Source organism: Columba livia, chromosome 7, assembly GCF_036013475.1.
Source record: "Columba livia isolate bColLiv1 breed racing homer chromosome 7, bColLiv1.pat.W.v2, whole genome shotgun sequence".
NCBI lineage: Eukaryota > Metazoa > Chordata > Aves > Columbiformes > Columbidae > Columba > Columba livia.
Window position 1 is genome coordinate 14,923,265 of NC_088608.1, and position 72,089 is coordinate 14,995,353.

Below are 72,089 nucleotides of genomic sequence, written 5' to 3' on the forward strand. Positions count from 1 at the left end.
ATTTAGTTTCAAGCAATCAAATGGCCTCCCCAGGGAATTCAGACAGGCTGTGTAAGGATGCAAAAGTCCCTGTACAGTCAATGGGGGAAAATGAAATGACACAAAAAGGCAATTTAGCATGCCTAAGAGGGGTAATCCCTCTTCTGTGCTTCAGTTGGTGGCCTCCATTTCTTCATGGGGTGGTCAGACCTTCTCACACTGAATGGGTTCCCATGTGGACCTCACATCATAGAAATGGTGGGGCACAGGGGAAGTCCAAATACGAACCCAAATGAGTCCTGTATAGCAACCATTCTGGATTCAGAGTGACAAATTCACTATTTAAAGCAGACACCTGATAGTGAAAAAACAAGGAAGAAGCTAAATCATTCAGTGGCCAGATTGCCTACTCAGAAACCTGGAGCACTCCCTAAGGGCTTTTCACCCCAGGAGCAAGAAATCGATTATCTCAGTTGTCCACAAATAGCTCTAACAACAGCACTATGCCATGACCCCAGAGGAAAATAATATCTCGGCAGACAGATTTATCTCGAGAGAGGTAAAAAAAGTCAAGAGTTATCAATGTCTTTCTGTGGCAAAGACATCAGTTAAGAGCAAAGTGGACATGCAGTGACTTCTTGTTTTGCTTGCATATGTTTTACAAGGAAAGACTATGTTGATATAATTTTTAGTCTGACAGATTTGTCCACATCTGTACTTTCAGACTGAAAAATATTTTTACCTGATTTAGATTAAACTAATGTGTCTTCTAAATGGAGAAAAGGCCATCATATCTCAACATTATAGGTGTGTTTCTCTTTCTAGATAATATTTGCAGTACAGGATGCCTTTAAACCTTTTTTTTTTTTTTCCCAGTGATCAAAACCTCAACATTTCCAATCTTTTCTGTCAGTACATTGTAGGTGATCTTCTGTTCCTCTAAGGAATCCAAATAATTTTTAGCTCTCTGCCAGCAAATTGCAATTTTGCGATATCAGCTCACTAGCAGAGTATGGAGAATTGCTAGAAACATTCAGTCTTCCTTCTGCTATTAGGATAAACCTGTGAATAGAATTACTGAATCTCCCCACATACCTTCCAAAACTTGAAAGACACTGACTTGACACTGTTGAAAAGCTGACTATAAATACTCCTTTTTTGTGTGTGCATGTGTGGAATTAATGTTTATGTATTGCCCACAGCCATCCAATTTGCCAGTGCATCGACTACTAAGTCAATGCTGACTTTAGTGGATAATGTAAAAGTGTTAACTGATATGATTACAGCAGGGTTAGATTATCCATATACATGCACAGCTAATTTGTTATGAGGTACAGCTAACTGGATGCAGCTGTTAGCACACTCCGTGTCTGTGCTGGGCTGACCACAGGGTAGTTGTGCTGGACCACCCATGGTTTAGGAGGAGTTAGATGGGAAGATTAATAGGTCACGGCTAGAAGCAAAAGAAGTATGTGGTAACACTAGCAAAAAGCAACAGCGTTATTTGGTGGAGACATTTCTGATTTTTTTTCATGTGAATTGCATGTTTTGAATACCTTAGAAGGACAAATCGTCATCATAACCATTGTGAACAACATGGCTTTATACACAGATGATATCTGGGTACTCTTTTCAGTAAAATCAGATACCAGCAAGACGCTACCATTTTATTTTTCATTTTATTTTTTAGCTGAGATACTCTAAGCTAGATTTTTTTTACATGGGAACTGGGCCCAGATTCCCTAGATATCTTTGAGCACTTCTTTTTCTACTTTGTTTCTGCACCTAAAAAAAAACACAGAACTATTTGCACAGATATCAACTGTGTGATCTCACAGCCCAAAGATTAGTTATTTTAGGGCATTAGGTACCACAAAATCATGAAACTTTGGAGGCACTACAGGGGAAAAATAAAAAAAGAAAAAAAGGTAGCTAGCAGAATTCAATTTCCTAGGGGTTCCCAGTTCTAAACTCGGAAGATGATGATCTTATAGCCAACATATTATAAACAGAGGGAAAACTTACTAAGTATTTGCAATTGCTCTTCTCTATTTGAAGTTACCTGCTTCATTTGAAAAAATTCCATTCTTTTATTAGAATATCCTCCTAATTAGAATATCCTAAATATCTACTATCACAGTACTAATATAATATTGTTGAGTAAATTTCTGAATGCATTAAGCTGAGAGCAACCATTCTCCTCACTTAGGTGAATATTAACGAGGACTGGAGTGACTAGGGAAAAGTAGATGTTTTCAGAGAGAGCTCAGGATTCAAATTAATGTAAAAAAAAACCAAACAAATGCAACAGTAAAAGAAACAAAATAAGTCAACATTTATTTGGCTGTAATTACTGTATTTTTCAAGCAATTAAAGCTTTTATGGCATTATGTCTAACATGCAATAACCCCACTATATTTAAAATTATTTAGCCTATAAGCAGGACATTTCAGAGGATGTTTGACAATTGTTTTTTGAAGTTAAAAGAAGAAAACAACAGAAGATGATAGCAGGTGAAATTTCAAATGATGGAATATGAATACAGAGTGTTAATTAACAGGGTGTTTATTCATGCTACATGGTGCATATAAACAGTTACATTTACTAAATGAGGATTTGATTGCTCAATATTCCAAATCATACCAGCACTTTTACATGGTAAAGACAGCGAACTCTGTCCATTTGTACTTGCCGAGTGTAAGAGGGGTACTCTTTGTGAGGAGCATGACATGGCACCAGAATACAAATAGCAAATCTAAATATTCTTGGAAATGTTGTAACATCTTTTATGTCTGGATCTCAGCAAAGAAGGGTGTCCTCTTTTTCCTTAGAGAGGAAACAAAATTATTGGACATGATGTGGATCATCGCACCTAATTTTAGCCATAGAATGAATCACCTTCTGGAAACCTCTGTCTCCGCTTTTGACTCCAAGGGGAATGCAGAACACTAGAATAGATTATGTGACTAACATATCAATCACTGAAGTTACATAAAATGACACTAACCCCTTATCTTTAAAAAGTTTCTTCAATAGACTGCTTTGTCACAGAGTTTAATTAGGAAATTTAATTTGGATGATGTGCTAAGAGTAAGTGTCCATGTATGAACATTTATATGAAGCCTTCAGTAATCAGGAAAACCTTTAAGTGTGCTTTCAACTTGGAAAGAAACCTAAGTTTATGTTTAAAATTAAGAGCCTGCTTTGGGTTTTCTTAAATCAAGGTAGCCATAAGGACATTCTTCAGTGTTCTAATAACAGGTTTGAGCTCCCAGAGATGAATCAGCAGTGTAGCACTGGTGCTACACAGAATTTCCCCAGCTCTCATTTCAGTGTTTGAAAATAACCAACAAGATCTAGTGATTCTAGAGTTTTCTGAACCTAGATCTTTCCCAAAACTTCCTGATATAAACCAATTACATTCCTGAATTCTCTCTGTCAAATCTAGATCTCCTTTCAGCCTGACTTCACAACCCAAAATACATATTAATCTACTTGGTAGAGAAAATATATGTTTAGATTATTAAGATTTTTTTTTCCTGTGGTTATATTTATTGTCCTGACTTATAACTTCCTTGGCAGGTCTGATTTAACAAGGAAGAAAACATAGCATTGCACATTTCACAGTATGTATATACAGTAGAGTTTGCTTGCAGCTCATTACAAGAAGAGAGTAATCTCTACGTATTCTCTTTCAGCATTTCACCTTTTCTTTTCAGTGTAATGCCTACCATATCCAACAGGAAGAAAAGGACAATAAAAAGTAGATCTGCAGGAGTGTTGCAAAATTTGCAGCTAAAATTTTCAACTATGATAATGCATGTCATTTAACTAAATTGCAAGAAAATCTGTAACATTGTATCCAGAGTCTGCATTTGGACTCTGCATTAAAACAAAACAAAACTTGTTATAATTTAGTCAGCAAAAGCATTCATTGGGTGTCCCAGTGCCTGATTAGTAGTGAGTGGGTCTGGTGAGCTATTGCAGTTGGGCTTGTTGCCATTCCAGCATGTGCAGTTTGAGAGTTTTTGCTTTGTTTTGGTTTTTGCAGCTGTATACTCTTCTCCTGCTGAACTTCAAAAATCTTGAAGTGGTGCCAATCAGTTACAGCTGAATTGCCTTTTCTGCAGTAAAAGAAAAAAAAAGAAAAAAAAACTGATCAGCATGCAATTTATTATTAGAATAGACCCTTCTAAATTTTTACTCACATCACAGCAGACAACCTTATCAATTTTTGTATAAAAAACTACTTAGCATAAGTAAAAGGAACAGCAGATTAGCTGGTTTTAAGTTCATATCCTATTTTAGCTGGACTCTACTGGGAAGTGGACCTCCAGGATAGCCATATCCAGTGCCTTTACTTGCACTTTGGGAACTCTTTCTCTCCCACTCCCTGTACAAAGCTTGTAAAACAAATTTATTCTCAGTGGCTTAGGTACCTCAGTTAAATTAGAGAACTACAAAACATCCGTTAAGCAGGGGTGGGTGAATTTCCTTTAAAATTAAAAGGAAAAATGAGGCACCCACTTGTGTATTGCTGAAAGACAGTGGGGAATCACATGTCTAATGTTTGGTTTTGGCTTTGAAATTCCTCCCTAGGGCTCTGATTTTATAGTCACTTTCTCATCTGCTTAATTCCTGTGAAAAGTCTTTTGAAAGCAAAGGGTGGAACTGACTGCAGGATGTTAGTAAATCCAGTCACATGATTGCCCTGGGAAGACACACGTGTTCATATGACGGGTCAAAAAACACGTTTTTTTTTTCCTTAGAGTACACCAGTGAGAAGATTAGGTAAATTTATTTCTACACTGTAGCTGTACGTTTACACCAGGATTTCAGCCAAGGATCTCCAGATCCTAGGTCTATTAATTTAGGAATTGTTTTGAATAAGACTTAATATAAAAAAAAAAAAAAAAACAAACAAAAAAGTGCCACCCAGAAAATTAAACAAAAACAAAAACAAAAAAACACCACAAGCATAAAAGTGTTTATTGCTTTGGGAGCTTCCAAATTTCATCTCTGAGGTCCTAAGGGATGCCCAGCATTCAGGATATGGTAACCACTTGCCACTTTGGGAATGATCTCCAAGAGGCTAAGGATTTGCAAACACTACAGCTACAGTTCAGAGGAGAACATACCCTGAGGGAGCTTGGGAGGACCCAGATCTCTGCTAACTGCTTGTAAGCCCTTTCTTCTTGCTGCAGTACTGAGTTATTGGTGCAATTCTAATGAACTCCACAAGGATTGCTAACTATGTATTCTAATTATTTATTTAATCAATTAACAAAGGAAGCAACTTGACTGAGTAAATACAAACATCTTCATGATTGCTCAGACAAGTTGCAGAATAAGAGAAAAAACTATGCGAGTCTAAGGCTGTTTTAAAAGAAATACAACTAAAATCACATGACTCATGAGAAAAATGAAGTTCAAGCCTCCCTTGGGATAGGAATTTTGTGTAGTTATTTTTAAAGCAATGATAGGAGCAGTGTTAAGCAACAGGGTCTTAGGATCATCAGTCACGTCCTCATGGCGCTCTCATTTCATTCACTGTAACTATGCCTTTATCACATGCCAGCTTTGTGCTCATTGTGGGTTGAAACACTAAACCCTGCACTGAAGTATCTCTGTTTTATAATAAATCCAAGGCTATGGAAAGCAGTCTGATAATCAAAGTGAAGACTGCTTCAGCATCAATATGATGAGGAGGATATATCTAGCACAGTTATTATAAAGTGTGCTTGTAAAAATTATCAGGACAGCATTAATTTGATAGGATAAGTACCTTTGAGTAAATTTAGTCTGCGATCCTGCACAAATTGCCAGTTATGGATTGTCCAGAGGTGCAGACAAAAAAGCAAGAGCTTTCTGCTCATGCACATATAGAAGAAACTATTCTTAATCTGATGCCCTTTTATCCAGAGAGGATAGCACACACAAGCTAAAAATGAGAGCAAATGCTTCAGTGTTACGTTTCAAGAAAAATCATCTGCCAGTCCAACTGTGTCTGTTTGGCTCCATGTCGCTGCAACATGGGAAGCAGACACAGGAATGCATTTAAAGCACACACACTTATCCAACACCTTTGTTGGATGCAACCCAGCTACAGCTTTGGTCAAAGCATTCACACTGTGATTAGAAAGGTCTCAGTTTTGGATGTGTCCTATTTGAGCCTGATCTATCGAGACTAGAAAGGGACGAAAAGAGGCTGAAGCCCTTGCTAAAGTACCAGAGAGTTTACGATCCAGCCTCTCAGAAAGCTCAGGCTGAGACAAGGCCATAGTTCATGTTACATAAAGACAGTCCAGGTGATGGACAAGCAAACACTGAGAGGATTAAGACCTGCACTTAATTGGCAGTGAAAGCATAATTTAACTCTTGGATAACAAAACACGCCAGGCTTTATAGGCATGAGGACTCTTGACTTTCAACTTTCCAGTCATTTTTGAGTTACGCAATGACTCAGAAAAAACAACAACAAAACTTATTGAAATTATGCTATAGATAATACAGTTACAACTATGCAAACAAGAATGAAGGTTTTCAGTCAAACTTAAGGTCTAATGACACCAGATCCCCTAGGAACAATGACTTCCAGTGTTTAATTCTGTTTCCACAGAATCACAGAATCACAGAATGTTAGGGATTGGAAGGGACCTCAAAAGATCATCTAGTCCAATCCCTCTGCCGGAGTGAGGGGATTGGATTTTGTGTGAGCAAGTCTTCCCTGGTGTTTGTTCTAAAGTTGAGCATGATTATTTTATTTATCTTTTAGTCCTTTTGTTATGAGAAACCCATGTACCAAAGCCTGCTCTCAGATTTCTTGAACTCAGCAAGAGTCGATAGCATGATTCACCCCTTCTATGTCTACCCAGCTTACGTTACCACTGTACCAAACGTGCACTGTCAAACTGCATGTCAACATCCTGTTGACTGATTTAGAGTATAAGCAGATGATGTGATTTTCAGTGGTATCAGGTATTAGATTGGAGAGGAGGCAGGATTCAGTGGCTCTAAGGCATCCTGTCTAATCTTTGGACATGATAACATTATAGATAGTCACAAAGAATATGTAACACTTTGTCCACTTATACTTTGACCTTATCTGTTTTCCCTCCATGGTGTCATTAAATGAACTACATTTCATGGAAAGCCAAGAACAGGGCTGAAGAGAAGATGTTGAGTCTCCTCATATTTCCATTTCACAGAGTGATGGCATATTTTGGGAAGTATTTGTATTGTAGTGACACTGGAGGTTCCCCTGAGAACACAGATACTTTAGACACAAATGGAAAAGAACTTTCCCAAATAAACTAACAGCCTAGGTGGTGATGCCCTAAACACAAACAGGCACACTACATACTTTAACAGCAAACAGTTGTGATATAGGTCAAAGCAGTGGACACGCTGTGTTCCAGGGGCAGGAATATATCCCAAAGGTTCAAGTAGAAGTCAGAGTGGTGATAAAAATGAAGACATATGCCTGAGATACAAAATAAGAAGGAGAGCTGATCTCTTATCTCCAGAGTAAATACTTCGCTTTTGGCCTTATGCGAGGGTCAATAACTTGTTCAGTAGCAATTACTGTTACGACTACAGACAAAATTCCTCCTCTGTGCCCCAAGGTTTTCACAAGCTAGTTGCACTTACAGTCACTGGCAGCAAAGGCACCACATAAAATGTGAGTTATACTAGCATCATAGTCCATCCCGGGTAATAAATCTACTTTGATCCCTTTTGCATTGTCACAAAGGTTTTGTTCTCAATGAAATTCTCCAGAGAGGAGTTGGCCCACTTGGGGGATGGGTAGTCTTTGGCCAGTAATCCCCACTCTCTTAGCACAAAAATAAATGGGACACAGGAAGGAAACAAGAGGACTGAAGTCAGGGGGGAGACCCTCTTGCACAAGGTAACAAACAAATAGGGTATTATCCCTTCCAGAGATAGAGAGGAAGGTTATTGGTAGAAAATAGTTTTTCACAGAGCCAAATATGTTCCTGAAGCATCTTTCTTACGAAGTATCCCTCCTTCAGGATTTTGCCTAGCTTCTGCTCCACCATAGCTGTATCTCTCCTTGACATGCAGAAAGTATTCAAAGTTTGGGATCCATTCCATCCACACATAGCTCACCTAGCTTACCATCCTGGCATGTTTAAGATACCCTGAAGTGTGTAACCAGCAGAGGAGAGAAGAAAGCCAACACCATCTCTCATGCAAGCTGACCAGGTGACATTAGTACATGGCCTGGTAAGACACACCGCTGGCTCATGCAAATGTGTCCATCAGTACCATAGGCTGAACAATGAACGGTATTACTGAGAGCTTTCCATTCAGCATCTTTCAATCTTGTCACTGTTTTTACAGGCTGAGATTAAAGATTTTGCATTATGTTTTGTCATGAAAATCCAGAGAAGACAGGTATTTCTAGTCTGATGTCTTATTGTTGTCAGGCATAACTTCCTGAAGAGACATTTCTTCCTTTGGCTTGTTTATTTATTTTCCTTCGAGTGCAGCCTTAACCCGCCCTTGCTGTTGGGAACAACAGCTGTAGCACACAGCATTAGCTTGCCAGGCCTGAGTGTGAAATATCATTTATCCTGGAGCAAGATGGTATCAAAGAGAACAATCATGTGGGCCTGACTATGGATTCATCACATAGCCGTGCTTCAGAGGAGGAGCACTATCAGAGGCAATAGAGGTCCCAGTTCTGAGCTGACATTCTTGGACCTGAAAGGACTGTCATATCTGAAAGCACTACTGAGACAAAAAGGGATCTTTGGTTTCCTTGCTCTGAGTTTTCAAAGACTGGAGATAAAAGGTATACATCAAGGCAGGAAACGGGTACTTTTTCTGTATAACCTACAGAACCTATTAACCATAGGAACATGGTGGCCCCAGAAGATTAAGTAATTGGCTGTTGAAGGCCACATGGCTGACACACACTTCCCAGCATACCTGCACGATCTCACAGATCCGGTGGATCCTGTATGAACCCTACAGCCCTCAGGTAAAAAATTCTTTCAGCTACCCTTATGTTATCTTCACCCTTTCACCTTTTTGAGGGTCTTTTTTTTACCAACCATTGTATTTAAAGTTTAGGAGAGAGTTCAGGCAATCTGGAAATTAGCAACTAATTTTCCCTACCACCAGCCCACTCCTATTTTTCCTCTGGATTCCTTTGGTGCCTCCTGTCCCCTCGGGGCAGTCAACGAGGGTCGGGGCAGGCAACGAGCACTGTGCTGCTCTTTGTTTTGCAACCGGGTCTCAGACTCCTCTGGAAGCGTGCTGAGCTGCATGGAGCTGTCATCCTCACTTCCCTTTTCAACCTCACATATTTCCCATTAATGAGTGGGAAAGGTCAAGGAGGGTCTCTATAATGACTTGCTTGAGGACATGAAACAGCCGTGGGAAATGTGTCCCAGGCTTTCTTATTTCCTGGCAATCCCAGTCTTTTCAATAAGCAAAGGAAGTCCTAAGAAAATTGAAGATATCAAGGTGCTAAAGGGAATTTCCCCAAGTGGGCTTGGTTCTCCTGGAATCCTCTTTTGTAACCTTGGGTATAACTCTCCCAGTGATTTTGGTGGTAGGACAGTAGCCTTAATAAGAACAAATAAGTCAGATGCAGGGAGTGTTGCATAGATGCAAAGAGGTTAAGCATCAGGAGATCACCAGGATCAGTTTAGAGCAGTCCACTTGCAGGTGTGTATGCCATTTTGAGTAGTCTGCCACAAAACTCCTGTGAAGTATCTAGACCACTGGCACTAACATAACGAAGGCATCAGTACCTTCCATCCTTCAACTCAGCTTTAATGGCTGAGAGGTCTTTTCTCGACAGCAGTTCTGAAATTCTCAGAGATGAGGATGATGAAAAATTTAAATGTAATAACTTTTCATGACAATAATTCTCATGCCCCAGGGCAGAAAGCCCAAATTTTACCCATGCACACTGTGCTTCAAATATAGAAGAATAGATAGATACTATGCCTATTAGTATTTTCATAAAGAAGTTATCTGGTGTGAATCAATGTTACACTATACAGTTGAAGCCAGTGGAGCAACGTCAGGAGTTTTTGCTATTATTTTTCCCTCTTTGTTTTGTGCCTTGCTTTGCTCTGTCTATCACTAAATGTTCCAGGGCTCTCTACCATGAGCCAAGAGCATGGAAAAAGCTGACCGAAGCTGTTTACTGTATCCATGCTCACAAACAAGCTGTTACTTGTCATTGGCATGTAAAGAAGTCACTGTTTTTTCCATACTATAGCTGTTAAATAAATAGTGTGAACCAAGTTCACAGAATTGATTTCTTGTAGGAGGCCACTGAGATAATTTCACAGAAATATCCTGCATCAGTTTTGCAAAACAGGATGAGTCTCAGCCTGAATTTCATGACTCTGTTTTTTTCCACTTCCATTCCAATGGTTACTGTGTTTTTGCTGTCACAGGCAGGCAGTTAATTCATCGTGACTCACAAAGACCAGGGAAATGAAAACTTTGTCCACTATTCTTAGTGTTGAAGATGTACGTGTTATAAACTACTTGGATTTTGGTGTGACCTAGAAGTCCTAGCCCATGTAAACCACAGGCTGATTGTGTATACACACAACAACTACATACTGCTGATTGCAGTATAGCACGCAGATAGCCAAAGAGAGAGCTTTAAATGGTAGCACTATAAATGCTACAACAGCTGGTAGCCTAGTCCAGGCTGAAGAACTTGCTGCAAAGTATGAGCAAATTAACCCACGCAGACCTAGAAATATATCCTATTTATAAACAACATCTGCCTGCTGATTAAAAAAAAAATACCAAGACTGGAAGGAAATCAGTTGTATCATCTTAGCTCTACAAATGACAAACTGGAGCAGAGATTAAGTGCTTTGCCCAAGGTGCCATGAGAAGCCTATGCCAGAGCCAGGACTGGAGACACCTGTGCCTCAGCCTGTGCCGCAGCCACAGATTCCTCCTTGTTCTGAGCACAGTGTAGGTTCATGCCACACGCTGACGTAACTGCTCTGACCCAGTAAAAGTCATTCTCAGTTTTCACCTGTTAAAATGACAGGATCAGTTAAACTGTGAGTGTAAGGATGCTGCTGGGCAATGAAAATCGAAAGCTCTACTTTTTATCTCACCCACTGCTGATAGGCGTTTTCGGAAGGGATTCAGCAGCAAGTTTTTTACTTAAATAATATCAACAGTGAGTGAGTAGGGGTTTGGGAAGCAAATCTAATAGGTGTGTCTAGATTTGGCTAAGAATGAAAAGAGCGTTTTCTTTCCCCTGGTTGCTGGTTAGTAAAAGCAAAGGGGTGGAATACATCCAACTTGCAAAACTCGAATACAGTTACTGCTATCTGCAAATGCGTGCCCCTCCCCGCTCATGTGAGCTACACAGGCAAAAGAGAATGACACATGTGCTGTTTCCTTTTCCAGTTGTAAAAGGGTCAGGAGCCAGGCAAGGAGAGCCCGAACAAGAGGAGCATTTTCCTGGGCTCTTCCAGCTGTTCTGTTCAATCCCGCCGTCGGTTCTGAGCAGGCAAGAGAGACTGTCAACACAAATAAGGCATTTTTCAAAGGCGTAAATTATGAGTAACCAAAACAATACGACAACTCAACCACGTGAGTACCCGTATCCCCCTCCTCCTTACAATATGAGTGGATTTACCAGTCTGCCGCTTAAGGAAAAGATTGTCTAATGCATTTCATGTGAAAAAAAAAAAAAAAAAAAAAAAAAAAAGAACGCCTGAGACTAACCCTGATGAAACTGTTTTCCTTTTTTATTCTTTGTGTTTGTGTGCACGAGTGTGTGTGAAGAGCTGAGACGAGCTATGCAAACGCCAGCTCCTAAACAGGACCTAGCAAAGTTAGTAACGTTTCCGCTTAAACCATGGCTTAGAAAAGTTTCGTTTGAATGTTTTCCCTCCCCCCTCCCTTTCAGGAATGAAAATATAGAGCATTTTGAAACTGTACTGACACTTTTCTAAGATATTAATGGTCCTGCCCAACTTGTGTTTAGAGTCTCAAGCTGTCTGTGTGTAATATGAGACTCAAGCCACAAACTGACAGTCTATATTTAAATCCACAACGCGTTACAGCTCCTGGAAATTTAGAAATGTGGTCTTAAAGACAAGCAAATTAATTTCTCAGCAAGTGAGAGTACAGGAGGGCAAGTCCTCTGCTGGCATAATTCTGCATATTTCAGTAAATCTGAAAAGAGTGAATTTGGCCCAAACACTCAAGCGAGCAAGAGGTTTAGCTGCAGCTTGGTAGCACTCATTTTGGGACAGTACTAAAAACGAAGTGGAGGGGAAGGAGGTGGATTCTGATTTGATAAGCTGTGAAGAGTCAATGCGAAAACTCTTGAGATTTTGGCACTGCAATAGCAACTCCATATCTCTTTTATGGCTTTAGTACAATCTTGCCTGCTTTAAGTTAAGACAGTAGTTTTGTATTATTTTTAATAAACTTCAGATAACAGAATTGTTTATCATGCTGTGGTATCAGTAATGAATACAGCCAGCATTGCTGGGAGCTGCCTGTGATTCAGGCTTTCATCCAGAGATTGCTGTAAGAGTATTTGGTCTGTAGGATGTTGACACTGACAATGTTTCTCAAGCTCTGAATGAGGCAGGCTGATCCAGCATGACACAGCGAGCAGCATTTCTAGAATCCTAAACAGCAATTTCTATTTACCTTTGTGTCCCTTTTCAAGTTCTAACCAACAAGAAATATTAGATGCTAGCTTTATAGTACATTTTATTCTATTTTATTCAGGAGTTTTGATTTTTATAGCTTGTTTTCTATTGTTTCCATTACAACTTATTTTCTATGATTGATATGAAAGAAACATGTAGGCTAATTCAAGATTCTGAGTGCTTGGGTTTGGAAAAGCTTAAGTAAATTACTGCCATTGGTGTTCTCCAAGTGTGTGCAGGAGGGTGGTCGTGACTCACTGACGTGCATTTTGCATTTGTGCAATACCTACAAGGGTACAGACCTGGTCTTGTACCTTTAGTGACAGGCTTGGTCAGGTGACAAGTCCAGGACAAGCTTTACAGTCCTGAATACATTATGAATCACTTCTCTGACAGACCCAGGCTGTCAAAAGATCCCACAGAAGGCTCCAGGGTAGATCTGGATGAGGAATTAATACTCCATAGGGCCTTTTGTCTGTTTATAATGGAAACAGGCTGATGCATCAGGTTCTCCTGTTTTTTTCCAAAATCTAGGCGCGAGTTCTCAGCTTGCATCATTTTAAGATCATATGATTGCCAGTGAAAATAAATGGCTTGCAATCCAGCTAGAAGAAGTATTATGACTGAAAAATAGTGACTATCTATTGTTTATTTGCCCTTGTAATTTCCCTTACTTATTCAAACAGAATGCTACTGTATTTTGTTTCAGTCTGCCTCTCTTTGTTTTTTGTTTGTTTGCGTTTGTTTTTTTTTAATGACATGGATCAAATTTACATAACAAAATTAAATTAGAGGGAAGTTTGATAGTACTATAATCCTGTATAATGCAAATATGGTGCATTTTTAAAATAATGATTGAGGTTTTCAGGGTAGGTCTTATTTCTTCGTAAAATTCCAGGAATTTTTGCAAGAAACAAGATATTGAAAGATCAGTGTATTGAAAGGCACTGCACAGCATGGACAGTGGATGTTTGCCAGAGAGACAGAGTAATTGGCAAAACAAATTTGCTTCATAACTATAGTGAAAATCTCTGAAATGGGTGTGAAAATGCATAAAGAATCAGCAAAAACCTTTGACTATACTGAACATATTAATTCTTTGCTAAGTACCTGCAGGTGAAACCACAGAGCAGCTGCCTACTGATGTAAACTGAACAACCTTAAGTAATCTAATTACTCATGTTCTTTGCTTATCTCCTTGTATTCACTTGCAGCTGATAAGGAATTTTTATTCATTTCATAAATACAGTATTATCCTGGCAATCCAGGTAGGAGCAGACTACCATTTCAGATTCAAAATATTAAATTCTGTGAACCCTACAAATGTATTCTGCCTCTATATGGGGATGCCACACAGTCTAACCTCAAGCACTTCCCATGCCTGGCTCAGATATCCCATTGCTCTGAGTGGGTTCTCTCTGTACTCAATGGCAGACAAGCAAGTAATTCAGCCTGCTGATGTTAGGTGGTGTGTGTATATTTACTCCATCAAGTTAATGGCCATTTGTCTGTAGCTGGATCAAAATGGAATACCTAAATATAGAAGTCTGCTACCAAATCCAAAAATGGAGTTGGGCTTCAATTTTGTTGGCTGGGATTCAATACAATATTGTGTTGTGAATGTATCTCCAGGTTTTTTTTCTTCTTTTTCTTGTGACGTAAAGGTGATCTAGCCTGATAGCAGGAATGTAGACTTCCCAATTTTTAAATGTGTCTTTTTCAAATGTGTTATTACAAGAAGACGATGCATTTTCTTCCTCCCACCTCTGCTCAAATGTACAGGCAGTAGCTGCCTCACTTATTACAAAATCTAAGGAATTCCAAAGTTTTGGCAACCTCTGTTCAGACTGCAGCTTTTGCCCTATTGCTTTTAGGCTGCAATGACCCAGTTTCAACATAATGTACAGGTCAAATGAGGTGAAGGACTTACACAAACATCCTTGGGTCAAAGAGTCAATCTGAGGAAGCAGTGATCTGTCTTTGGGGGTTAGAGGTGTTCATCTCCTTGGAGAAGGTGTTCTGCACCTTACAGGATTTAATCTGTACTCAGCATGCTGGGAATGTTTTATTGGGGACCTCTTATACTCCAAATGCCAGAATTAGTGGTTAAGGACAGCAGCTTGTGGAGGGAGGCTTCTCTTCTTCATAATCTACTAGCAGATAACATCTTACTTCTGAGTGGGTAGGGAAGCAATGCAGTCTCTGCTGTGTAGAAGAACTGGCCCAAAAGGAAATCAGGAGGCAAGAATGGACCTCAGGCCATGGCTCAGCTGCAGAGAGGGGAAGAGGGTCAAGAACAGTGTGAAGCCCAGCAAGCCTTATGAGCTGCATGCTTTCCTTCTGCATGGCCAGCTGTAGTTCAGCAATAGCCCAGGTGCAAGCCCTGCCCTACTTAGGAGGAGCAGACTCTGGTGCTAACTCTGTCCTGTGAGCAGGAGACCTTAGGTCCATCATGCTTAGCATCTCCACCTGCAACAGCTTGAGCTTCTGGCAAAAAGAGTCAAGTATGTGTGGGCTACCTCCTCCAGAGAGGCTGAGATCTTGACAAAAGCTGCACCTGATAAAGGCAAAGTGAGTTATAGCTGTGCACAGCGAGTCTGGTTCTGAGAACAGTCTTGACCTATCTTTAACTCATTCTGAGATATATTTTGGGGCTACAAACTGTTCCTTTAAATGTTCCTGTAGCAATACCACTACCTTTCACACAAGGCCTGTGAAAAGCTGCAAGTGATCCCCATAGACTTTTAACCATGTTGTTCACTGCCTTGGCAACAGGTTTGATTTCATTGCCATTAATCAACAGAAGCACTTGTCTGTGGCAGTGACTAATAAGCAAAAATAGAGACTATCGATTATGAAAATTTTGGTCTTAACTGGTAAACCTGTGAGCATTTATAAACAAGGAAACCCATAGATTATAACCTCTCACTTTTAGCACAGAAGTCTCAAAATATATCCCACAAGCATTTATGTAAATTGCATGTCTCTGCTTGTATATTTGTCTCCCACCACTGTGCATGTGAGTTGGAAAATTTGCCTTGATACCCCAGAGCTCTCCCTGACATCCTCATTGCCTGAGATGTTGATATGAATGTCTGCAAACTGAAAGGCTCAGAATGCACCTGAAATTTCAATAATTAAGAGCAGAAATGTTGGCAAACTGCTGTGCTGGAGGGAATAGGAGGGATGTCCACCCACATAGGAGTCTGCTTTTTGAAAGTACACAGTTCTCAGCATTTCTGGGCACTGCTTTTCACACACACACACAAAAGACAATTATTTACTCAGTAGAGGTTAAAGATTTAAAGATTCAGGTCGTGGCTGACTACATACTTAAGCATATTATAATAGTATTACAGAATTGTGCAGTGTCTGCATCCCATTGCTGATACTGCTGCACCTTTCTTTCTAGGGTCTTGTAGAACATACCCCATACCCATGGCTGTTCAAATGACTGAGTCCAATCAGCAAAGCCTTTTGTGAAACAGGCTTTTAGGACCGCATTCTGTAATGAAAGTCTGTTTGTGTGTCTGCTCTGTGGTGTGCCTGTCTCTATTGTTGGGAAGGGATTAGTATTCCTATAGCATAGAGAAATTTAAGCCAACAGAGGAATGTGATTGTGCTAGGTGCTGTACAAAAGGCTGGTAGAGAGGACAGATTACAGGTAGGAGAGAAATGACTGCTTTCCAGAGGCACTGCTGGAGAGGCAGCTTTTGGCTATGGGAAAGAATTTATAGCAACCAGGAGGCGGGAATTAGTATTGATTCCAGTAGATCCACTGGGGCAACATCTCTTTGCTTCACACCCTCTAATTTTGTAATACATACTTAGGAAAAAACATAGAAGTCAGTTGCAATTGGCCGATTTGTTTCCCATAGAAAGATCAGAAACCTTTTAAACATGGTGTTTGACACTAGGAAGATCCTTATTTACTTTTTTTCTTTTTGCTTTACATCCAAGTTGTGATAGGAAATGTATGAAAAACTGGGAGACACTCAGGTGCTGCAGTGACAAGAATACATGAACACCCTAGTTGGGCAAGTATTTGGACAGCAGGCAGACTGTGTTTTACTTATTTTTGAAATACTTAAGTTCTTAATTCAAATGAATTTGGCAGTGTTTCCCCAGTAATGAGTTGATGAAAAATTCACCAGCTGCTAAACACTCTGAAAAACTACATGGCGAATAAAGAAAAGCGGCATTTGGAGAAATCAGGTTTGGTTTGCCAACAATTTATGAATACAAATGGAGAAAAGGACTGCTTTCTCTGAATAATTTATTTGTAACCCATAACTCAACTGCATCAAGTAATGATACTGCAACGTTATAATAACAGGCACGCAACTCATAATTTGTAGCCAAAATAAGACATGTACTCCATTTCTCCAAGAGTCAGCATGATCTAATTGACACCAGATTCCTGTCTCTCCAATGTTAGCATGGAAATCAAATGCATTGGTGCTCCCTTATTGCAGATGTACCTTGCACATGAAGTTTCACCAATAAAACATCTGGCTAAGTTATGTTTCTATTAATTAATCTGCTCATCTGCAAAGTAGGCCAGTTTCTCCTATCTTCTTCTCTTCTGACATACGTTTCACCACACGGTTCTTCCTGATAAAGCAGAAAACTTCACTTAAAATCTCAATGGGTTAAACTTATTCTGCTGCACTGAAGTTTTAAAGTGATTTTTTTCCTTTCCCTCTCCCTCTCTCTTTCATCTCAGAAAAAGAAAAAGAATTCAGTTATTTCATGAGGGCCTACCTCTTTCTTGCTCAGATAAGCCCTGAAATGGAGTTAAGCTTTTTATCAGTAAGTTGCAGGGGGGCTTTCGAACACACCCTGAGACAGCTCCATGTTATCGTGAGTGATAAATGCCTGTTTTACTGGGGAATGCATGTATAAAATGTCTACTTTCATGAGACAGTCCACATTGTGAAAAGCATGTGTGACAAGGTCACAGCAATGTAGAATCAGACATTGAGTTTTTACATATGCATAGGTGTTTAGATTCACAAACAGAGACTATTTTAGTAACATCAAACCCAGAAAATGGATTTGAATTCTTTATATATGTACATATACACACAAGGTATGTGTATATATAATATATTGTATATATGTATACACAGGCATACATATACATACACACACAGCCTTTTTCACAATCTATGTGGCTTTTCACTAATCAGACTTCTGGATACGGAGAGTTTTAATTCCCTGACAATATCTCTGTTCAGACACCTTTACCCATAAGCTCATGTTTCCCTTTTTATATGATAGATGCCTCTAAAAGTAGCAGAAAAAATTACTAGATTTTTGAAGGCTTCATAGAGACATAAACTCAGTGACAAGAAAGAAAGTGAGAGGAAGATTTGAGCTATATATAAGGAGCTGGGAAATATATAACAGATAAGTGCTCGTTCAGCAATACGGGAGAGACACACAGGTCCCAGTTGTTATATGACATTTCCTTCCTTCTTTCAAGGACCTTCCACAGTCTTGGCAGTGGGAAGGAAGAAAAGCACAGGCAAGGAAGACATAAATCTTCCCTTGTCACCTTCTGGGTTAAGGCCTTGTTTCCTTTGGGAGTCACCCCCTCTTCCATCTCCCTCCCTCTTCTCCATTAGTTTCTGTTTACTGCCTCATCTTCACAGTTCGCTATGAAACAGCACATTTCCGCACTCCAGATCTTTCTTGTCATCACACAGGAATTTTTATTCACAACTTGGGACAGACTTTTTACATCCTGGATCCCATGACTGGGAGAGTTTACTATTGTGTGTCTCCCTTGAATTTCCATAGTTGCGTCAGTGGAATCTGATTTTTGGAGCCTGATACATACAAATCCAGTTTTTTTCTCATGGAACTCATCAGGATTATTTTTACTTTGAAGAAGTCTGTACTACCAGTTATTAATGGCAATTAACCCTCGGTGGAAAATGGGGGTGTACACAGGATTAGGCTGCATCTCTGCAGAAAACCCTGCAGAGCAGACCAGGAAACAAAACTGCCATTGAGAGCCATTCTTCCGCTCTAGCTTCCCCTTTGCTTTGGGAAAAGAGGAAGTCATGGTTGTCTTGCTCTTTTTCAAAAACACTCAGTGTGCTCTGCACACCCAGCTGCTTTCCCTATTACTCTTCCTATCCCTGCTCCAGTCATGAAGAAGGTGAATAGTTTCAGCTAACATCAGTGTGGCCAAGAAGAATAACACCAGGTCAGGGAGGTGAAGGGTGCTTTATAGCTCCTTCTTGTGCAGGCTGTGTCTGCCTAATGGAAAGGGACCTATTCTAAATAAAAATCACCAAATAATTTTTTGCCACTTCAGTGTTCATGATAAGGGGCACTGACCACATGCATCTTCCCAACTTACCTCATCAAGTTGCTTATTCTGAACAGAGATCTAGGCCTCCTGAAGCATAAAGATAACATGCAAAAAACAACCTTAGGTATGACATCAATTGGCAAAACATATCAAGTTGGAAGGATTTTAGGGTTTTCTCCTTGAAAATATTTTTCTGCTAAACATATTCATTTGTATTCTCTGAGATAGTCTATAGACTGTGGAGATCAAAGCAAACTGGAAATCCAGCAGAGTTTTCAAGTACATTAAAGGTAGCGTGTTTTGAAGCCACATGCCTGAACATTTAAGCACCATGGAAGAAATGAAGTAGCAGGTGTAAACATGTAAATCATGTAAACATGATCGTTCTAATCTTCATACTTTCAACTTGTCAAAGACACAATGTTTGGCAAAGACTAAAAATAGGGGATGCTGCATGCACACACATACACACAAGAGAGAGCACAAAACCCAAGGACACCAGACAGTTTGGATTTTCTCTTTCAGCCACATTTGGGATCTTGTAGGTCATTTACAGCAATAAGGATGTGAATTTACCAGACTTAAATGGAACCTGAAAAATCTGGGCCTGGAGTGAGTGCTTTTTGGGAGGTTTAAACACAGAAATGTAGTTCTCTGTTGGACATTTTTTTACCAAGTTAAAGAGTATAAAATGCCATCCACTACAGACTAGTGGCATTTTGTATATGTCTGTGTATTTTGAACAGAGATAACAAGTCTTTAATGTTCTTTACTTAGCAATTGAGACATTGTGAAAATTTTTTCAGGTGTTTTCAGAGAGTGTAAGACAAAATAAGACTATATTTCTTTATCTTACCCCTAAAGCAATGAGAACATAATAACAAGAGGTGTCCACCAGATCTACCCCCTTTCCAACTAACGATTCATGCTTTCTGATCAGCTCTAGTTGCAAACACACAGCTTCCTCACCTGAGGTCCTGGCATGTAAACAAATAGCTGACCATTTCTGTCTCCTTCACATTTCTGCTGAGCTTCTCAGGAAATGCCTTACTTCCTGCAAGTTATCATTGTGTTGCCAAAGTCAGTGGTGTTGAGATACTTGTACCCTGGAATTTGAGATTGCCTGTATTGATTTCATTGGACTTTGGATCAGAATTTACTGATTTCAGATCTTCACTTTTTAATATTACTCTCCTTCAAATGCCTTGATTTAGCTCACATCAGCCTTGTCTACTATCACCGCAGATTTTAATGAAGGCAAAGTTATTTATCAGTGGGAACTGGAGCTCTGGTAGCAACCTCCAATGAAAGCAAAGGGTAGTGGGGAGCAAATAAGCTGATCCTGTATGCTGTCAAAGAAGAAAACTTCCTGCTGATTCAAATTCTTGCACATTAAAAAAAAGCTGTCAATGGCTCCTGAGCTCATTCTCATTTTGGATTAATGATCCATAAGGGACTCCTTTTACCACTCCTTTTACCTCCCGCTTTTGGCAGGCAGGAATGCAACTGGGGAGATAAATGCTTTTGCATCTCTCTGAACTTTGTTTTGCTCCTCAGTAAAAGATTTCCACTTCTGGAATCCATTAAAATCTGCGTATCTCAGACAAAGACTCTTCTTCCCCCTCCCATGTTCTGTGTGAGATGCTTAATTGCTGCATCCTGGGGACATAACCAGTTGTGAGCTGGAAACAAGAACATGAGCCAAGCCCTTCTCCTCTGGGTTACCTCCACTGATTTCCTTTGCTTGCGATGAATAAAACCTTTCATTTCAACAGCATCTGACTTATGTCAGAAGGTTCATGATTCAATTTAGAAACAATGGGATGGCAGAGATGGATGAAACTGTTTTAAAAGTGTCATTGCTAAATAAATAAGGATTAGCTTTAAACACAGGGGGAGAAAGCATGAGGAGGTACGGCTGCATGGCATTTTTTTAAGATAAAATGTAGCCTGGACTCTTCCCCCCCTACTCATCTTCATGACTTACATTTCCTTTAAGGAAAAGGTCATGCCTTCTCTCCAGGGCTGCTACAAGCCTTCCACATGCAGGAAGCATATCCTGTGTCCTGTTTTCTCCAGAGGCCAGTAGCAGAGCAGATGGGAGTACAACTCCCACGTTGCTGCTTCCAGTGTGCTGTTTTTAAGTGACATGAGTCCCAAACTGCTGCCTGAATCTCCCTCACTTTCAAGTGTGGTGCAGCCCAGCCCCAGGACCTTGCAGAGGCTGGCAACTGCTGGAGGGGGAAATGCAAGCTACTCCCTTTAGAGGTCTGGATGCCTGTTTTTGTCAGATATAAAATTGCAGCAGTCATTGGGGGGTGGGAGGGAGAACATATGTCCTGTAATTAAAGATTGTGTCTGTGATTCATTCTGGAAGAGAGGCATGTATTTTCCTCATAGAATGAGGAAAATAAGCTTGGGAACTGGAACATCTAGCACATGCTATTTTCCACCACAGTGATTTCCTTCACAGCTCACACCTGAGAAGAGGCTCTCAAGCCCTAAAGGATCAAGCACCCCAGGTTGTGCGCTGCTGCCTGCAGCACACAGCAAGGTCCAGGACCTGTGGGTGGCTGAAGGAAGTCTGTCAAGGAGATACTGATAAATGTGAGTGTCCAGCTCAGCAATTGATTTTGTTTGCCACTATTCAGCACTTTAAAGTAACAACTTGCTGTCCGTGGTCATGAGCATCTATATCCCCTCCATGGAACATAATCCTGGGTGAGGGGAGATGAAGCAAGAAATGCAAATCCAGTCCCTTGCCAAGTGCAAAGCCATGGCACACCAGCTGTGGCCACAGGCTGTATCATCTCTCCAGATTCCCAGGGCACATATGTCTGTTTTTCCCATTCCCCACCCTTGGTGGGATATATCCAATCCATCTTCTAGCTAATGGGATTTGGTACTAGTTTTTCCCATCCTTTGTTTCACTTCCATTACACAATGAAGCGATGTTGTGGCGTTACCAGAGCTGCCTGTGTTTTTTCCTTGACCATCACCATCTGGCTGTTAGGTTACGCGAGTGTGAAGAAAAAGAGATTTTCTTTCCCAGGGACACTGCCACCTCTTCTCATCTGCTACAGTATCCATGACAAGTGATTGACAATGTACCTTTGATTCTGATGATGCTGGGTGTTCTCCTCTACCCAGGACTTTAATGCTTTTTCAGCTGTGCCCATGAAGTGCTGTAGTGAGCATGGAGTTGATGGTCCATCATTCCTGTTAGAGCCAGTAGCAGATGCCTAATGGAGAGTTAAAGCACAGGTCAAACATCTAGGGATCTGAGGCATGGGAAATTCTTGAACCAGTCAGTATTTCAGCTTTTAAAGGGTTGCCTTGGGGTATGAAAGCTTTTGCATTTACCAGAGTTTCTCATACGAAATACTTTAACCTCCTGCTCACATCCAGACTTACCGCTTGGCAGGACTGAGCCTTACCTCCCCCTCTTCCCTCTTCTTGAATGAGCTCTTTTAACTTGTAGTTGAAATAATTCAGCTTTGGGAGCTCAGCATTACTGAAAGGCACAGCTTTCTGAAGGGTACGACTCATGTCAGGGAGCAAGACACTCCTCTGCCTTTCTCCCCCAGGTAACCACAGTGCCTCCAGCAGCCATGCAGAAATGCATGTGGCTATGACCTTATCTTGTTGTCCCCTCTCACAGCACTTGTGCATCAGGAGCTGGCCCCAGCAACAACAAAGGCTGTTGCCTGACTATCCATGCAACGCAGCACAGCACAAAGCTGCTGTCATGCCTGACCCCTGTCTGGGAACGCAAACGGGATTGGGAAAGTCTTTGCCACTCCCTCTTTCCTCTTCATTCAGCTGAGCTCCTGTTTGTCAGACAAAAATGTTCAGTGGAAGGCTTCAAGGAGTATGAGCAGCCAGACTGCTGTTTGTATCCCTTCTTTATAAAGCATGTGCGTATCCTAGGGAACACTTCTTGCTGGCCATCTCCTAAAGGGAGTCCCAAGAGCAAAGAAGCCGGAAAGACAAGCCTTAGAGCTTCTGCCTGCATATTTAACTCTGGTGTGGCAGCAGGGGCACAGGGAAATGCTTCAATATCTCATGAAAATAGCTTAGTGAATACAGAAACACAGGCATTCAGGTCTTGTAGAAGAAGGAATTGAATTTGGCAGAGAGGCCCTGTAAAATGTGGGCTGTTTTATCCACTTCTTTCACTTTTCTATTCCACCTAGGCAGGCAGAACCAAAAAATGCAAAAAGGATGTGGGCTTCGCTCCTCTCTGACTGGTAACAGATACATACTTGTGTCCAAGCCTTGCCCTGACATGAAATACAGCACAGCTCCCCCTGAAATAAACTGCAGCTCGCACATATCTCAGGGTGGAACTTGGCTCTTAAACAAAATTTAATGGGAGTCTGCTCTGGCTGAACTCTACTTATGACTTCATATTTTCCAGGGCTGCGCTAGTGTTGTTGGTTTGTTCTTTTATTTTTTTTTCTTCATTCTATTCATACTCATAGGTGTTTCAGTGGGATAACTTGACCTCTTAATACTGTTCCAAAGCAGACTTCTCTGGAGGAAATGGTAAATAGTTTGGGTATGTTAAGAAAGGGCTTTGGGAAATTTGCAGGCTCTCTCATGACTACTTGAGAAAGCAGATTTTTACAGCCTGTTAGACAGGATCAACTAGCAAATTAAATTGGGAATCCGGAAAACAGAGAGGATGGACAGAGGCTATGTATGATGACCTTGACGATGAATTCTTCATTTTATCATTTTTCTAATATGCCTAAAACAGATTTTTTAAAAGCTTCCACCACGGTCCAGCTGAGCAGTTGGAATGTGTGGGAGATCTCTTACCAGCTGGTGCCCTGCTTTGATGCCAGTGTAAACGGGATCGCAGTGACTGCTGCTGCTGCTGTGCTGCAGAATGTGATTGCCTCTGATTCAGCTATGGAAGAGCAGCATCCACCCAGGCAGAGAGGGAGGTGCAGAGTAACAATTCTGCCCTAGGGTCCCTATTTTGACTGCTGAGAGAGGGCCCTTACTTCTTAATGCATTCCAATAAATTCTTACACAGTGAATACCAAGCCGAACTTTTTCCATGGCCTTCCAGAGCTGTTGTATTTCAAAGGAGTCATTTGGCTGTGAAAATCTGAAGTTTTCTGCTCTGTTCAGGCCAATCTAGCAAGGAAATCTCCAGCTTTATCCAGCTGCTTTTCTCCTTATGCTTCTCTTTTGGGGAACCTGCTTATTCTGAGTGCAGATTTATAATGTACTTCACCCACTCAAAAATGCATTCCTGCTTTTTGCTCTCACTGTCTACACCTAACAAACCCCTTCCTGTTAACAGATTGACTGACAGTCAGACCACATGGTGACTTAGATCAATTTGCCTATAAGTAAGTAGCCCCCACCTCAGTCCTTTTGGTGGGCTGGTGTTCTGCTGGATCAGCTTGAAAGGAAAAGGGTTAGGAACCAGAATACCCTTTTCTGCTGGAATGTAGCAGCCAGTTCAAATCACAATGATTCACTCTCAGCTTTTCTGCATTTATATTTAATACATTTAGGAAAGGAGCAGCCCAAAGGTTTCACAGTAAGTCAAAAATATGTTTATCAGAGAAGCACCATAGCAAGCATTTGTTGCTATTGAAAAGTACTAGACCATATTTCTTTGCTTAATAGCACACATTAATCTTCCATTGAAATTGCAAGGCTGTCCATGCTGAATCTGGCTTTAAAGGTTTAAAATATAGTCCAAACTATAGTAATGTAAAATTCTGCCCAAAAAAGGAACTGAAAAAAAAATCTCAGCAATGTCTCTTTGTTTTTTTATTTTCTTTTACAACCACTAAGGACATGGTCTACAAGCTTTGAAATGGTTGCAAAAAATGGCATTTTTAAAATTGGTTACCAAAATATTAATATTATCCAAGTACCCACTGGTATTTCTGGTTTCAGTCCAGTTGCTTAATGAAATGAGTCTTATGTGTTCCTGCTGTATATCCGTCTCCTTAATCATCTGTTCATCCATCTGTCACTTCCCATCAAGAACTTTTGGATTCACTGACCACTTTCAAACAGATTCAAAAGAGAAGCAGAAGTCTCAGAAATTATTATCATTCTCCAAGTTGTATGAAAGTCAACATTTGTTTACAGAGAGCCATTCAAGTGAGCAGTAACACAAAAAGGACTCCTTATTAGAAGACTGAACTAAATGGATTTATTTTCTAGTCAGGAATGCAATAGTATCGAATTTTGGTGTGATACAGTTGCTTGCATAAACAGAACTGCAATTTAACAGACAAAATCAGAGTTTAAGACACTATTTAAGCACCCGTGGAAGTGATCTAGCCCTTCTGACCAGTGAGTGTTGAAAGCTCTGCAAAAAGGGCTCTGAGTACCCCACAGAAATGCTAAACCCTCAGCACAGTCTTTGGAAAGGGATGGTTGAGTAATGCTAACAGTAATGGCTGAGATTTATTTTCCCTTATTATACATTCCAGAAAGCTAGGCTTCTAATCTAAACTTATCTTCTAAGTTTGCTGCTTCGTTGATGGGAAGAGAAATTCCCACTCCATCCCCCAGTATTCATCACACCTCCATTGGAGCTGAATGGATCTCCTTGCAAGAAGGCATGTCAGGAATAGAATAGAATAGAATAGAATAGAATAGAATAGAATAGAATAGAATAGAATAGAATAGAATAGAATAGAATAGAATAGAATAGTTCCAGTTGGAAGGGATCTACAATGTTCAGCTAGTCCAACTGCCAGCCTGTGTCCTCTCTGCAGCAGCTATGGAGACAGTTTCGATCACATAGACTCCTTTCCAATAGTCAAAAATCTCACCAGACTGGTTATTAGCTCTCCATTTACTTGTTACTTACCCTTCAGGTTTCGTTAGGAGAGAGGAACACTTATAATGAGTTGTTAATGAATCTCACAACAATATAAGTCCCACACTGAAAAACGTTCTGTATATGGCTTCCATTAAGGTTTTTTTCATGCTCAGCTCTGTTAATGTATTCAATATGCTGTTTGTTAAATAATGCCAGACATCTGTCCAGAAATAATAGACAAGCAAGACTTCTTTCGTTTTCTTTTTTTTCCTCTTTTAAACAATTATTGCACAATCTGTCTATAATTTTGAAAATGAATGGTAGATGTTAAAGAAGTTTTGCTAGAATTGTTCCACACAATTCAGATAGCTTGGACTTATACATACACCTTTTTCAGATAATAAAATGAGCTTTGTCTTTTTAAATGAAGCAGATATGCAAAAGAAATCTACATATTCGTTGCAGAATCCTTGGAAAATGAGAATTATTATTGCTCTGAGCTACTATTTGCCTTGCTAGTTTCCAAGGTGTTTCGGTATGTTATATTTTCTTTTTTTAATATGCTCAATATTTAAAGCAGTTGGAACATTGTTTCCACTACAGATATCTCCATTAATAATATTAACCTCATCAGTGCTCCAGGAAAGATCTCTGTGTCTCTAAAGAGCATATGCTAAACATCCTGACATTTCCACTTGCAATGCTTAGTAGACAGTGCCTTAGGCAAGCACTGGTGTATGAGCTGGATGTAGCTGAATACAATTCATATCAAATAAGCTAAGGGATGGAGAACAGAGAGCTCATGTTCCCAAGAATTGTCACCTGTCATACTGCTTTGCTACAAAATGTTGGTGATGGGAATGAGGCAGAAAGGAAGAAACCTGCCCATGTTGGGAAAATTATTATGCTTTTCTAAGGATAGTAGCCTGGCACTACATTCTTTGCATTGTCAGGATAACATCTTTGTGCATAACTGCAGGCTTTTGACAAGTTCCAGGTGATTTCTAGATGATATCACCTCTAATTTGATCATATCAACTGTGATTTAGGTACAAGTTCAAGCTTTTTAATCTCAAACCAAGAAATAGACGTTTATCAACCTTAATAGAATAATGGCCATGTTTCTCCCCTTGCATGTCAGTGTTCATTATACAAGTTTTCTGCCAGCAACAGAACCAGTGAAATACTCTAGCTTTTGGATTTATGTCTCTGACTCCTAAATCCCACCTCAGCATATACTGGCTCCCTCCCCCAGCAGCTCCCCATGGGACAGGGAAGCACCTTGCTGCAGCTCCTCTGGATCTACTGCATGATGACTGGAAAGCACATGGTGACCAGAGAACTGGCTGCTGCTGAACAGAGCTTACAAAAACAGAGTCCTCATTGCCCTTCCCTCACTGCTGGGCTACTCTAGTTCAGCTTTTCTCTCCAGCCTATAGTTTTCATGAAAATTGAGCCAAAGTGCTTATCTTTGTCCACTCTTCCTTTAAAAACAGCTGGAGTTGAATAATGGAGTCAAAACTTCTAAAGGTTACAAGGACAGTCAGGTACACAGCAGGAACAGAGAGAATCAGTGCAAAAATTCTGCCAAATCTATTTGATGGAAATATTTCAAATACTAACAAATAGTTCAGGGTGTCTTAGTTGAGGGGACTAATTTTAACTAGTGTTTGTCTTGAATACTGCTACGCCCATAAAAAGGGTATGTTTTAAATGGAAACTAAAACCTAATCTTAAGAAGTTATTAAGGTCATAAAATCAAGCATAACAACATTAAGGAACACAGAGATCAACTTATCTTCTGATGACACAGTCAAAAAGCCTGAAAGTCAGGACTGAGACTGGTAGACCTGTTAGGTACAAATTAAAAGCATGTCTTGGTAAATAATTACAAGCATTTTAGCAGTTAAATTGTCTTACTGCATCATATAACCATTTATGCAATTATCATGCCCTCCAAGACCTCTTGACCTCTGACTTTACACTCAAAGGCTCTGGCTCAAATTTTTATGCTTATGTTTCTAACATACAAGGTTCAGGTCAGCAAGATGTGCTTCTTTCACACACTTTCTGAAGAATTACAAGCGTCTGTTACAAGCTGTCATAGGGGCTTTCTCTATATCCATAACCAACTCCTTTGATTACCTATGATCATTTGCAACATTTGCAATGCTTAATCAATTAAACAAGCCAGTCACTCCTTTCCATTCAGCTTTGATCTCACTGAATGAGCAAATGGCTGTTTTGTTCCCATTTTGATTCAGTAAAAATGACTAGAGCTTGTAATTGTTGACTTTGGAGGAAAGTCAGGCAGAAATTATTTGGAAGATTCACTGGATATTTAGTGTTTCTTTCAAAACCTTCCTGAACAAAAAGTCCTTGAAAACAGAATTCTATTCTGTTGAAGAGGGAGGAGGTGGGAGGAGGAGGAGGGACACATGGAGGAAAACAACCTGAACATGGACTGTACCTTGTGGATTGACTCACACCCTAACTGTTACTCCTTTAATGAAGCAATACCACTTTGATTTATCTTCCCCAGCAAGATGATGTACATTTGGAGAGTGAGCCGAGTTTGATGATTGTGGAGGAAAAATGTAGATGGTGGCCTGGTTACGTTAGCATATTTCCACGGAAAAGTGAGGAACTTTTTGCCATGATACAAATATAAACATGAGGCAAACAAAACAGGGCACAACTTGCAACTGGCCACATGCAGCATTTTTTGAAAGAGATTAGACCTTCTTCCAGGTCCACATACCTCATGCACCCTTTGTGTGATAAGAAAGCAGCTTTTGCTCTTCAGACAACAAGCAGCTTTTCCTCAGGAGCACAGCAAAAACTGGCCACATACATGAGCAGCAAGACCACCACTGGGTGGATGTTGGTGGCTTCCCACATCCCATCTCTAAAGACAAGATTTTGACACCATTCTTCTGTGAGCTTCATTGCCCACTTGCCAAGGAGCTCCATCTTATCATTAAGGGATATCAAAGGATTATTTTTTGGCAAAGTGACTGTCAGTGTATCTTTCCATCTCAGATGGAAAGTGCAAGACTCAAGTGCAATTCAAAAGAGAAAAAGGGACTGTTTGAGGGAAGCCATTACTTCCTCAAACATTGGAAAACATCTTTTCTCTTATTTACTTTATAACATTATATAATGGTAAAAAATATTTTGCTGACACTGCATACCAGAATCAAATGGAAATTGCTAAAATAATGTGGCAAACCTAATCTAATTAAACTAATTTGATAATGTCATCTTATCCTCACTGTATTACAAAGTGTGAAAAGTCTTGAAGAAACCTTTATTTTAATTGAACAAGACTGGATTTTGTTTTCTCAGAATTAATGACATATTAATTGCTAGCTACGATAGCAAGAGGACTGGGCCCAATGCATTTAAATTTTGTACATGTTTTTAATCTGCATGATTTACCTTACATTTGGAGCACAGTCTATTTACTTACCCAAAAGATCATGTGGTTGTTGTTGTGTGTCACCATTATTATTCTTATAACAATTTAGTATATAAATGGAAGCCAAATTATTCTGTCTCTTGTCCAGATTGACAGATGAGAAACTGTTCCTTAATTTTGAAAGAACAGCCTTGATGTGTTTCATTATCCAATGGGAACTGGTGATGGCTTTTTCAGCAGAATGTGTCAAATTGATGGGTTCAAGCTGGTGACCCTTTGGGATAAGAGATGCCAGCTCTGGCAGGGCACTGCACACTTACTGGCAAATATTAAAATAGGTAATGACATGGGGTTTTTTTAATCCAGAAAGACCTCAGTGTGATGCATCTGATATCATAACACAGACCAGAGAACAGCTTTAGCAATTAACATATTTTTAACATGAAGTTTTCAGAAGTTGGTTCAGCTCATTTGTACACATACAGCTGCACTGAACCAGTTCTAACTATAGCTTGTAAATTAAATCAGTATGCTAAGGTTAATAGATTAATGATTTTCTCATGAATGCAATGTGTTGGCAAGGCACAAACATTAAACCAAAGGGCAAGGAGGACATACCACAGTTGCATAAACAATGGAGATGTTAAGACTTCGTTGGTTCTTCCACAGTAAATGTGTGGTAAGGAAAGTCTTGCATCAGTGATTACAACAGGGGCCCACTAAGACCAGCTATTACAGTTGAGAGGAATGAAGACTGCAGAAGTACATACAAAGAACAGAAAGCGCCCCTGGGAAAGGAACAGTTATAATAAATACATTTCAATATGCCTAATATTAACAAATTTAAAATTGCAAAAATTATAATAAAGGTTTTTAACAATTACAAAAGCTTCCTGGTGGACTCTGTGTTCCTCAATACTTTCAGAAGTTTATAATGTTTTACTGAACCAAATTAAATACCTTACTATCATCTTCAGTGCAAGCAATTAAATCAGTGATGAGTGTTTCTGAAACTCCACCTAAATTGTTTACATAAAAAGGCAGCCTTCCTTTAAAATTACAGGTTTTTAAAAATGGGGCAAAATATGTATGATATGTTGTGTTAGGTCAATTGATACAACACAAAAAAATAGACAACAATTTATTGAACTGAGTAAACTACATTTCATTAGTCTCCAGTTATACTTAAAAATCTCTTTCAAATGTATGAATGTATGAAAGAACAATCAATAAAGAGGCAATATCATTCTCTGAAATACATTCATATCTGGCCTGAATCATAAACTGGATGTTATTCATTTTATCATCTTCCTTGTTTACTGAAAATCCACAGATAGACAGTACTAATATTTGAGACAAAATCATTAAACATTTAGTGGTTGAATTCTAAAGACACATTTCAGCCTACAGACTGCTTGCTGCAACAACACAGTTAATATTTGGGGTGGTTCTGCAAAGCACGTCCATGAATATACAGAGGTAAGACTGAGTTGTTCCACAAAGTCCCACTAGCAGTAGTGTTTTTTCATAAGCTGATTAAAGATGAAATCTTACAGTGTGTTTCCTAGTCTGCATGCCTAGAAAGTCTTAAGAAGAAAACGACTGCCCTAAGGAGCTCAGCTCATCATTCACAGGGATTGAATGAATTTCAAGCACTTCTTATGCAATGAACAGGCACATCAAGAGAGAAAATGGGTTGCCCAAGAAAGTGCTTAGAGACCTACTTGACTGTAATTTAGCAGACAGAGCTTCATCTGAGATTGTACCACAAGCAGACAGCAGTGGAACATCATGATAAGGGATGGCTTAGGTTGCTTGAGAATCAAAAGCACAAGCTTGTGGGTAGGTAAATCCTGAAAGGCAGGAGCAGTTCTGCCTGACTGGTGTTGAGTGGCTTTGAAAATTGTGTTGCAAAAGCTGCTTATCATACACAGATATCTATTTACTTACTCAGCTTGACTTAACCACTCCAGAAGAGCAGTAACACCCACAGCTGCAAGGAAATTGTGACAACATGAGCTGTAATCTCAGGCTTTGCTTTCTATATTCAACACTGCTTAGCAGTAAGTACGTGTCCAGTTTAGTTGGAGCTTTATCTTGGTAGATGAGAGAGACACTAAGTTCAGGCTGCAGTCTATCAGTCTATGCCCCTTGTGGGCAGCAGAGATTTGGTAGTTTGCACCAGTAGTTTAGATCTATCCTGAATGATTATTCCCATGCATTCATATCAATGTGCCAACTGGGGATACCTCTGCAAGTACAGCTTTCCTTTCATGCCTTTTGCATGTGTAAATCCATTACAAGCAAACATGTCACAAGCAAACTGCAAAGCCACTAAGGGTGCAAGTACCGGATTTTTTTCTGGAAGCTTCTTTGGCAGGAAAAAAAAAAAAAAAAGCCTGAAAAATTAGAAAGCTTGAATCTCTATGCAAATGTAACCCATGTGTCACTGACAGTAGCCACAGGAGCACCTTAAAGTGCTGTTTTCTGCAAGTAGCAGGATCTAAAATCTGTTCTTTCGGTGCTAGATAGGAGGAAGTATTTTGGGAATGAATATGCCCTTTCCCATCATCATGTAAGTCAAATAGCTTGTCAGTTTGTCTGTCTTAACATGATGACGCTTTTAAAGTAGGTCACTGATAAGTCTTGCATCTTTATTAGGATTCTCAGAATACTTTGGTTTTTCCTTAAAGACCTGCTTCCTGGTGTCTCAAAATCATGCCAAAACCTCAGTTTCCATCTACACTGTGCATTTTCTCTTTGGTATTGTAGAGAAGGGCTGGAAAGTAAGACTTGAATAAATCTGATACATGAAAAAAGGGCAAATAGAAAAGTTTTAAATTATTTTAAAGCCAATGTCATACTTTTTGCATAGTAAGCGACTTATGGCTTTTAGTGGTTCAGATTTGTAAAGAACAGAAGAAACTATTACAACTATCAGGAGAAGTGCATAGCAAAACAAGGAGAGTGCTGAATCTCAGACATACGTTTTCACTGCTGCACCTGCCTCCTTCAAACAAATACTCCTCAACCAAAACAGAATGGGATCAGTTTAAACTAGAAAAAAAAAAAAAAAAAAAAAAGTCAAGATTTATTGGAAAATCACACGTGGAGGAGGGAGGTGGTTTAAAAATTTACTGACACATTTAGCAGGAAATACTCACCATTGGCTACATTAACATATAAGCTAGTACTGGCTTTTCACCTTTGAAGTGCAAAGCCAGAGATCTGCTTGCAGTAGTTAAGTCAGCAATATTACTGGGGCTTTCAGAGGCTGCTGCCTTCTCAGCATGCTTTGATTGATGAGAATGAGACAGGTAGCTATTGTCATCCTATTGCAAAATTCCTTATCTGTGAGTTTATGGGTAGAACTTGATTTTGATGAATTTCAGGTCATGGCACAAAGGCATGTCTTTACCTTCATTCTGGCTTTTAGAAACGCGCTTTCCAAAATCAGGCAATTTGATTTGTATGTTCTATTCTTGATTTAGCCAATTCATTCTGATGGCCAGAGATTTTATGAAAAACAAGTTTTCCCACAATCTTTTGATTTCTGTTTGTCATGGTAACCAGTGGCAATAAATAACAACACTGTCTAAACACTTTCAGGACTAGGTTGTAACTATGGACGAGGGCCAGTATAACAGTGAGACGAAGTTTTGCAAGGAGAATTTAGCAGCAGATAACACAAAAGATGTCCTTGAACCAAAGAAAAATAACCAAAACAGGTGCAAAGGCAGTTACTGAAACACAGACTTCGGAGTTCTCTGCACATGAAGAGCAGAATAAAGAAGGTGCAAGAAGGCCAAAGCCTTCAGCCATGGCTCAGCTAAAAATTCCTCCAGCATGTTGGATATCTTTTCTGCCTCAGAAAGTGAAGATTCAGTCCTACAGTAATGCATTTCTAACAGACAGTGAGTAGAGTAACCTGAAGTTAAAGACAACATGCTGAGATTCCTGGCCAAGCATGGGTTTGCATCTGGACAGTGGCTGTTGTCTTGCCCCTCTATGGGAAGTTGACATTTCATAAGCATGTGCTTTGCATTTTCCTCAGTCATGTTTCATGAAGGGTGATACAGCTTGAATCTTGAATTACATTGATACCTTCCCCCCACTGCCTAGCAATATTGTGATATTGCCATGAATCACACACCTATTTTTGGACAAAATGAAATTTCAAGGACTGTGAGAGAGGCATTGAGGGTCCCCCTCTGCCCTCCATCATCCCTGATCCTAAACCAATCAGAAGAGGTGACCCTGGAAACTTCTGGCCTTTGGTAGTAGCTGCAATGCCCTGACACTCTGGATGATGCTGCAAAAGCCAACAAGTGCCATCTAGGAGGACAGCAAGCACTTCCCCTGATCAAAAGTCAATACATGAAGAAGTCGGACTTGTGGTTGCAGTAAAATGGGGAACTGAGTGAAGCCACATCATGGTGTTAGCTGGTTGCTGAATGGTACAGCATCCTTAGCTTAACAGATCCATGCCAACTACAAGATAGCTCAAGATGAGTCCAACATTATTCTGACAACTTAGAAAGTACAGTATGGAAATGAAAATTTCTGCAAACCAATGATACTGTAATCCATTATCAAAAAGCACTTTGGTGGCAAGTACTAGAGATAAGGTACCTGCTTGTTATCTGAATCTCAGAGGCACCTGGGAATGACAGAAAAGAGCAGAGAGTTACTCACATGCCTTTTTATAATTAAAGGAATAATGATTTGATCTAGAATTAACGTTTGGAAGCAAGCTGTGTGGCTAGGGAAGCACTTTAGAATTCACACCTTCAAGTATTTGATTGCTATAGAGGAGCCTGCTTTATTGGCATACAGCATATATTTGGTGTATAAAGAAATACAGAACAGTTTGACCTTGAAGAAATTAATCTCTTCTGAGGCACACGGGTTTTGAATGGACGTAGACGTAATTAGAGTTTTTAAATTACACAAGGTGAGCTCAAACTTTCCAGCAGTGTATACGTGGCAGAAAATGTGGGAAGGATCTCTGGGGGAAGGATCTCTGCTTTCCAGAAAGTTTAGAAAGAGAAGGATCCTTTGAATCTCAGCTCTCCTCAGTTTGTTGCAATTTGATATAAGAGACTGGACATAAGCAGGGAGAATAGTGCTGATAATGTCTTATCCTTGCATCATCTATCACAGGTTTAGCAAAAGAAGAGCCAGATATCACCCCTCACCCCTAGTGCCACCGTTGACTATATAGGATTTGAAATTAGCATTTTTACCTTTTCCAGATAACTTTTCTGTCCACTGTATTTACCAAACAGAAATTTATAAAGACCTCACATAAAACTATTTGCCTTGTCAGAAATCAAAGTTGTTTAGAATTGTTTAAATAGTACAATAATAAACAAAGAAAGGAGTATCATCCTGTCATAAACCTAGCATGAAGAAACTCTGGGAGTTCATCACCTTCTCAGACATTCACGTAATTCAGGACTAAGTGGGCTGATACCAATGGCATGAAATAAGGAGCAGAAAACAAGATCAGAATTGTATCATGATGAACTACAGAGAAGCTAGTGAAGAAATACTTGTCTATATGAATTTACTTTCACTGGAGGTCTATAATAACATAAAAAAGAGAGAAAAATCCTCACTGTTTTCCAGAACTTTTTTTTTCCTCCCCCCTTTAAATATTTTGGCTATTCATTAGTTGTTTTGGATACTTTTAGTAAGTGCTATAATTAAGATCAAAATGTAATTCAAATTCTAACTGCTCTTTCAGCAGCTTACAACTTTTCAGAATAATTTCTTCTTAAAAGGACATGGTCAGGTACTTCTTTTTTTGGACGTAAATTGCAAAGTTACCTTTTTTATAAATAATAATCCAGTAAAGAATGTAATTTGATTTATCAGCACTGAATTCAGACTTGCTCTAAATGGGTACTGTGTTTTATACCACACACTTAACAGGCTTCCCTTGATTCCAAACGCAGGCTTAAAAGAAAATAAATGCTAAGATCAAAACCAGGATATTGCAGAAAAACAAATACTAATTGAAATCAATACAGCCAGATTAATTCGCATCAAATCTAGATCCAGACCATCCTCTGAAGGGCCATAAATGGGAAAATAAATAGGCACCAACATTTTTTCCCCAAAACTACCTTTCTGAGAGTAATCACAGTATCTGAATGCTTTTAATTTAGTCATTCACTGGAGGATGTAACAGGTATGTGCTCATAATAAACAGTAGGTGTTTCCCCGAGGGCCATGATAGTTTGCATAATGTGCTAGCTATTTATTTTCCAGTGTTATGGTGACAGAAAACTGTAACAGTACAGCTAATTCAAATTCCATAAATGTCTTTTATTAATGAGGTCTCTTTTAAGTTCTGAGTTTCAGAGGTTAAAAAATACAGCACCACCAGTACAGTCACTGCTGTTACGTATGATCCAATTCCTTTTTCCTTAATTACTTTTTGTATGTTCTAATCTATTTATAGATGGAGACATTGAGAGCCCCACAGCTGAAGCAGATGTGGCTGTTATTGGAGGTAAGTAGCAGACTGTACTAAGTAGCATCATTAGAATTAAAACAGCAGGTTGGTTCATTTCTGCATTTTGCAAAACCCCTACTTTGCTGACAAGACAACAAGAGTGGCACAATTAGAGTTAATTAGGCCAGTGGGAAATCTGCTCCCAGAGGGGCTATTGGCAAGATAATGAGATGAGATGATGAGCATAAACCATGTAGTGAGCAGTACCACCCCTATCCAGTTCTCATTTTAGGACAAAATACTTAAGAGTCCAGCAGTGAAGTCAGCCTCTGATATTCTTCATTACTCACTGGGCCAAGATTGTCAGTTGATACAAAACTGGTACAGCACCTTTGATTTGAGCCATGCTGGTTCATACCAGCTGACCCTTTATTTTTACAGAATATGCCACGGTGCATTTCCTGGTGTTCCATTAAAGCTCTCTCATGCATTTAAACTAAACACAGTTGTCAGAATAAATAATCAAAGCTATGTTCATGGAGAGAACCTGTCTTTTTATTTTTATTTTTATTGTGTTTGTTCATTTCCATGCTAACACACTAATTTCAGGCATTCACTAGGGGGTATACCAATCATTAGTGCAAATTGGTGAGGTTCTGCTATATTTCCCTCAGGTCCCATCTCCCGTAACTTTAATTTCAGCTTTCTGTGAACAAGTAGCGGGTAAATTGATTTGCACTTAGTCCCTTAGGCTTATTAATATTGTGCTACCTCCAAAGCCTATTAAAGCCTCTTGTGTCAAGGGATACTAGTGAGGTCCTAAAAACTGATGAACCCCTCACCGTGACTATGATATTATAGTAAACCTAAAGTTCTCTGTATAAGCAATTTCATTTCTGCTAGCAGTAACTTCACTTTCCAGAACTAGGCACCATCAAATCTGCAGGGAAACATGGCATGCATATTTTGTAAGACAGAGTTATCATTTTTACTTATTCTGCTAATGTCCATTCCCCTGTTTTCATGCCAATAGGATATCCCCACTCAGTTTACTGATGCTGATAAATATAAAGATTTGGAGATATTCATTCCTGTCACATGCTTTGAACAGGGGGGACAGAAGAGAGATACTATCTTCATACCCCTATGGTCTCTGCAGAATAGTAGGCATTTCCAGAAAGCATTTCCAAATGTAGGAATTCTGTTATAGAAGAGGAATCAATGCTCCACCCTCACCATCCACTGATGGTGCAGGAAGCCCAAGAGGAGCAATGCAGATGGAGCTTCCTGAACTGTAGATGCCTACAATGAGTCAGATTAATTCCTGCCTACTGCATCCTCACAGCAGCTCCATACTCCACATATGGGATTTTCCTAGGAATGTCCGATTCTAGTGCCTTTTATTGAGTATTTCTTTAACGTTTGGTTTACTGCTGGAGTCATTTAAATATACAATCAGCTCCATATCATGTACAGAATCACAGCTAAAGAGCTTATAAGCACATCCCAGCTGTATCAAAAAAAGCATTAAAAAAATAAACATTGCACAAGTTGAATAAGCTTCAAAATACTTCATTTATTTTCTGGATTCTTACATGAACAATTTTTTCTGGAAGGAGGGAGATAGAGCTTGTATTTTTTTTTAACAATGACTGGTCAGAGGTCCCTCTATTTTATGGACTTCTACTTTTCACAGTAGAAGGGGTAAAAAAGGGAAGGATTCTGAGAAGCAAGGACACATGGTGTTCTGTACACAATCACCCCATAAATTTTAATTTACTTTCCTTCTCTAGGAGTACTTCCATTCACAACTTAGTCCTATGCACATTTGAGTTACCTATGGAAATTTTTCTCCAGTCAACACATTACTAGTAAATTAGCCTTAGTCTGGGAGACAGGAAAGACCTACCCAGAATCCCTTTTTCCTCCCAGGTGTCATTTCCATATTCATTGCAATCAGACTTCCTTAATTAGAGCACAGCACGAAATGTCAGCTTGCAAGTACAGAGCAGTAGTGCAGGCACATGGCTTCTGCTCTTTGTTGATTGTCTCCTAAGAACTATTCAGTGCCCCGTGCTCCCAAAATGAGCTACACTCATGATGACAGGGTCGGATTGTCTGCAGACTCCCCTGGCTATATGATACCAGAAGGATGAAAGAAACTTATTAGGCTTCCTTTATGTTCTCTTATTTCTCCTAATTTTGTAATGAACTTTTAGCTTGAATGACTTCAACCAAATCAAGCCAAGATAGTAAGACTTTGACCTGCATTCCTGCAGTACCTATATTGCATCTTGGTTTTTGAAGCATCAGACTCTGTTCTGACCCTGGTTGCTGCAACAGGCAAACAGCTTATGAGACATGGACTTTTCCCTGTCACATAATTCAAGTTGTGATGCCTGGCTGTGAGATACTGCTGGTATTTTATTACTGACAACACATTCAACTGATCTCTTTCCTCTAGGTGTGATTGCTGCAGTGGTATTTGTCCTCATTTGCCTGCTGGTGGTGATGATCCGGTACATGTACAGGCATAAGGGCACCTACCACACCAATGAGGCAAAAGGAACTGAGTTTGCTGAAAGTGCAGATGCCGCTTTGAAAAATGACCCTGCTCTCCAGGAAGCAGTGGATGAGAGCAAAAAGGAATATTTCATCTGAGAGTCAAGGATTTCCACGGAGACTTCCCCATGGGAATCAAACAGAAATGCTATATCAACAGAAGTGATAAGAAATGGGTAATATGAGGGTACAGGCAAACATCCTAATTGAAAAGTATATCTTTACTTTTTTTGTCACTGGGTTGTTCGTTTCACTCTGCTGGTGAAGAACTAAATGCCAGATACTTGCCTGTCAATTTTATTAGCAACACAGCTGGTCACAGTTGAAATCAATATCAGATAAGAAGAAACAAAATCTCAGTATGAGTGATACACCAAAACCAGATAAAGATAGCAAATGTCAAGCTTTGACATTTGACGAAAACAGCAGATGCCAATGGAAAACATCCTCTTAGAGTTAATGATGCATCTTATGCTGATATGATACAGAACTACCTGAAATTGAATTTCAAATGGTCACAGAATAAACATAAAACTAGATAAAGCTGATGTAGCTGGAACAAAAACAGCTTTGTAACCCAAATATGCTCCCTTCCCCTTAAATGTGCAATTTTGCTGGCACAGGGGTTGGTTTTGTTTGTTTGGTGATTTAAATTGGGATTTTTTTAAGGTGTTTTTAATTTCAAATTATATATATAAAAGTTAAAGGCAGTTCAAATAAATAAAACTGTTGGAAAACAAGAAAAACATAAGAATGAAGGATTTATTTCTAACTTACTCTGCATGGCAGCTTGAGAATTGCAAAAAGTTGGAATGTACTATGTAGTATATAGTAGTCAGTAGACTTACAAATATGATTCCAATTAGTTCGTAGGTTCCCTGCATGCATGCATAAATAGATAGATATTAAAAGATAAAGCATCTTGGTTTGAGCAGGCCGTCTGAAACAGTGGAGCTCAGCTAGGTTTTTTCATGTCAGATGTTTTTGCCTGAGTATTTATTTATTTATTTTGCATTGGAAAAATCTCCTCAATGCCCACCAGCAGTATTTGGGGTTTTTTCAGGGACAGTAATTCAGTTCTGGTGCAGATGCCACTAAATCTTTTACAAACGCAACCATAAGACTACCACTACAAAGAAGCTTTTTCATCTGCATCTCACTGGCTTGTATTGATGTCTCCCTCTGCATGGCCATTGTATATCCTTTGTATTGTGCTAGATAAGAGAACTACACCAACCATCAATGCTTTATTATAAATAAATAAATAGATTAGTCATGGTGGATCACAGGAAAATATCTTATTCCTCACCTAAGAATCACCAGTGATGAGTTTCTTTACCCCAGTAAGTTGACTTCCTAATTGAAGCCCACAATTAGCTCTGGAAATAGGATAATTGTTCTATGCACCTGCTCATCCCCAGCTGCGATGGTGCCCTGGATTACTGAAAATAGAAGGGGAGAAATACACGATAACAAATAAGACACTGATAAGCTCTGCTCAACTCAGTATGTTTTTTCCTGCGTTTTGATCTATATATGTGTGTACCTATATATAATGTCATCTACAGCTATGCTTTCAAGGCATTGTTGCTGATCACTTGTGTTCACTTCTTGGCACCAAAGCATGGAAAACTCCTGGACTCCAGTATTCATTATTGACATTGGCGACAAAAATCCTTGAAGACAGACCTGAACAAGAAAAGACTCTGAGGACCCAAGTGGAGGAATGGCTTTTTTTTGTCTTTTCAGGCACAATCTCAGTCTTTTCCTGGTACATGAAGATGGTCTCTGAATTGTTCTTAGAATCTAAATAGCTTTAACTTTGAATCTTAAATCCCTGCATGTTTTCATTTTAAACACATATCAAAATCATGCCAAATTTACAAAATGCTTAAGATGTTTTTCATAACATACCATTGCACAGCTACATTGTATTCTGTGGCTAGTGCAGTATAAATTGCACGAAACCCAGCACTGGTTTTTATACAGCTGACTGTTTCCTTCTAAGATACATTGTTATTTTAATCTTTTTACTGCTTATGAAAAAGGAATCTCATCTTATTTTTCTAGGACAAATATTGGAGAAGTTCACTAATCTTAGCTGTAAGACTTTGTAAAACTGAAGACCCCTGACCCTCCAGTTCAATCAAAATGTAAATAATTCCTCTGAGAAGAGGGTAAATGCGGTGACTTGAGCTCTACTGCATCCCCCACACAAGGTGTGGGAACATCAAAGTACTTTCCTCCAGTGCTAGAAGGACCTATAGAGGACTACCAGCCTTTTGTCCCCTTCATATGACTTCAGAGAAAGGTATGAGGCACATGGGGAATAAGTTCCTATCTCTTTCCCCAATCAAGAAATTTGGTTTTATGCAACTTGAGTTTGCAGATTATAATTAGTCAACTGTGTCATACTTGATACACAGGAGGACCTCAATTAGTGTCTCTTTTGGGGGACAGGGGGTGTGTGTGATTTTTTCAGTTATGAGGTGAACTGAGAAAGACTAACTGTCCATGTTGGAACTACAGAGGCCAAATTTTCTGGTGGTACAACATGAGTTTGGTGGAGCTCCACCAGTTCTTACCAGTTGAGTCAATATCGGACTTTGTGTCATTGCTTCATCTAAATCTGAACCGAATGCAGCTCTTGGTCTTTGACTATATCCCTTCTTAATAGCTGAATCAGATCTCTTTATCCCATTTTCCCTGACAGCCCAAGCATACAGCAACAGCTTCTCTATCGGTAATGAGCCACTTTGAATATTTGCAGAGCAGTGACTCTGGCAAAAGCAACAGTTTCAGTGAGTTTATTTTTTCATAGTATCCTTTTGGGTTCCAGGGCTTTGTGTATCTAGAAATGACTCAAGCACACTGAGCAGTGAGAAGAGACGGTTTGTGGAGATCTGTTTATTTGCTTTTTTCAGGACAAGTTTTGTTTTGTAATTAAGAAAGCTCATGACATCTAATGACTGGCAGATCTAATGGCCTGATTCTGCTATTTTTTTACACATACAATAACACTACTGTCTTAAGTCATTCAATTTAGTTGTAGAAAGAGTATGTTACAAACTTCATATAACTTTTAGGAGTAATTAGCAAAACGTCCTTCTGCAAGCAACATGCTGTGCTAAAACAGACATTACGTACCATGTTGAGACATTTCAGTTGGTAGCCATAGCTTTTCATCACTGATGATTAAATTATTTTTACAATTTGCTTCCTGAATAGGAGAACTAAGGAAACACTTTCTTTTCCCCCCCCGTACTTCTATCCCAGGTCCCTCCACAGCTCTGGGCTGTTGTCCTGCAGCTCACTGGAGCCCCATCTCCCCAGCCATGACTGCCATTCTTGCTCGTAGTCCCCCAGGCTCCCATCTGGATTCCTACTGCCTTCCCTGTGGCAAAGGATTGGCCATTTACTTATGTATTTCTTTCTTTATTTTTTATCAGTGAAGATATGCTGTTCCTCTCTGCCAGCCAAGAACCAATTTTCACAAAGATTCCAGCTTTAGACTTCCAATCCTGTGTCAAATTTGATAACACCTGACCTGCAACTAATTTATAGAATGATCATATATGCCATGTTTTCACAGAAAATAAGTCGAAACATAGTAATGCAATCTCTCTAGTTAGTTAGATTTAGTGCTATCTGTAGTGTTCACTGAACAGGTGAGCAAACTGACAATTCCTTAAGCAACTCAGTTTTGTCCTGATGACTTAATGTCCTGTGAAAACTAGTTGAATCCCACTTTGCACAGAAAGCCATATGCCCATGTTTAGAAACGTAAGTCCTTTTCAAAGGTGTATAGGAAAGCTGTGTATCAAAATTATCAATATTTGCTGGAGTTAGAAGAGAGAGGATAAATATGATCTTGTAGCAACACAAGACATTTTTTAAAGATATACAGAAATAACAAGAATTAAATATTATGTTGATGAGCTTTAAGAGTGGGTCTACGGAGCTTTTAAATTCTCTCCCTTAAAAAAAAAAAAAAAGTTTGCAAAAGGAAACTAATCTTTTAAGCCATTTCTTCCTGTGCAGCTTTGAAAACAGCTGTCTCAGATTCAATATTCTACCATTCTTCCTTAACATCTGGAATTCAATTTCTTCCAATTTTTGGAGGATGCATATACAGTCCTTCCCTGCACAAAAATGACTGCTTGCCAGTGCCAGGCTCTGTAGCAACTCAGCAGAATAATTCTGTCCAAAAGGTCTATCTGGCCACCCATTACCAGATCTGGTACACATTTTTTATTTTTATTCTGGGGCTCGGCCTCTATCATTCCGGGTTTTTTTGAGGTCCAATGTGCCATTGCACATCAATGCAGTCCAGAAGAATATTTAAACAGCCACTAGTCAAGATAACAAGATATGTACATATATATTTTTAGAACAGGACCAAATCAGTTTGGAGAGCTATTAAAAATAGTAACAGAGGATCCCTCAGAACGTCAACATCAATTTTTCTCTTAAATCAAATCTAGGGATCATTGGGAGAACACCGGGACAGGAAAATAAGACAGACTGTTCCCTTTCAGCGAGGAATTCAGACAAGGTGCTGAAACATTTATAACTGCAGGATAAGTAGGATGGCACCACTAGCTACAGCCTGCAAGTATTCCTCACAGAATACAGGAAACATTGAGATAAGATCTAAATAAGCAAAAAGATACAGAGGGGGAGAAGGTAATTAGATGCTAATAGAGATGGAGAGCAGTTATTCATAAAATAAAATAGATATTGCCATTTGGAGAAATCAAAGTGTGTTTGCTGAAGGTAACTGCTGACAACAATTTTCTTTGAATTATATGAGGTGTTTGAACTCCTTGCGTGTGCCAGTCCAATCAAAAAATGCAGGGAAATACACACCAAGACAGTACTCAGTATTAAGAGCTGTTATTGCATTTTAGAAAATCTCTCAATTCTTCACATAAGAATGCTTTATGTGTTTAGAAAATTAAGAAGCTTCGCAGCAGCAGTTCATATGAGACAGAAGACTAAAGAACCCCTGAATACACAATGAACAAGTCTGATATCTGGAAATTCAGGGAGTTAGCAAAAGAAGTTAACAATATCAAAGAAAAACATATATGGTGAGTAAAAAATTCAACCATATTACAAAGAATGAAACGTTTGTATTAGCAGAGATCCTCCTCTATTTCAAGAAAGTAATATTGCTGGTGACTCAGAATAAAGAATCCTTATTCTACATGACTGTTCTCTGTGTGATGGGATAAAATCCCACTGAATTCAGCAGGACAAGACTGTCGTTGACTATATTTATTCTTTCTGCAAAAAATTGTATTCCCACCCCTGTCAGAAAGAAACACACTAAATTAAAGTAGAAGTCTTTATAAGGCTTGATTTTTCAGCATAACCTTGTGTCTTCACATAATTTTTCTGTTCTTTCAAACTGTATGTATGTTGGATTGTATCTGATATGTTGTATTAAAGTCTATTTGAATTGCAGCATTGCTATGAGAACACAGAGCACTCAAAGCTTACTGATGATTGTATGTTAAAGCTGACTATAATGTTTGTATTTACCAAAGCTATTAATACACTGCTGGTGTAAATCTACTATATTTTGAATTGGTTAAAAAAAAAAAAAAAGTCTAAAATGAGAAGAAACAAATAACTTTGTAATTAAAGTTGTCATTTTCAGCATTTAAAAAAACTGTTTTCAAATTTTTGCTTTCTTTTAAAATACCATGAACTCTGAGAATTTCCAATTATGGTGTTTTCATAAGGATATAGATCAAAAGGAATAGTAAGCTAAAATTTTTCATAATAGAGAATGCAAACCCTAAGAGATATACTGCTGGGTTTTGCATTAAAAAAGTAAGAGAAGCTTTTCATATATATAAGGAGAAGTCAAACTTCAAATAAGAAATCAAACAATAATTCTCTCTGAAGGAACATTACCCTGTGGGTGCCAATGGACCTGTACAATTATGTAACGCATGGTATTCTCAAAAATTCTAGGCAGTCTTATAAACGTCTAATGGGTATTTACCAAAGGATGGCCTGGCATCCACCCAACTGCTACCAAATGTGAATGCTTCTGCTTTGTTCTTCATGCTTTCCCCACAATTTCTCTCTTATCTTAATATATCCCTAGTTAAAGAATATAGACTATGCCAAGTATACTATGAATTGTAATCTTGCCTCTGACACCTCTTTTTTCAAAGATCATTGCTGTCAGTGGTGAAAACAAACAAACAAATAAAGTAGGTCTTTCTGTGATATGTTATTGCATCAAACTGATGCCTCAAAATGGTGAAAACCCGGAGGGTACCAGAAGGACAGTGGATCATCTAAATTTTAATATCCATAATTGGAGAAGTTGCATTAAGAACAGCTCTTCCAGTGGGCCTTTCATGTGCCATAGGACTTTAATGCATAAGACAGTTAGGAGGCCAGCAAATAACCAAATGGTTTGCTAGCAATGTTCTTGCTGGGATGACAAGCAGACTGCTGAAGATGGGGCTCTGGATACTCCACTATTAGCCAGTACATTGTGGAAAGTTGACCTGGACTTCATACCACATTTGACAATGGAATTCGGTATTATTGGAGGTACTTCAGCAGCCCAAAGCTGTGATGGCTTGTACTGCTACCAGTGGTGCTGCATGGCATGTAATTCCATGGAAACTGGCCATAGGCTGTTTGCCAAGAAGTCAGGAAAGTCTGGTGAGACCAAATTCATCCTTTATGGATGACCTGTATTTGACAAGCTTACATTAGAAACAAAGAGTAAAAAAGTAAAAAATACCAAAAAAGGGAAGTACATGAAAATAAGACTTTCACCAATATGTACCATCACATAGCAACATCTCACACATATATGTGGTTTGCTTCACACCTCTTGTATCATTGGTGATAGACCTAAAGCCTCAGTATAGAATATTTTGTCCACACTGAGAAAGAAAACAGTCTTGACCTTGCAGTGATGAAGATTTCTATTAACATTTTTGTTATCATTCTACTATTATTAATATTTCTAATTCAGCTAAAAAAAAAAAAGTACCGGGAAGACCTGAGCAGTCACTCAGTTTCCAGTATCTTGGAAATAAAGTATTTAATCTCCCAAAGGTGTTGCTAGCAGATTCACTTGAAAGCCCTTCTCAATGTGACATATGGATATGCTGATAAAATGCAACTCACCACCACATCCTTGGTTACTGGGAACAATCATCTTTATTCATTCTAACACATAATAGAGTGATCAATAGCATTTTAATAAAGCCCGCTATAAGTCATACTAAACTCAAATAAGCTTTTATATTGTATTTCAATTAAATTACACTTTTGCCATTCTTCGCTGTCGATTTCTGCTTTCCTCTCCATTCATAAATTTATGTTTCATGAATGCATGTGTGACCCCCAGGGCTCTCCATACCTTTTCTAATATTCCTGTAATGGTATGCATAAATACAACCTCGTGCTCAGAAATTCTTCTACAGAGATGAAATATCTCCAGTCCCTTCTGTTCAGCAGCAGCACAACTTACCCACCAGAAGCGGAAGAATCAGAGAGATTATTACATCTCTCAGTTTTCTGGTAAAGGGGTAAAGACCGTTGTTCCATGAAGGAAGCTCAAGACTCTCTTAGTCTTTCTTCTTGCATGACATGAATGATGCTTCTGACACCAGGATGTAAGAAAGCAGAATGAAAAATGAAAGGCACAGCACAGAATCAGGAGCAAGCTGATTCCCCTGAACAGCAGGGAGCTGAACACTTGCCAAGAGTTAAACTACAAGAATTAGTCATAGGCACTTCTGCCCAGTACCCAAAGAATTCTTTTTCTTAGTCTTTGCATTCAATGCCTTTCCCCTTCTTTTCCCCCAAAAAAACAGCTGGCTGCTGTGTCTGAGTTTAACCAGATCTCTCATCTCTGCAGCTACACTGACTGCAATGAAAAATGAATTACAGGCCCAAGAAGAAGAGCAAATAGTTCAGGGTCAGATTACTTTAAACCTTATCTGATTTACCAAGCCAACTTACTCACTATCCCACTTGAAAGTATAAGTTACATAGATTTTGAAAGCCTGCCCATTTTTGTTTTTTTTGTCCCAGCCTGCCAGTCCAGTTATTGTCCTCTGCAGGATCAGGAAATTTCTTATTAGGTTCTGGTTGACTTTTTCATAGATCCAGTCTTCAGGGGAGGGAGAGGATTGTTGTTGGTTTGACTGTGGTTTTGTTTTTTTCTGTACAAAAAACCTTATAATTTTATAAAACAGTCATCAAACCCCCATTTCAGTAAGAAGTTTATGGCATAGTCATGAATGAAGGTCACATTCCCAAAGAAGGTCAGCCTCCCTGCACAAAGCAAGGGAACACTGAGGATTTGAAAGAAAGCATTACCAGAATACTGTTCTGACATGGACCAAAATATATTTTCTATAAACCAGTTTCTTGGCTAAGGTTGAATTGGTTTGGAAAAAAAAGTCACCTCTTAACTCCTCATATTTGTCTTTCTGCAATGAGGAGTAAATAAATAATCAGTATGATTAAAAAGCATTTTTAATCAAACAGATGAATAAGAAGTCATTACTCACAAAAACTATCTTCCAACAGTTCTGTGCTGTATGGTAAAATTTTTCAACATTGCACAAAGGCAAACTAATATTTTTGTTTCATCTTCTCTCTGTAGTAACATTCGTGGAATGTATTTGTGTCATTTTATCTAACAATCATTTTTGTTGTACAGCACCTTCCCAGGTCTTGCCCTCTCTATGTGCATTGGGTTAAGGTGGAGCTGGGAAAATATATATAATCATTCACTACCTGGCTCTGAGTCCAGACAGGAGTTCACACCTTGCAAGGCCTCTGTTTTGTTTTATTGGTATTATTATGGAAAATTAAGCCCCTGAGAAAATGTTATGCAATTTCTTAAAATTGTATATTTAACACATGTATCTCTGTAGTTGCTATCCAGAGTATCTGCAAGAACATATCCCTCTTTTTTGTTTGGTGACCATCTTCTAACATTTTGCCTTTTCCACCTCGTTGCTGTGAGTGCAAGTTTAAAACCGTATTTCTTCGGTCTTCTCTCTCAGCCAATATTCTTAAAAAAAAAGTCTGAGAAAATTACAGTATCATCTATCAGTACAAGTCTACACAAGAACGTGGCTGGTCACATAGCATTCTGTTGCTAGTAGTAGGTTTGTGGGATATTCATTTCATTTTAGTTGACATCTTCAAAGCTGACTTTGGTTTCCTAACTGAAGTTGATTCTGAAGAAAACCGTAAAACTCTGGATTCTGCAAGTAAATAAAAAATCTCCTGTGTTTCAGGTAAAGCTCAATGATTCCTAACAACAACAAGTTTGATGTCTTCCACAAAGGTGAAGACTTCTGCAGTTACATGCTGGTACCTTAGAAGCCATTGGTCATAAAGAGAACTGAAACTGTGAATGTTACAGTTAAAAGCAGAAGATTCTCCAGATTTAGCTAAGCAACTAAAAGCTTCCAGCTGAGACTGGTGCCTCCCTCACATCCTTAGTTGGTCAGGAACACTTATACACAAGAGGTCTAGTGGTATAAGCATGCAACGGGAGAACTTCTAAAAAATACAAGTCGCTTCCTGCACATTTCGGTCCACTACATCATGATATATACTCAGCAAGTATCTCTTTTCAATAAAGACAAATTTTAGTTCTCTCTGCCCCAACAATAAATTCACACAAATATTTCATCCCATCACAGCTAGAAAATAATTTTTAGGAGGCTCCCTTCAGGTGTACAATATCTTATAGACAATGTAAGGGCACCACAAGCCTTCTGTGAGTTAAAGAGCAGAAAAATTACTTCCCCAAAAGAGCAGTTACATTAGTTAAGCAAAGACCATCAGAATACAAATGATGCATCTCCTGAGATTTATAAATAAAAGAGCAAACATTTGAAATATCAATCTGCAGCAAATTAATGATGAAATAGTTAAGTGTTGGATTATTTTTCTGGTGGTTTCTGGGGTAACCAGGAGCCAGCAAATACAAATTCACTATTAATTAAAAACAGTTGACATGCATTTTCAGTACTTCAGAGCTCACGAGATAAGGCTCTCTGCCAACTTTCTAAAGGTATCAGCTGGTAAACACTTGAGGCCTTAGGAACTATTGACTTCCAAGCAAATCAGGGTTGTTTTGATTTCTCATGTCCTTCCAGTTAAGGAAGTAAAATAAAACAATTCTCACGAAGATACATAGCCTTCTGCTCCAGAAGGGCATACAGAGCTGCTGAGATGCAGAACATTTACATGCCTATTCAGTTGTCATGTCTGTGGCTGCTGCGGCTGTGAAACTACTCTAATCCAAGTAGTATTTCTACCTAGAAGCAACACCTGTATGTAGCAAAGTGGAAATAAAAAGATCTCCGTACCTTGGGAGATATCCAGTCTCTGCCTGTATGTTTCTGCCTGTGTTTTCTTGGGGTTGGTGAGTAAAATAACAATACATCGCACAGGTTTACTCCGAACTAAGTACCCCAGCTGCACAATGCTTCTCTGGAAATACCTTGCAAACTACAGGATTTCATATTCCAGCTAACAGGATAAGATAGCAATAGAAATTGTACTTCTTAAGGTCTTTTGCTAAGCCTGTGTATAGAATGTTATGCTTTGCACCACTGTACCTTTTAACACCAGGAAAAATCTTTGAATTATTTGTATCCCTAGGTGTGTATGTCCTAATTCGGGATGGATCTTTTCATAGACATACAAGCAAATGCCTCACTTAGCTTCATAAATGGAAGAGGCATCTAGAATTGCTCTGGGTACCTCAGACTTGCACAGCTTTTTGTGGCTGTGGCTTTGTTTCGGAGCAGCTGCTTCATCCCACTGTTACCACAAGGAGCTCTGCTATCTCAAGTCTCTGTGCACAGGTCTGCATTCCACATCAATAATCTTCGCACCTACATTTGCCCCCAGCTTGTGAGGGCCATCAGCTGCAGACAAAATGCTTTCCAGAGGGCCTTATCACTTCCGATTGAACCAGAAAAATGCACTTTGCAATAACTTTAACTCTGAAAGAGGCTGCAGAGGCTGAACACAGCCTATAACTTGTAACAGCAGCTGGATCAGATGGTGTAAACCCAGAGCAACCTGTGAGCCAGAAATGCTGTGTTGGTGAGTGAACACACAAAGACATGGACCTGGGAAGACAGATGACCTCTACCGTGATATGCTGGGAACCTTGGAAAGTGAACTCATATTGCCTACCACCTGCTCTGCGTAAATCCAGCTATATACTTGTGATACAATAGCAGCCTGGCCGCAAAGACAAGCTGAATTAACCCAGACCTTTTTGATTGTTCAAACTCAGTTAAAGCATAATCTGAAAGAAATCTCTTCTGACAGCTGAGTCAGATAGGAGTGGGAATTGATGGTAGTTACTCACTATGAAGATCAAGCTATGGATCACACAAATATTTTATCACCATGTAGCACAGAAAAGCTGTCCTTGAAATTCTCTGCACCTGCACACTGATAGGCGAAGTCCAGGCAAGACATCCCTGTAAAAGGCTGTTGTCTTTTTGTTTGGATCCAGAATCTCAGCTTAGCCCACAGGCAGCTGGTACCAATTAACACGGATCCATTGACTTCAATGTAGCTACTTTGACTTAAAAAAAAAAAAAAAAAATGTAAATTGCTCTATGATCTGATACATCAACATATTGGAATTGAAATCTGGACAAAGAATAGTTATGAAAAGGCTTGAATCCAAGGCTTAAGACCGAGTAAATTTTTTGTTAGGTTTCCAGCAGCAATTCTTGTTGCAATAGGTAAATTGGAGAATTAAAATTACCTCAAATGCAGAAAACAAACAGCATATTTAAAAGCAGAGGGATGTGATCCTTTCTAAATTGTACTGGCAGAGTCTTAAATTTGCAGAACTGATGGGTTTTATCTCCTCAGCACAGTTAATCTAGCAATGTGCTACTATAATTATAAGCCAAGGCAAACTTGCACACACTCTAAGGAGAGTATTCATTTAACAAGAAAAAGAAAAAAAAAAAAAGGAAAAAAAAAGAAAATAAATACACTATTACACATTAATGAATTTATTAAACAAATTTCTCAGGATTTGGGGAGGGGGACTGAAATGGTGGGCAAGTATTATCTTCTTCAAACATCTGGGAGCAGAGCACAGCTGGCTCTCTATTGGAGTTTGGCACTCAGCGTGCTACGAGGCATACTTGAGTACATGAAAGAGGTTCTTAAAATGCTGAATCATTTGGGCAATTAACACTCAAAGCAATTTTCACACAAGCCCTTGATATACGAAATTTGAGTTTTCCGTAAGTGACAGGCAGGCTTCTGCATACAGATAGCTCCAGCTTTTCTGTAGCACTTCAAGGTTTATGAAGGGGAAAATGCTTTCAAATATGGAAAGTGCTTTAAACAAGTTTTTCAGCTCATTTGAAAAGGAAGACTTACTGACAATGTTTTACTACTATGGGCCTGTCCAAAGTTACTTAACTCAAGGGGGAAAGTTTGATCACAAGCATGTAATTTCTTAGAGGACTGAAAAATAATTTTTAATTGATTTTCACCTTTTGCACAAGATCTTCCTTTGGGTGTAAGCTGGAGATTCTCTCTTAAGAAGGCACAGAGTTTTGCTCACATTTTCTGTGGACAATAGCAGATTAAGGTAATGGCAATAAATTGAAAGAGGTGAGAAAAAAATATGAATTTTTAAAGTGTATTTACTTTCGATCAAAATTCCTGTAAAGTCATTGATTTTTTTAAAAAATCTATATTAAATCCCAACAAAATGGAAGTCGCCTATTAATGTTAAAAGGCCACATACAATATAGTTCCCTGACTCAGAATTCCCAGAGATCTGAGAACTGACTACTGGATCTGTAAAGCTTAGAATAGGTAATCCTGTTCACATGGCAGCCAGAAATTGTTGCAGGCAGGTAAGGAGGGTGAAATTTGGAGCTGGTCATGGCAAGATTAAGAAAAAAAATATAATTTGTTCTATCATCACCCATAACCCAAGCACTTTGCACAGTAAAGATATCATTCTTAAATTTTAAGTGTAAAACAAGAACAACAACTTTATTTTCCCACCCCTGCAGTTTGTGAACTGTAAGTGAAGGTTCAATGTTCACAAAATTAATTTAACTCATTTTTTAATATTTAGGTTATTTTTCACATTATTTTAAATTAAGTGCAGGACTGAGTAAAATAGAAAACAGAAGAACACTGTTGCTGCTCCTTTGGTTCCATGGGGAGTGATTTCAGGTATTCTTTGAAATAGAATAATGTAATCTAATAGCAGTACAAGGAAGGTTATTTAGAAGACAAGGTTACATAGAGTATGCATTGCCTACCACTCTGCTTTTATACTGTCAACTGGTTTTGATAAAGCCACTCAGTTTCCACAGAGATAACTGAGAACAGAAACCACATGAAGACGCCTAGTTTGATTAGAATTTTTAAGTCAGAGTTGAACCCTGTCTTCAGAAACAGTCTTCCTATTAGTAACTGCTTCATAGTAAGAAATAAACAGTCAGATCCTTTTGACCTAACAGAAAATTGAACAGAGATGCCTTCAAGAGGTAGACCTATGCATTTGAGGGACCTCAGAAAGTCTATATTTACTGCCTAGTAAGATCAATAGTAAAGATTTTATTTATGCTTTACTACTAAGACTGACAACAGCACTTCACCATTAAGTGCCTCAAACTCATTTCAACCTAAACCTGTATTCTACTAAAGTTATTTTAGGCTCTAATGACCACAAGTTTTTTATCAATGACTCTGAACTCACAGCATACCTTGTGTCTTGACACTGGCTCATTCTCTGCGCACCTGGATTTCATTGCCTAAAATACTGCTGTTACACAAGAATCGTGAATCCTGCCAGTCACCTAGGGTTTACAGTGTAACACAGCAACTAGGTGTAGTTAATTTTCTGTGCTGGCTTCCACTAAGAGGGTAAACCTCTCCTATTTAATAAATAGCCACAGCTGGGGAGAAGCTTGTATAAGAAAGTTTTTTAGTCAGGCCTCTGATTTGGCTAGAGGGGTGCAAAATAGAGTGGGTTTTGCATGGGTTTCAGAACATATTTGTAGACAAAGATGAAGTATGGATTAAAGTTTAAAAGGGGAAAAAATGCAGTGTGAAAATGCAGTGATGTTTAGTGAAAAGACTTAAAAATAGCTCTTCTTGGAGAACAGGATAGTCTGAATTAGAAAAGCAGGTCCATATTTCTATATAAAGCTATATGGCTATTCTATGTTACACTGATTTTCTGGAAGAGCAGGGTATTTGGAGGGGGTGCAACTTCTTACATGCTCCTTCTCTCTCCCTGCATACTTCAGCCACTGTGGAGTGGGCTTCTCAGTCAGATCTCAGCATTGCATGATTTCCATTGAGACACAAACTACACCCAGCACAACTCACATGCTCTGGTCTATTGTAGGGACAAGCAAGTACACCACTGGGCAACACCTCTCTACCCTGCTGTCCTGTTGCCACCCCACTATCAACCTCTTGATTGCACCCAGCACTTACTTGCTGCTAGAGCAGCTCCTTCCTATTGCTGAGTACTAAGTTTGATTCCCTGTGTAGCTGGCTTTTCTTTCCATTTATTTTGTCCCTAGTTGATCCAGGGAAACAAATCTCTCTCGTGTTTCTCATATTGATGTATCAGCAAAGTACAGAAGCAGTTAGAGGCTGACTGGGGTGTTGTAGGGAATGTGTGTACCTCTGTAAGAAGGTGGGCATAACATAAAAGAGCTTTTTTGGGTCAGAAAAAGGTTCCATGTAACCTAGTACCTCATCTCCATTTCTTTAGCAATTGCAGATACTTAAGGGAAGAATACAAGAACAAAGGCATCTTATGGTGCAATTTCTCTAGAATATACTCCAAACATTCATGATCTAGGGATTTCCTATATCAGAGGAAGGTCATTGTGCTCTCGAATGGTAAGGATTTTTCTTCCATCAACTTATAAGGTAATGTTTTGAATTCTCACATTTTTTGTGTCTCAGATATGGCGAAGCATGAAGATACGTAGCTCAACAGCACATTTGATAAAGCAGTACTTCTTTTTCTTTGTTGTGAACTTGTCCGTGATGGTCTCTCAGGAAAGCCCTGGTAGTCTCTTCAGCACAACAGATGACCAACAGTTATTTCCATTAACTTATCTGATGGTCCTCGTGCCACTTGGAAGTCCTGTCCACATTCTGAGTGGCTATTTAAGACAGCTACAGTAACATGACCTGTCCTGTACAAGGGAAACTGCAGCAGCACTTTGAAATATTGTGAGAGTAAGTACCTAGAAAGTTGTATTCTTTAGATATTTTTCTTATTGTTCTCAACTTCTGTTAAATGGCTCTTTTAAAGCTTGATGCCTGTTCTCTGTTTGATACAGTTAGCAAGACACTGCATTTGTGGCAGAAGCTTTATTCAAGAAGATAACACTCTGCAATCCATGACTTCTATGCAACAGTCAGCATTTTAATCTTCCTGTTATTATAGACCAGTATGTGGTTTTCAGGACTGTCTTCCTGTGTAGCCTTGATGTTAATTTAAAAAAAAAAGTTTCACTTCCACTTAGTGAAAAATTGTTCTGTTCTCCAGCTAATGAAGTGAACTCATTGGACTGAACTAGAATAACATGCAAGGCAAAGTCCTGATGGGTATGTAACAGACTTGAGCCCAAAGTTTGTTTTATCTTGGATGTACTTGCTTAAGGAATCCAGATAAACTGGTGGCTGGAATCCCTGCTAACAAAGTAGCTGCAGACCGCAGATGGGATAAATTCTAGTCATGGAGGTGGCATATTTCACACTAGCTGACAGCATGGGAACATTACCAGAATGCTTCACCTACATATCACTCTATAGTTTCCTTTCATGATCATAATGCTATTCTTTACTAAAGCTAAACAGGAATTCCCCTGTCTTTTCATGAAACGGTTCTGCATTAGAACCAGGGAATTAGAAGCCTGAGCTGTAGAGTTCCTCGTCAACTTTCCTATGGGAGCTGGAGGTAAACATAGAATTGTTCCTCGTCAGAGGGGGTGACATGATGAATAAAAGTCAATAAGAGCAGTTATAGATTTTGCTTTGAAAGTTTGGTCCATCCAAACAAATCGTATTTTAGCTAAGTGAAATGCAACATTACTGATCAAAAGATAAGTGAGGAACGGAATCCTGGTAACCAGTGAGTCATATTTATAGTTCATAATAAAGAAACAACTCAACATAGTTTGCAAGGGTGATATAATGGGTGAACAAATTCATTCCTTGGATGCACCAGTATGCAAGCACTGCAATGATTTTTAGCTCCCTATCTGGCACTACTCACCTGATGCTGGCACATTTCTTGCATACTGGAATGGCATGTCCAGTTCTGGTGTTGACATTTCAAAGAGGATGTCGGAAAACTACAGGGTGTTCAGGGAGGAGACACAAACATAGCTCAAGGGATGGAGAAAAATATTTACGGGGAGCAAATTTGATCTTATCTCAAAGAAGAAGTGAGACAGCCACGATTAGTGAGTGCATTAGTAACCTTTCTGGGGAGAAAATAGCATATACAAAACGGTCCTTTAATCTTGCAGAAAAAGGCATAACAGACAATTTATGGAAATTGAAATTGAGCAAATTCACATTAAATATTTTTTAATTAGTGTGATTAACCATTGAAATAGACTGAATCAGAGCATAACAGGTTCTTGTTCTCTGTGGCTGTGTCTGTGATAATACTTAAAAGAAGCCAAGGCTCTCATCAGCAAAGCCAGATTTTTTTTAGCTAGATGTGGTCTAAATGGATCACACATTTTATGGCTTCGGATCCAGACTGGCTGTGTTTTCTCAAGTAATATGTAAGCCAAAACACAGCACAAGCTTTTGGACTCCATCCAGGAGTAACAGTGTGAGACTCACTGGCCAGGCACTTAGACTATTTCATCCAAGGGTCATGTTTTAGTCAGCAGATCTACAAATCTACACAACCTTGTTTGCAAAATGTCTAGAATACCCATGCTTGCCCAAAGCAATCTTGCTTGCAAAAATCGTTTGCCTGCATGAAGGGAAAGTATTGCAAGAGGTAATAAAACCAGCATTACAACTGTGCCTCATGCATGGATGAAGCCGGTAGATATTGTCTTTGTAAACAGCAGCGCAGGAGCCCTATCAACTGCTCAGGTGCTGTTTAACCTGCAGGCATTGTTGTTTGCGCTGCTTAACACAAAAATGTGTTACAGTGTTATCGTTCACTCCAGCAGATATAGCGCTGCTAATTATCCCATCATGTAGTCACTTTGCAGTGATATAAATAGGCCAGTTAGTGTCATTTTACATTATCCAGCAGAGAACCTCCAAAGCCCGTGTAGGGCATAGAAATTGCTTAAAAAGAAAAGCAGGTCACTTAAAGATGGATGCTGTAATTTCTCCCCACATATTTCAGATGCTGCTGTTTGATGAATCAAGTCAGTAGAGAAGGAAAATAGGAATGATGAAAGTGGTTAATTAGTAAATAGTCCTGTTGCTGAGAATTCACCAAAACAGATAGGTAAAGGTTGATACATTTAATATTTGCCTCAGTCTCTCCAAGATAGTACACTTCACAGTTCAACCCTGCAAATTAACTCCATAACTTGCATCCCTTTTTCCTCCCTGCAAATGCTCATGTTTCTTTCTTGCCAACAGAATGGCTTCTTCTAGAGCTCTGCCTTAAGGACCTCTTATGCTTACCTTTGAGGTCCACCACACAGCCGAGAAATTCTGCTGTACCTGAGCTGGAATCCTTGCCTGAGTAAGAGGTTCAAGATTATGTCACATTATATATGGGAGGTAACACCTAATGAATGTGACCCCCAAATTTCAAGCCGAGATTTCCAGAACATAAATAAGAGGGAACTGTGAAACACAGGCTGGTTTGGACCATTTGTGCAGATGTGTATGTCTGGAACAGCTAGGAATTCTGGAAAAATGTCCCAGATCCTCAAACTCTTCCTAGTTAATATTTCCAGGGAGAAAATACATCTAGATGGGGAAAAGAAAAATGTTCAAATGAGTATTCATATTATTCTAAGCATTTGTAAGAAAATATTAGAAAAAAATGGGAAGTGCAGACATACCTGTTGGAGAGGGAATTGACAAAGAAGGTTATTACAACCAAGCTGAGCAATGGAAAATTTAGACAGTCTTAAGGAAAATTTGCTGACAGTGAGATATTGTGCTAAGTAGTAGAATCATTGACAGGCATCAGTGCGGGTCTTATTTCACAGCTGAAGAATGAAGAGAATAATCCTGGTCAGGTATTTGGAAAAGGAGGTGACACAGGGGTCTGAATTTTTTTTTCCTTTTTTTCCAAGGTCTGTAATCATCATTGGCACTGTAGTCCTTTCAGCTGCATCTTACTTATGCTGTCTCTTTGATATGTGAGCAAAATCCATTTACCAGGAACCACACAGATTTTTACCATAGCCAGCTTGGTTCTAGAAACAGCATTTTTCTTCCCTGGGGCTGAAGGCTGGAAGTTCTTCCAGTGGTCAGTTTTCATACATCAGCATAGGTAGCACAGGTTACCAAATGGGGTCTATGAGCTTCCAAGGATTCTACAAGACATTTTCTGCTTGTTTTCAGGTAGTTAATTTTGCTGTAAGACACCTAAAGAATAAATATGTTTGCAGTGTTACTTTCCTAGTTGAGTAGCTGTATGGGTTGCCACAGGGACAGTGGTTGATTGGTGTTAATAATAATAGCTGGAGAGGAGACAGTCCAGCTCAGAGTGCATCAAAGGGTATTTCCTCTCCCTGAGGATGTGGCCCACACTCTGGAAATCTGAGATCTTCTGTCCGACTGCAACCATGGCAAAGGAATTAGACAGGCAGAATGTAAGGCGTTATTGACAAGGAGTCACTAATTAAGTGAATTAAGAGGAACCTGATTTTGAACACCTCTTCGAATGTCCTTATGGAAAGGACAGCATTTCCATGGAAGTAAGTCCTTCCATCCAGATTGCATTTATTCACATAGTATGGTCATCTAAAAAGTGTAAAGGCAGAAGAATATGGTCTGGGACACTAAGGAAATAATTCTTTGCAAGCAGAGTGTTGTGCAGCCTCTGTGGAAAGAGGAATAAAATTTCTACAGTGTTGGACATGAAGTTCTTCCCCAAATTTGCACTGAACTCACACACGGTTTGTGTCATTAATTCTTTAAAGTGAAGAGGTGATTTGCAAGCTCTGAAGCAACCCTAAGATATTATTTTCTGAGCAAACACCTCTAAAATGAATGTCGTAAATCTCATTCATTCTTTGAGACGACACTGAGCCACCTGCATGTCTTAAGGCAGAGCCAAAGTTTAAAAAACTTACATACAGTTTTCCATGGAATTTTTCATGCACATCTCAGGCTCTATTTGCTATGCAAATTGGATAGCAGCATGCCCAAAATAACTTCAATATCTGCCTGCTTATTTGCAAATGGAATGATGTAAGTTAATAAGCAGCAGAAGACTGGGTCCCCACAGCAAAGTACATAGATTTACAATTTATAAATCAGTAAGACCTCTCTATTGCTGCCTCATAACGCAGTTGCCCAAGAAAATTGCCTCCCATCTTGCATACCTCTAGCAAATTTGTTTCTTGTCTGCCAGTCGTTCTAGCATCACCATTCGTAAGTATGCCACTCCTCCGTGGGCCAGCTCCAGAGCCCATTGAAGTCAACAGAAAACCTGTCATTAGTTTCAGCAGCCTTTGGAGTAGGCAGGAAGTAAATAAGCAGGTTGTATGAATTGTTCTTCAGAGGCTTTTCTTCATGTCAAATTACTCAAGGCACAATTGCGAAGAATTCAGAAGTGGTTTGGTGGAAATGAACATATGCTCCACAAAGTCTAGAGAGCTGAAGCTCAGGAACTCAGAATGTAGCACGTACTGTGTGGTTTTACTGACATTTTGACATTTTTCCAAGGATTAATTCACAACACTTCTCAGCAAACTCAGCATAAGTAGTTGTGACAGACCAGACAGGATAAACCGTTTGTGTAGTTCACCTCCACTCTTGAATTTCACCTCTAGCAACACTGCTTTGTTTCTCATCTCCTTAAGCTATTTGGTTTTTTAAGGGTAACTGGAAATTCTATTAAACAAACATTTTTTCCTTTCAAGAGAAATGTTGCTTTCTTCAGAAACAAAACTTTTAGCAAGAACAAGTCCTTCTGGATGAATCTCCTATACGAAAAATATTTTCAGTTAATTAAAAAAAAAAAAAAAAAAGTTGATATTACCTATTTTGATGTACCTAACAAAAAGTTATGTGTTCCATTCAATCAAAGTTACACTTGCTGGTTATTTTTAGCAAAATACAGAAAACTGAGCTCAGTACTAAGCTTTGAAATTACCATAGTGACTTTTTTTTCCTCAAACCAATTCATCATATGTTTCTACCAATCCATTTCCAGATTTTGCACCTGTCACCTGATTTGTGCACTGAAAATATGACAAGATTATCCCTTCCTCCACACCTCCTGCCCAGTTTCCTGGGGTTAGAAGGACAGGGTTTTCATCCTTGCTATTAGCAGCTCATCACTGACACCTTCTGTTATTTCATTTCGGTCCAGGCAGGCTGCTACATTTTTGCATCCTTTAGCCAACCAGCTTCTTCACGCATCCTAGATCAATGTTGCATAGATGAATATTGCAACTGATCGCTTCCCTTTTCTTGAATGAAGTGTTCACTGAAGCACTGGTTACTGTTCCAAATATGCACCATGCCTCAGACACAAAGTACTCTAAGCATTTTGCAACCCTAAATTTAGTGTTTCCTGGCCTACGAACCCAGCCCAGTGGGCAATACATGCAAAAAGCTCAGGCACGTTTGTTTTGCGTGGTAACACTGCAGTACAAATAAGTGAAGAGGAAGGGATTTCTATACCTCATCTGGGTAGCTGTGCAGGGGCTTTGTTCCATGTGGCTGCAAACAGAAGGACATGGACTCTGGGGTAAATTTTGCCACCACCCTTCCCACCCAACATAAATAACTTTCTGTTTATCTCAGTGTGGCTTTGTGAATATTGGACTGAAAGTCAGAATGACTGAAGGGTGATAGGAAAAGCATAGGCTATGTATATCAATATAATCAGATTTTAGACTTGCAGACCCCAAGGATCGCTGCATTTGAAGTCATTCTGTGATACCTGACTATAAGGTTTGGTCGAGGACAGCATTGCTTTCATTTATTATGCATAATGCACTTATGGTCATGGGATACTTGGTAAAATATATATGAACCGCTCTGCAGTAGGCACCTACAAACAGGATTTTGGGAAGGACCAGGAGGTCTTACATCTCTCCCTGAAAACCCTTACTCCTTCTTTTCGATAGCATTTGGAAAAAAGAATAAAAGGAGTGAGCTTACAGCTACACTCAGCTTAAATCACTATCTTTCCTACTGCTGCTGGGAGTTCATGTTGTGACAGGTCATTGCAACATCTGTAAATGCAAAGATGAAAGCAATTGAACCTCTTGAGGGAAAGGCAGAGAGGATAAAGCTGGAGGTAGCAGCAGGATGCCACAGGATGGGAGGGGAAAACTGGAAAGAAACCTTGAGATTTGTTCTTCCCTGCCTGGCAGGGCTTGAGCTGTTCTTGCCTCCCCTAAGAAGGCTTGCTGTTTCTGTAATGAGGTCGTTATCATTTGAAGGCTAATTATCCTCACCAGAAAGAGAAAAAAAAAAAAAAAAAAAGTTGGAAGAGGGTGAAGTTCTAACAAAGTGAAACCTGACAGAAACATATGAAATCCGCATCCTGTCCAAAAGCACAAATCTGAAGAGACCCTCCTTTTTTTTTTATCAGAGAAGAGAGTTGCTGGTATCCTGTCTTACTCTAGCTTACCATGTGAACAACTGTTTCCTAACTCTTGGTGTTCTCTACAAGCATATACTGAGCTGGTTAGTTCCCTCTGGCTTTCAGTCTTTGAGCTTTACTAAAAGTTAAAGCAGCGTGGGTTCAGGAAAGATGAGACTAATTTTGATACTTTCATCTGTGACGATGTATAACTAATACAGGGAAAAAATCCATTAAAAAATCTTTCAGAAAGAAAATAATTGTTATGCTTAAATATAAAATTGACTTTTTGACTTAAATAGAATACCCCAAATGCCAATTTTGTCATTTTTGATAAAAAACATGGTGTTTGTAGAGGATAATAATTCTTGTGTGTCATACCCCGTCTTCTCATCTCGTTCAGGGTCTCATAGAATGATTTCACCTCCAATACTGAACTATGGTATCACCCCATGTCAACTCCACGATATATATCTCTGCAGGTACAGGGGTTGTTGCTATTGCATTTTGCAGGCTATTTTTAGCCTTCATCATTTGCTCTGCGTTAGAATTGGATAAATATGCCTGAAACAGAAAAGTTTCACAATTTGGCACTTTTTATCCCCCCGTAACTACAATATATGGGTACAAGTCAATATTGGGAACTCTGAAAATTGTGCCGCTCTTTCTTTGGAGTACTCCCTCAGCTGCCATGAATAGGACCTGTAAGTCTGGCAGGCAAACTCTGTCAGCCACAGAGAGAATATACCCTTAGCTCTTTGATCTATAATATTCATTAGAATCCTGCACATCTCCAAGAAATTGTTGCTCTGATTTTCATCTAGTTTTGTTTAAGTGTATTTGAGTTCACAGGATATTTTGATTGTCTCTTCAATTTTTTATATGCAAAGTTTCTGCTATAAAGCTGCCATCTGTGTCTGAAATATACACCAAACATACTGGGGTGTTCGTCCCTAGAGAGCTCCTATTCTCTATGAAACACTGGATAAAATTCATATGGGTATTTCAAAGCCAAGTAATAAAAATAAATAAATAAATAAAAAATTAAAAAAAAAAAAAAGAAAGAAAGAGAAAAGAAAATAGCTTTTCTAGGATTGAGGAGTCAGATTTAACCATCTTTACCAGCACTTTGTCATCCAAGCAATGTTCTCACTACAACAATAAAAATATTGTTGCAGTTAGCCTGTGCAATTCATCCTCGTATTATACCACAAATATTAGAAGGTTTGTGCTACATGTGAGGTTTACACCCTCTAGACCAGAAAGGCATAAAGAAGGGTTTGTGTTGTATGACAAAATGGCATCAAACACTGAATAAAGCTCATAGGCACCACTCATTAATGGCGAGACATAATTAATGTCTTTTCATTGTCACTGGACCAGCCCTAACCTCTGATGCACCCTTGGGGAGCAGTGCCATTGCTTTACTGCTGTTTATCTAGTCTGTCCACTGAAAGCACATAAGGACCATTCTAAAGATGACACTCATCACCAGTTTGGGTAGCAAAGCTTTTGATCACAGACTCTGGTAGGGCCAGCAGCTACCCGATAGAGTTTTGCACATCCTGAGTTTCCCAGTGTCCTTAGCAGGTTGCTTAGACCTAGAACTAGCAGATGACCATGTCAAACCACTGGCAGGATTTTGTCTTAATCTGGGTAGGCAATGTCCCATAAGCAATGTGGGCAAAGCCCATTCATGATAATTTAGTCCACTGTTTTGATCCACAGCCTCGGACACTCCCATGTGGGATTCCTCCTATTTCTGTGAGTGATTTATACTGTAATAATGGCCCATTCAGGAGCCAGCTGCCATACTGATGGACATTGCAGTAACCCAGCATCATGGGCTGGACTGGCTGCCATCTTCTATGAACTCTGTTATGAAAATAATTGGCTCCACTGTGGATTTCTTTGCCCCCCTCAACTGGAAAGTCAGAATAGTTAAGGCTAACTCTGGCCAATACCTGGCCCTAGGGGCTTCCAAAGGTTGATATTGGAGAGCAGGAAGTTGCCTTGCTTCAAAGTGACTTGCTCCTCTCTTCTGCTGATGGATGAAGTGCGGGGTTCAGCTCTTGCTGAAGAGAGAAAATGTAGGTGCACAATGCTTCAACAGCTCCACTGGAAAGATTTTCTGATGAATTTCTTGGGACTTGCTGTGAAGTGCTACATCAAGCAGCTCACTCACTACTAAAAGCAGCAATATGCTGAATCGAATCTACGGATCTCAGGCATTATGCTGTGGGTGTGCTTGGTCAAAGTCCATGACACGCATGTCTTAATTAAGAATACAGCTGCTGTTGTCATGACACAGCAGTTACTCAGTTATCTGACTTCCCTGCAAAATACAAACAAATTCTCCAGCTTTGGAAGATATGCCATCATTATTTTGTTTGTAACACAAAGGCAGCGTATAGAGCAGGAAGCATTGCAGAAGAGCTGTTTCTTCATCATATACTTTGGCAGAATAAAATCTAGATAAAGGAATTGTCCATAGGATCTCTCAAAAGAAATCCCTGAGAGACACCTTTAAAACAGGATATTTGTTGATTTCTTCTGTCCCAGGCCTGGCTCATAACATTAAACCTTGTGGAGCAAAAAGAAAATCTGGTGTCCTCAGAGCCATGGAAAGATACTGAGGCACAGCTAGGAAAGGAAGCTGTGAGTCCTCAATTTTCACACCCTCCTCTTTTAGCAGTAGGTAATCCACCCATGTAACATAATTGAAACACAGAAGTCCTTTCATTTTAGACTGTGCTACAGCTTTGGTGCAAGCTGTTTATTTTTATAGCCTGACACATTTGAGGCAATAGAAAAATTATTGTTACCCTTACTGAAAATCACATCTGTCTCTAGGATCACATACTGTGTGCTGGCCTTGTAATATCATGGGACTCAGCTGAAGATTCAGAGCTCGCTGGTATAGAGGAGAGTTTTTCCAATGAGTTCCATAGGTGTCAGATAAAGCCTTTATTCAGCTACTTTATGAATGTTCAGTGCTAAATGTTTCTTTTTTACGGGGTTATTAGTGTATAGGTCTGATGTACACAGGACACTGGAAAGCATTTTTACTTCCAGCCCTCTGTTTGAACCAATGGGCAGTTTGGCATATTATGGTCCATTATTTTTGACTGAGACTCTAAACTTCACTGTAAAAATGCTGTCCTTGTTGTTAGTTTGCTGTCCTGAGCGTTGCCATAAACACAGGTTCTCACCAGGCAGGAGACAAGTAAGGTAATTGCTGATGATCTGATGAACAACCAGTTACTCCCAGGCAGCAGTGTGATGCCTGAGCTGGGATCACAGTGAGCTAAACACCAGACTGAATCAGAAGCGGGGCTGTACAGTACCTTCAGAGATATATCTCCTCCTTGGCTATTTAGCCACTGTATACCAGGAACTCACACGTGAAAGGATAAACAAGAGCCCAACTCATGCATTTCACCTGATGACTAAGCTTTACCTAAAGCCTGTTAAAGATTTTCATGTGTGTTATAGGCCACTGAGCAGGAGATTACCTCCAGGCTGGTGAGCATGGCACTTATTGACCCTGTTTTACTAATGTCATTTTGGGGAAAGCCGTGGTTTTATGTCAGCAGCAGCACTGGAAGGAGATATGACAACCTGCACCTCCTGGCAGATTCCCACTAGCTTTTGAATAGTTCTACTGCATTTCATCTTACAATTTTATCAATCTTAAAAAAAAAAAAAAAAAAAAAAAAAAAAAACTTTAAAAATCACACTAGGCAGCCCTGCTATAAACAGTTTTGGCTCAATTTTTTTCCTCACCAGCGATTTTTAAAGTTGTTATGGGTTTGAAAAGGGATTTGAATAATAAATTGAAAAATAAGAAGAATGTAAATGGGGATGCTAAATATGCAGACAGCAGCCCTGGAAGTGGGAGAGCATCATCTGTGTGTGTGTGGTAGCATCCTATCTTGGAGTCTCCTCTTGGCACCATTGTGGACAGGATCCCACCTCTGTCTCCCCTCTCTGAGTCATTTATGATAACCAGAGGCAGATTGGGGGTTGTGATAAACTAGAAAAAATATGAAGGCTTCCAGAGACAGGAACATAACAATGATATCGCTAAGGAGTGAAGCTCTGTATAGCTTTATCTTCCTTTGAAATCAAAGAGGATTTCACAACTGTCCAGTGTATACACTTTTGCAAAGCTTACCACTGCAGCAATATAGTTAAGAACTAATTGTGCCTTTTTACCTCCTGATTTGAAAATGACAGGTGTTTATATGCTTTAAAAGATTTCAGTAGGCCTTTTTAAAATAAAGAATGGGTCAGAAGACTTATGTCTTGAGCTTTGGCTCCCAAAATAGATTTTTCACATGGTAGATTTGCATGCAGGTGGAGGGCAGCCAAGGTGTCCTGCCTGCTTAGCTGTGAGACAGCTGGGCCGGGCAGTGGGGCAACCTGCACCCCGAAGAGGTTGGTGTCAGTAATGAGACTTTTCCATCTGGCCTTTGCTAAGAACAGGGAGCTACAGAGGGAGCCCATGTTTCTTCTAGGCTGTGGTGCCTGGGCAAGGCCACTTCTCTGTAATGTAGTAAAAGCCTAATATTTTCACCCAGGAGATGAGTGAGGCCAGACTATTCCTGCTGCAGAAAGGGAAAGGGGATGAGGGGACAAAAAGCAGGGACGGGAGGTAAAGGGGTGACACTGAATTGGTGAAATCAGACATCAATGTGTCTCCAGGTGCTCCACCTTCTTCCTCAGAGATGGCAACAGCAGCCTTGTACTTCAAAGCTTTGACATAGGCTTTCTCTAAGGACTGGTGCTACAGCCGCTGTGTACACAGCAACCTACAGTAAACAGGTTTAACCCGACAACACTCCTGCAAAAGCTGGCAAGAGTCTTTAAAGTTTTAAGATGGGATAAGGGAACAGACTACAAGATTTCAAATACAGCATGTCCCACCAACTCTGCTGAGCCTGTGGGAGCAAAAGGTCATTTTGTCATGGTGTATGTTAAGTAAGTGTTCCTGGACTTTCACTGTGCTTTTAAGTAGGGCATATTTTTGAAGATGCTATATACCCTTATTTTTCTCTCTAATCAACAGACAGCTATGTTTCATGTTTTTTTTTTCTTGCAGAATTACTTGTGCTTGCTGCTGTGATCAGGTAAAAAAAAAGATACCTTTAGCAAATTGATTTAAAACACACCAGGGAATAAAAGTAAATCAATTAAGGTTAAAATATCTGAAAATCAAAAGCCAAACTCATTCTCATCTCCATCATCTGTTTTAATTCAAAATGATCATGTTTGGTTGAAAAGGCTATTATAATCAACAGATGTCTTTCTATTTAAAAGAAAAAAAAAAAGAGGACAAAGAAAAGACCTGTTAAGTGCTAAGTGCTAGCAAGTTTAATTGGCCAAGACTAAACATGCTTTTACAGAAATATAACAACTACCTAGGAGAGAGAGAGGGGAAAAAGAAAAAGTTTCTGCCCGTGAGGTCTGTTTTATGTATTGAAATGCTGTAAGATGTATCATTCAGCTCCTGTGTCTCAATAGTTTAATCCAGGACCCTTTTCCTGGGTTTCTTCCCAAGAAGAATACTGGTTCCCAGTCACAGACTTGGAATACTGCTTTGGGTTACTTTTAAACCAAACCAATAACAAATTAGTCACTAAGTAGAAAGCTAACAAATGTCAGAATGAATTGGTATTTGGCATGAAGCTCCATGATAGAGACAGCTGGATAAAAATACAGAGTGCCAATTTCATCCTAGTGTTACTACACTGACTAGTTGCCACCTTCTTTAAGAAAAGTCCCTTGACAAATAAGGTTTTCTGGTCCCCTATTAAAGGATCCTTCCCATAGAGTTCTTGCAAACCTAGTTTGCAATGCATCTGGCAGATATAGATTGAGTTTCAGTGTTTCATATTATTCAACTCAAAACTCCGTGAGACTGTGAATCTTGGTCCAATTGAAGCCAAACTAGAATAATTCAATGACTTCTTTTAAGCCTTCTTTTGAAAATTAGAAACCATACCTTCATGTTCCTGTTCAAATCTTGCCATGAATACCTTGTTCAAGGGAGTTTGGGGAGGAGAAGTCATTGAATTCAAGTCTCCATGGCTTTTGCTCAGTGCTGTCATTTCTTTACCATCCTTTATGTCAGGGTCAGCAAGCAGCACACAGCAGCATTAATAGACACTCACAGAAGGACAGCGCAACATGTCAGTCATCAGTATCCACTCCTTTGACTACAGACCTTTTCCAGCTGGATCTACTCATAAAAACCTTCAAAGCTCCATCTGGAAATGGCTGGTGACTCCAGTTGTGCTGCTGTGACTCTGGAAAGCTCCTGCAGACAAATTAAAGCAGGAGGAAACGGATGGTCCCTTGATTCTGCACACACTGACCCCAGCACCTGCCTCTAGCCTCCTCCCTTGCTGAGCTGCGACATCAGCTAATGTGTTCTTGATTGCTGCTGCACTTAAGCAAATGAACTAATGGAAAGTTGTTAAATGCAGAGCAAACAATTAATTAAGCACTTTATTTTTGTGCCGTTTAGAACAGGAAAAATAAAAAAAAATGTGACTTTCCTCCCCAGCCATTGCCACTTCTCACACATTTTCTTTTTATCAGCACGGCACCCGCTCTGCTAATGACCTGCCTTTTCATAACATAGTCTTAATGACTCAGTAAACACCACTGTGTGACAAATAGGTTCGGTTAGTTTCTCAGTCTCACCCCAACTGTTTACAAAATGTTTTGTTGGCATTTAGGGCTCTGTTTTCTGGAACTATGAGTCCGGGATTTAGTACATGCTAGAAGATACTTCCCCTGCTCACGTCTGTAAGGTCAAAAACTTCCTCCAATACAAGTGCTCTAGTGACACAATGAGTAAGTCTCAGAATTCTTTCAATGTAAGCTTTTATAGGCTTTAAACTGTGAGGATCCTTGAGAAGGTAATTTTTTTTCTGGCATTAAAAACTGTATTCCACAAGTCAATAAACCCACTGGAGAGAATCAGGATCCTCATGTGGAAGAAGCTGGACATATAGAAAAATCCATTCCCACAGCTTTGAACAAATACTAAGTCTAGACCCCTATCTTCTGCAGATGGTAGCATTTTGGGTCAGTTCTACTGGTCCACTCTGCAAAGAAACCATTCAGAAATGGGAAACTGGGGTGCAAGAAGATGGAGGGACCAAATAATAGAGGTTGACCAGATCTTGAAAACAGAGTTCCTAACCAGAAAACCATACTTTTTCAAAGATGTGTTCTGAAAATCCCTCTTCATCTACCCTCCGTTCTCAGGAGGTATAAAACTCAGTTGGAGCATTGCTTCTGGGCTAAAACTTATATTGATGCTTTTAGTGAGGAAACAATATTATTTTGCATACTTTGAAGAAAAAAAAAAAGGTTGTGTGAGCACTCTAAAGCTTACAAAGTTTGAAATAAACAAAAAAAGGACAAAAAAAAATTGAAGTTAGTTTTCCTGAAGATGCTCTTTAGTATTTACATAATGGGTTTGTATTTCTAAAAAGAAAATTTTGCAGACCATTGAACCACAGCACAGCAACTAAGTGAGCTTGCTACTAAATCATTCAAAACAAGAGTTATTTAGCTTTTAGAAGAAGCAAAACATATTGTTGCATAAGGCTCTGAAAGGACTATTACAGTTCTTGTGCATCATTAAAGCAAAACCCCCAAATAATCCCTTAGTATGTACGTCGGGAAACCACAGCCTGTAATGAAGCTATGAATATTTATTATGGCAGAACTACAGCAAGTGAGAAGCAGCTTTGGCCTAATAGTCTATAATGCAGCTGGCTGGATAATCTGAATATTATAAACTCAAGAATTTACCAAAGCTAAATAACAGAAATCTGCTATACAAGTAAAGCATCTAGAAATATGGGAAGAAACAAACCTCCCCATTGTATTGGGCCAAAGGTGACAGTGCCCCAGCCTTCTGTCTCTATTAGGGGTCAGCAACAAGTGGTGAGGACCAGAATCATGTCATGGCATTCACAATCCTCTACTATCTCAAACAGGTCTTGTGAGAGGACAGCCCTTGCTCATTACTCTCTTCTGACCTTCTTGAGGTCATTTTTCAGCCATGTTCCACAGAACTCGGTGGTTCTAGCACAACACTTGAACATGCTCCGGTCCACATATCCAAACCATGTTATCTCTATGCTCATGTTGTATTGGAGACATGAGCACCACCTAGATATAGAGATAGCATTAGTGGTGTTTTCTGCCCTTGTTTTATGACTTTCCTCATAATTTTTTACAGTTGTTTGTGTTTCTCTGATTTGACTGACATTTCTGTACTTGGATTTGACTGATATTTTTGACCTGTGCCAAATATAGGGGTAGTGTTTTCAGGGAAATCTGCAATGATTAGTTTAGACACTGCACTGCATAGACCCTGTTGTGCATTACTTTGCACCTAGGAACACTGAATTACATTTAGTTTTATTACTTAGCCTCTCCATTTCATCCATCCACAACTATTAATCTGCTCAATCAAATTCAGGATTGTCAAATCTGAATAATTTCGAGCTAATGCAAACTCTGTCACTTCATTACTCCCTGCTTTTCCCAGATCATTCAGTAATATCTTTATCAGCTTCAGTTCCATGGTATCTTTCAGTCTTCTGCATTGTGTCGTGACCACTTCTAACAGTCATCACTGCAAACTGATGACTTTTAGTAACCAGGTGTTAATTTATAAGATTTTCTATATTATATCACAATGACTTTATGCTTTACACAAATACAATTATTTGCACCATTTTTTTACCCCAGTAATTTTCTTTATCTTCCCAGAAACATCCTGAAAACCCAGGAGTATTTTGTCAGCCTAAGGCATCCTTTTCAACATGTATCTTGACTTCTTCAGTGAGCTGGGGTATGCATAACTTACTCTTCCACTGACACTTCAATTTTAGACCTTTTTTTTTCCCAGATTCATTCCCTGTATGGAAGTGTCTTGATTTCCCCCGCAGTAAACACAAAGACAAGTAGTTTATTTAACTTTTCTGTTCAGTATCTTCACTGGGTGCTTAGGAACATTCTGCAGTTTAGAGGTCACTAATAACTCCCAAAAGAGTAAAACCGAGAACTATATCCATCTCTTATAGCTTCCAGAGGGAGTAACGCAGTCAATCTATCTGCATATTTATAACTTAATCAGGCCAAATCTTCACTTAACACAAAAGTTCAGATCTGTAAAGTGCTCTTGACCTTGAAGTCCTGGCAACTGAGTGTTCATTTAGTCAGATCAGGCTATTAGTTTCTACATCACAGAAATGTATTGGGTTTTTTTTTTCCCCCTCTCCTTCTATATTATAGAGCTTGTATTAAAAGGCCTGTTCTTTCTGAAAAATTCAGAAGGTTCAACTTCTATCATATAGCACCACTTAACCAACTTGTTACATTTTTGGTTTTTACTTTATATCTCCCTTTTTGAGTGGTGGTGTTGTTTGTTTCTTTTGTTTTGTTTGTTTGTGTTGTTGGTTTTGTTTTTGTTTTTGTTTTTGTTTTTTCCTGAGAGCATTGTGAAATACAAAGGTGATGATGTTGATGCTGGCACCACAAAGAGTGGGTGTCTGTGGGTGGCATGCAGTTTTGTGCCATGATGCTGTGCAGGACTGATCTCAGAGGACACCAAAGGCTGCTCTGATTTAGCAAAAGCAGCAGCCACTACTAGTTGCAATTATGCTTATGAAAGGTCTAACGAAGACTTTGAAGGTCTGCTCTGTGCCTGTGGCCACGCTACTTCCTCCATAGCACAGAACCACTGGTGACACAGATCTGATATATGGTTCTTTCTTCTGATCTGGGACTGACCTTCCCAGGCAGCTTTGGGTGCTGTGAGGGTAAAATACAGCAATGACATATGACTGCTCAGTCCCTGGTAGATCTCCTTTTTTCTCTTTTTGTGCAGGAATTATACCCCTTCTTAGTGAGCAGACAATACAGATCCGAAACCTGTCTAAGACAAACTGACATAACTCCTGTAATATCATATTCTAAGTAATGCTGATTATAAAGTGCACCCCATTTATATCAGATTATCATATACATCTCTAGGTTTCATGTCATTAGTTCATCTTCTGAAGTAAAAGTGCATACATAAGCTGCTCTTCACTGGAGAAAATAAACTTTGGCAACAGTTTTACAATTTCACCTCCCAAAGGTTGCATTTCCTGAACACTAGTTTTTGAAACTCAATAGGACCTTTTAAAATTAATAAAGCAAAATCTTCCATCTTCTGTTGGAGGATGATTATGATTGGGGGCCAGGAGGGAGGGCTTTATGCTTTTTAAAAAGAGGCATATTTCTTTTCATTTCCCTTAAGACAACGCAAATTGTGTTGATCTAAATAATATAACCTTCTTGCTAACATTAATTAATCCTCTGGTACAGAAGCACATGTTCCCACAGAGTATTTCTCCTTCCCTCTGGCAATGCAGTCAACAAAACAAAAAAAAACCAAAACCAAACAAACGAAAAAATCACATCCCTTGCACAAATGTATATGAGTGTGCACCCACACATACAAGAGTACCCCTACCTACAAGAGTCCCTAGGAGAGCCAAGAGCACATGGACACTGGAGATCTAGTGCATTTCTTCTCTAAACCAGACTGTCTGTTACTCACTGAGGATTCTGCAAATCTGACTGCAATGTGTAACATTGAAGTTAAGATCACCCTAGTTGGGAGCACAGATAAAATCAATGACTTATAGGTACTGATATTTATCAGTTGAAGTGGTCAAATTCTTTATCATATGTGATCCATTTGAAAGGATTTACTTGTACTTTATTTCTCTGTATTTTCCACTTTCAAGGCACTGAGTAGAAAAGCAATTGCCAGTCAAACATGGGGTACTTTCTTTTTTGGTGCCAACATATATGCCCAGGACTGATGACTTGATCAAATCAGGGAAATCTTTATTTACTTTTCTACCACAATTCATTTTGCATTTATCATTTACAGGTCTAGGGAAAACAAAAAAAAAAAAGGTGGTTTTGCAGGTAACAAGTTACTGCACATAATCTAAACTACCCTAAATGACTGTGTCAATATCTCCTGTCCAATGTGTGAGAAATAGTGACTTCCTCCCAAAGCATTTCACCTCTCCATCAGAGTACAGCAATGTACCAGCTGCCTGCGGAGCTCAAGCAGAGGGACCCCAGCTAACTCAGCTGCCAAATGAAATATCCATGGAGCCACAGTTTCAGGCAGCATTGCCATGGCAGCTCACAGCAGTTTAGCTAGCTAGTAGAAATCTGGCTTATCTCCTAGTTGAAAAAAAGGTGAAAATAATTAACTGTTTTCATCCGGTTTATTGTGCTGAACTGGCCCAACTGAAGTCCATGGGAGTGCTGTAATAACCAGAGTAAGGAATGTGAGCCTGTGATGAGGGTAAGCATGTGGCGATCAGTGGATGGATTGGTGAGGGGTACCATGTAACAGCACTCTTAACAGAGGACCTATGTTGTTTTATAAGATGTGAGCCTCATTCTGGTTTTGGATGTTGATCACAGCTTGGCAGATGTGCAGTAATCTGTCAGACCATGATCTTCCTACATTGATGCAGTAAGTTTTCAAAGAGATCACCCAAATTACATAGCATTGTTCTCTTGCCTTGACTAAACTTATGACACTGATGCACTACAAGCAGAACACAGAGATAAACAAACTGGAATGAAAATGGTGCTTTCAAATTGAGCAAAACCTGTTCTGCAGTCCTGTTTGTCTTAGCAGTTCCCACACCAGGATCCCTGGTGACACAGACGAACATCTCAACGTCATCGCAAGTTCTGAATGATTTCCACCCCCCACCTCCTCCCCGCCCCCCCCCCCCCCCAAAAAAAAATGTATATCAACAGCAAACCAGCTTCCCAAATGCTCCTCAAGGAGAGGTTCCCAACTCCATGGCTATTGTCACAGGGGACAATTCGCTTGACTCGCTACATTCTGCCCTTTCCACCATTGCACTATGTATCCTAATGTGCCAGGCTAGCATGCTAGTCCTTCTTCTTCTGA

At 39.3% G+C, this 72,089-nt stretch overlaps 1 protein-coding gene across 1 annotated transcript; it reads left to right on the forward strand.

Annotated features, from left to right (window-relative positions):
• Positions 1–11,342: 11,342 nt before the first annotated feature.
• On the forward strand, positions 11,343–43,921 carry GYPC (glycophorin C (Gerbich blood group)). Its single transcript, XM_005511012.3, has 3 exons — positions 11,343–11,592; positions 35,689–35,739; positions 38,147–43,921. The coding sequence occupies exons 1-3, from the start codon at positions 11,559–11,561 to the stop codon at positions 38,341–38,343; spliced, it is 282 nt and encodes a 93-aa protein (XP_005511069.1). The 5' UTR covers positions 11,343–11,558; the 3' UTR covers positions 38,344–43,921.
• Positions 43,922–72,089: the final 28,168 nt, after the last annotated feature.

Bases quoted from the DNA above. Each gene is read 5' to 3' on its own strand.
- GYPC (XM_005511012.3), top strand. From the start codon at position 11,559: ATGAGTAACCAAAACAATACGACAACTCAACCAC. The intron at 11,593-35,688 runs GTGAGTACCCGT...ATCTATTTATAG, and splicing joins CAATACGACAACTCAACCAC to ATGGAGACATTGAGAGCCCC. The intron at 35,740-38,146 runs GTAAGTAGCAGA...TCTTTCCTCTAG, and splicing joins AGATGTGGCTGTTATTGGAG to GTGTGATTGCTGCAGTGGTA.